This window comes from Hyla sarda, chromosome 4, assembly GCF_029499605.1.
Source record: "Hyla sarda isolate aHylSar1 chromosome 4, aHylSar1.hap1, whole genome shotgun sequence".
In the NCBI taxonomy this organism is placed as follows: domain Eukaryota; kingdom Metazoa; phylum Chordata; class Amphibia; order Anura; family Hylidae; genus Hyla; species Hyla sarda.
Window position 1 is genome coordinate 162,859,094 of NC_079192.1, and position 72,089 is coordinate 162,931,182.

The 72,089-nt window shown below is 41.7% G+C and overlaps 1 protein-coding gene across 3 annotated transcripts; it reads right to left on the bottom strand.

Annotated features, from left to right (window-relative positions):
* Positions 1 to 12,630: 12,630 nt before the first annotated feature.
* LOC130366933 (speedy protein 1-A-like) lies at positions 12,631 to 43,878 on the bottom strand. 3 transcript variants are annotated; one of them, XM_056569289.1, is made up of 8 exons: positions 28,966 to 29,004; positions 24,697 to 24,778; positions 23,263 to 23,605; positions 15,281 to 15,453; positions 13,907 to 13,965; positions 13,683 to 13,765; positions 13,016 to 13,184; positions 12,631 to 12,933 (listed from the first exon to the last, which is right to left on the bottom strand). In XM_056569289.1, the coding sequence occupies exons 3-8, from the start codon at positions 23,307 to 23,309 to the stop codon at positions 12,712 to 12,714; spliced, it is 753 nt and encodes a 250-aa protein (XP_056425264.1). In that variant the 5' UTR covers positions 23,310 to 23,605; positions 24,697 to 24,778; positions 28,966 to 29,004; the 3' UTR covers positions 12,631 to 12,711. The 3 variants fall into 3 exon arrangements, with proteins under 3 accessions (XP_056425264.1, XP_056425263.1, XP_056425265.1); XM_056569288.1 differs by lacking the exons at positions 23,263 to 23,605; positions 28,966 to 29,004 and adding an exon at positions 43,812 to 43,878; XM_056569290.1 differs by lacking the exons at positions 13,907 to 13,965; positions 23,263 to 23,605; positions 28,966 to 29,004 and adding an exon at positions 43,812 to 43,878 and having other exon boundaries at positions 13,720 to 13,765.
* Positions 43,879 to 72,089: the final 28,211 nt, after the last annotated feature.

Genomic DNA, 72,089 nt, shown 5'->3' on the forward strand with positions numbered 1-72,089 from the left:
ACAAACTGACCTACTACAGAGAGATCCTACATAGTCACTTGGCTGATGCCTATCGGTGACATGGTCCATCCACTCGCAGGTCTGACTTGGGGGGCCCTCTGCGCTCACCTTCCACTTCCATGGCTTCTGGGGAGGGGAGGGGTGGCAGGAGCAGTACCAGCTCAATCAGCAGCAGCCTGAGTCTACAGTTGCTGATGAGTAGCTTTCTTCACCCGCATAGTGAAGCAACTCATCAGCAGCAGGTAGACATGGAGCAGGACCTGAACCAGCAGGTGGTGGCATACCTTGACATGGCCATGCCAACAAACATTAAAGATCTGCTGGACTTCTTGGCAGCCAAACTTGAATTATGACCGCAACTAACAGAGTTTGCTCTGGAAAAGCTGTCCTGCCCGGCCAGTAGTGTGCCTTCAGAGCGGGTGTTTAGTGCGGCCGGGGCCATAGTCACCCCAAGGCGAACTCGTCTGTCCACGAAAAATGTGGAGAGACTGACCTTTGTCGAGATGAATCAGGGATGGATCAGCCAGGATTTCCAGCCACCAATGCCAGATGCCTCAGAGTAGATTGACCATGCTGCTACACCAACACTTCCCAATTATGGTTGTGAAACCCTCTTGGGTTATCAATTAGGGTTATGAAACCCTCTTGAGTACTGTGAATGCCTGCTCCGTACTCATCCTGTGTGTCTTTCAGGAACTACTTTCCTCACAGATGCTTCGGGCCTTGGCCCTTTAATTTTTGGATGTTCAGCAGTAGCTAAAAACATGCTTATTGCAAATTTCAACATTGATCTTTAAATGTAAGGGGCTATGAAACCCTCTTGGGCACTGCGAATGCCTGCTCCTGACTCATCCTGTGTCTTTCAGGAACTACTTGCCTCACAGATGCTTCGGGCCTTGGCCCTTTAATTTTTGGATGTTTAGCAGTAGCTAAGTACATGCTTAAAGCAAATTTCATCATTGATCTTTATTGAAGGGGTTATAAAACCCTCTTGGGTACTGCGAATGCCTGCTCCTGACTCATCCTGTGTCTCTTTCAGGAACTACTTGCCTCACTGATGCTTCGGGCCTTGGGCCTTTAATATTTGGCTTTTTAGCAGCAGCTAAATACATGCTTAATGCAAATTTCAACATTGATCTTTATTGAAGGGGTTATAAAAACCCTCTTGGGTACTGCGAATGCCTGCTCCTGACTCATCCTGTGTCTCTTTCAGGAACTACTTGCCTCACTGATGCTTCAGGCCTTGGCCGTTTAATTTTTGGATGTTTAGCAGTAGCTAAATACATGCTAAATGCAAATGTCATCATTGATCTTTATTGAAGGGGTTATGAAACCCTCTTGGGTACTGCGAATGCCTGATCCTGACTCATTCTGTGTCTCTTTAGGAACTACTTGCCTCACTGATGCTTCTGGCCTTGGACCTTAATTTTTGGGATGTTTAGCAGTAGCTAAATACATGTTTAATGCAAATTTCAACATTGATCTTTAGTGAAGGGATTAAGAAACCCTCTTGGGTACTGCGAATGCTTTCTCCTGACTGATCCTGTGTCTTTCAGGAACTTCTTGTCTCTCTGATGCTTCTGGCCTTAGGCCTTTAATTTTTGGAAGTTTAGTAGTAGCTAATACATGCTTAATGCTAATTTCAACAATGATCTCTAAATTCTCGGCGCTCTGCCAGGGCCATCGCCTACCCACTCCGGGGCTGATCTGAGGACCTCACTAAACCATCCAATCGGTAGTAGAGACAGGCGGTGTATACAAAGGTCAGGGACTTAATGAACCCGAGCTTATGACCGGCACTTAGTTGGAATTCTTTCATGGCAAATAATTGCAATCCCCGATCCCTATCTCGAAAGGGGTTCAGCGGGTTACCCACACCTGTCGGTGAAGGATAGACACACGCTGATCCTTTCAGTGTAGCGCGCGTGCAGTCCCGAACATCTGAGGGCATCACACACCTGTAATTGCTCGATCTCGTGATTGAATGTAAGGGGTTATGAAAGAAATTTCAGAAATTGTTGTTTTTTTTTCTTAGGGATTGTGTAGCCCTGGTGTGAAGTCATGCATCAGCCAACTCCAGGCTGTGTCATTCAGGCAAAAAATAGGTTGCACCCGCTATCCAAAATCTTTTTCAAAGAATCTAAAATTGTTGTTTTTTTTTAGTGGGGATTGTGAAGCCATGCTGTGTACTCGCACATCAGCCAACTCCAAGCTGTGTTATTCCGGCAATATAGGGTTTACTGATGGCGCTGCTGGGCCTGGGTCTGGGAATTTCAAATTTTCTCATAGGTAGCACCCGCTATCCAAAATCTTCTTAAAAAATTGCTAAAATTGTTGTGTTTCTTGGGGGAGATTGTGAAGCCCTGGTGTGTACTCGGGCATCAGCAAACTCCAGGCTGTGTCATTCAGGCAATATATGGTTTACTGAAGCTGCTGTGGGGGCTTGTTATATTTGGTCCTTCGTACCCACACGCAGGGGTCCAGGACACAAAAAGTTTGATTTAAATTTCAAATTAAAAAAATCAGACATTTCAATGCTCTCCTCAGGCATCAGCCAACTCCAGGCTATGTCATTCAGGCAATATATGGTTTACTGATACCGCTGCTGGGCCTGGGTATTTCAAATTTTCTCATAGGTAGTGTTGCTCGTGAATATTCGCAATTTGAATTTTAATCGCGAATATCGCATATTCGCGAATTCGCAAATATTGCGAATATAGCACTATATATTCGTAATGACGAATACTAGTTTTTTTTTCAAATATGCAAAAATATATGCGCATATGTGCATATTCGTGAATATTGAGCCCTCCCTTCTTTAATGATATAGGAAACTATGACTAGTGCATTAACTCTGTGATTTTTTGCCAATTGAAACCAATAGGCCCATTGTGGTCTATGGGGATCTCATGGCATGTAAATCAGTAAGATAAGCAGGATCATCTTGGCAGCACAGTGGAATGGGAGACCACCACTGCACCATTGATATGGGCAACTCAGAAACTTTTCCTCTGGACAGGTTTTGATAAATCTCCCTCTATGGGGGAGATTCATCAAAACCAATACAGAGGAAGAGTTGTGCAGTTGCCCATAGCAACCAATCAGATTGCTTCTTTTATTTTTGAAAAGGCCTCTGAAAAATGAAAGAAGCAATCTGTTTGGTTGCTATGGGCAACTCAGCAGCTTTTCCAGAAAAGCAAAGTTTAACCCCAACACTGTAACACACTGTCCCACCCTGGGACTCAAACAAGTGGTGGTCTCCCATTCCACTGTGCTGCCAATACAATCATGCTTATCTTACTGTTTTACTTGATGTGAGATCCCCATAGACCACAATGGGCCTATTGGTTTCACTGGGGAAAATATCACAGAGTTAATGAACTAGTCATAGTTCCCTATACCACTAAAGAAGGGAGGGCTCAATATTCACAAATTTTTCATTTTCACAAGGGAAAATGGGAAAAAATCCCCCCAAAATTTGTAACCCTATATGTAAGAACATACCCCATATGTGGATGTAAAGTGCTCTGCGGGTGCACTACAATGCTAAGAAGAGAGGGAGCACCATTGGGCTTTTGAAGAGAAAATTTGTCTGGGATTGAAGGCCACATGTGTTTACAAAGCCCCCATAGTGCCAGAACAATGGAACCCCCCACATGTTACCCCATTTTGGAAACTAAACCCCTCATGTAATGTAATATGGGGTACAGTGAGCATTTACGCCCCATTTATGCATTTACGTCCGTGAAAATGAAAAATGTAATTTAAATAGTACATTTTGGAAAAAACTACACTTTAGTGAAAAAATTTTTTTTTTTCATTTACACATCCGAATTTAACGGAAAGTCGTCAAACACCTGTCGGGTGTTAAGGCTCACTGTACCCCTTGTTACATGCCTTGAGGGGTGTCGTTTCCAAAATGGTATGCCATGTGGGTTTTTTTCTGCTGTTCTGGCACCTTATGGGCTTCCTAAATGCGACATGCCCCCCAAAAACCATTTCAGCAAAATTCACTCTCCAAAATCCCATTGTCGCTCCTTCCCTTCTGGGCCCTCTACTGCGCTCGCCGAACACTTGACATACACATATGAGGAATTTCCTTACTTGAGAGAAATTGGGTTACAAATTTTGTGGGGCTTTTCCAAAAACTGGGTCTACAAGAACATGCCAGTGTAAAAAATCCTTCAATTTGCTGCTGTTCCTGTGAAACACCTAAAGGGTTAACAAACCTTTTGAATGTCATTTTGAATACTTTGAGGGGTGAAGTTTTTTATAATGGGGTCATTTATGGGGTATTTCTAATAAGAAGGCCCTTCATATCCACTTCAAAACCGAACTGGTCACTGAAAAATTTGAATTTTGAAAATTTTGTGAAAAATTGGAAAATTGCTGCTATATTTTCAAGCCCTCTGATGTTTTCCAAAAGTAAAAACATGTAAGCTTTATGATGCAAATATAAAGTAGACATATTGTATGTGTGAATCAATATATAATTTTTTTTGGAATATCCATTTTCCTTATAAGCAGAGAGCTTCAAAGTTAAAAAAAAAAAAGACAACATTTTAAATTTTTTCATCACATTTTGGAATTTTTACCAAGAAATGAAGTATCGACAAAATTTTACCACTAATATAATGTAGAATATGTCACAAAAAAACAATCTCGGAATCAGTATCAAAGGTAAAAGCATCCCAGAGTTATTCATGCTTAAAGTGACAGTGGTCAGATGTGCAAAAAATGGCCAGGTTCTACAGTGAAAATTGGCTGGGTCCTTAAGGGGTTAAGGGGTTAACAGAGACATCTCCTCATGTATAGCTGTGTCCTGAAGGAGAATATTACTCCTGTGATATTACTTGCTAGGTAAGCTAGGTGATAGATTGTCACCTAGCTTTTCAATGCTCCTAAATGGTATACGTGTTTATAATAGCTATACTAATGTGGAATGTACCTCTTTGGAAGAGAATCCTTGGGTCTGTTCAAATGCCTCATAATGACCACTGCCGGGCGGACAGCTGCAGGAGACACATGCATGTTCACCGGACCGTAAGTGGAACAGGGCCGGCCTGGGAGATCACAGGGCTAGCCCTCTTATATGACATACTGATAATTAATTAGAACTCAACCTCTGGGCCTAAGCCCCTGGTCATTGCCACTATTGCCTCTTGAGAAAGCCGCAGGTGCAGCGAAACATGTAGAGGCGGCAAAAGAGTTTGCATTTTAAAGCGATACCAATATAATCCCTCTCTCTAGTGGCCACTGCAGGGCCAAGTGAATTATTTTTGGAGATTGCTCTCCTGTTAACAGTTGTACTCACATTGGATCATCTGGTTATCATTTTTATCCATTTGTTGTTGGGATAACATTTAATAATATTAAGTAAAAGTTACATTTTAGGGGTAGTTTCATAACGGGTTTTATACCCTGGGCTTAGGCCCAGGGGTTGAGTTCTAATTGGTCAATTGGCCCCTTACTGCCCTAGGGTAGTTTGTTTGTGTTCATACTGATAATTGATCACAGGTAGACGGGTGGTCAGACAGGCAGGTGGCCTAAGCGGGTGCCAGGTGGCCTATGGCGACACACGGCCTAGTTACAGCTGCAGTCCCAGCTCCGTCCACCACTACATGAATCCAGCCCTGACCACAGATTACTGATTTAAAGTGGGCGCAGCGCCGTTTCTTGTTCAGCTGCTCGGGCCGTGGCCACTCTAAATCTGTGACCAGTGGAGGCTGCTACCTCCAGCTTCCTGCCCGAAAAATTACTGGCCTTTGTGTTGCCGGTATTTTTAATATAACATTACCGGCAGCATGGCCAAACTAATGGCTGTGCCGGTGGCAACCCTAGATATTACTATAGGAGAAACCTGCAACGGATGGAACAATTCCCTGCATTACTAGGGAGATTTATACAACCCGTGCAGAGTAAAAGTTGGCTTTTTGCCCAGAGCAACCAATTAGAGGCCTTTGCTTCAGAGGCCTTTGTTAAAATGAAAGAACCAACCTGATTGGTCACTATGGGCATCCAGTCAACTTTTCCTTGGTACAGGTTTCGATAAATCCCACCTCAAAACTCTTTACTGCACGTACAGTAGGACTCAGTGTCCTAACATGGCCAAATATACCTGTAACTCCAAACCTGTGCCCACGTACATAGGTGGAACTTGTAGCTTCTGGACCCCCAGTGCAAAGTCTGTGACAGGGCCCTATGTCTACCATGTGCCATTTCAAATACTGGTGTCTTTTTAAGGGACAGTGGAGCCTTGGGGCCCTTCTGAAACCAGTTCCCCTGCGTGACTGATACATGTGTATTTAAACTAGGTGAGTGGGGGGAGGATAATAAAGCAAAGAAAGCAGACAGTGGGATGGATAGGTTAGAGAGGGGTCAGGACATAATGGCGGGTGGAGAGGAGTCCTGTGGGGGGAGGTTAAGAACAGTGGATAAGGAGATTCATGCGTTACAAACCAGCTGTAAAAATAAATGTAGCCCGAAAAATTGTAATCCCAATAATTCAAAAAATTCCATTAGCCCCAATAACTCAATAACTACAATAAGCCCCATTAACTCAAAAAATACCGTTAGCCCCAATAACTTAAATAACAACGTTAGACGCAATAACGCAAAAAATCCCATTAGCCCCAATAACTTAAATAATAACGTTTGACCCAATAACTCAAAAAATCCCATTAGCCCCAATAACTTAAATAGTACAATTAGCCCTTATAACTCAAAAAATGACATTAACCCCAATAACTCTGAAAATCCCATTAGTGAGACTATATGTGTAAAACTTAATGGAAATGTAAAGTGTATGTTCACAAATGCCAGAAGCCTAGCAAATAAAATGGGGGAGCTTGAGGCCTTGATACTGGAGGAACATATTGATATAGTTGGGGTCACTGAGACATGGCTGGACTCCTCGCATGACTGGGCTGTTAATCTGCAGGGGTTTACATTGTTTCGCAAGGATAGAATGAACAGAAAAGGTGGTGGAGTCTGTCTGTATGTAAGAAGTGGTATTAAAGTCAATGTGAACGATGCCATAGTGTGTGATGATTCTGAGGAGGTTGAATCACTGTGGGTAGAATTACAAAAGGAGGGAAATACTGAAAAAATAATATTTGGTGTAATCTACAGACCCCCTAATATCACTGAAGAGATAGAAGGTCGGCTGTATAAACAAATAGAGAGGGCCGCCCGGGCAGGTACAGTGGTAATAATGGGAGATTTTAACTATCCAGATATAGATTGGGGCCGGGGGTTGGCTAAAACTACAAAGGGGAGAAAATTCCTAAATTTATTGCAGGATAATTTTATGTGCCAGTTTGTGGAGGACCCAACAAGAAGTGATGCCTTGTTGGATCTGATCATTTCCAACAACGCAGAGCTGGTTGGTAATGTAACTGTGCGGGAAAACCTTGGTAATAGCGACCACAATATAGTTACTTTTGACTTAAAATGTAGAAAACAAAGACAGACGGGGAAAGCAAAAACATATAACTTTAAAAAGGCAAACTTCCCTGGGTTGAGGGCTGCACTACAGGACATAGACTGGGGGGAGGTGTTCTCAAATGCTGATGCAGAAGGTAAATGGGACATCTTTAAATCAACTCTAAATAACTATACAGCTAAATATATACCAAAGGGGAACAAATATAAACGATTAAAACTAAATCCTACATGGCTGACAAATGAGGTTAAAAGAGCAATAAACAACAAAAAAATAGCCTTCAAAAAATACAAATCTGATGGGTCAGCTATAACATTTAAAAAGTACAAGGAGCTTAATAAAATCTGTAAAAATGTAATAAAAACAGCAAAAATTCAAAATGAGAGACAGGTGGCCAAAGAAAGCAAAACTAATCCTAAATATTTTTTTAGATATATAAATACAAAAAAACCAAGGACAGAGCATGTAGGACCCCTTAATAATGATAATGGGGAGGTTGTCACGGGCGATCAAGAGAAGGCGAAGCTACTGAATGGGTTCTTTAGTTCTGTATATACTATGGAAGAAGGAGCTGACATTGGTCAGGTCAGTGCTGGTAACACATCATATAATGTATTGAACTGGCTTAATGTAGAGATGGTACAAGGTAAGTTAAGTAAAGTAAATGTAAGCAAATCTCCAGGGCCGGATGGACTACACCCAAGAGTTCTTAGAGAGGTAAGTTCAGTAATATTTGTACCCTTGTTCATGATATTTAGAGATTCTCTGGTGTCTGGTATTGTGCCAAGGGACTGGCGCAAGGCTAATGTGGTACCAATCTTCAAGAAGGGCTCTAGGTCTTCGCCAGGCAATTATAGACCGGTAAGTCTAACGTGCATTGTGGGTAAATTGTTTGAAGGACTTATAAGGGATCACATACAGGAATACATAGGGGATAATAGTATTATAAGTGATAGCCAGCATGGGTTTACTAAGGATAGAAGTTGTCAAACCAATCTAATTTGCTTTTATGAAGAGGTGAGTAGAAGCCTTGACAGAGGAAAGGCTGTGGATATAGTGTTTCTGGATTTTGCCAAAGCGTTTGATACTGTCCCTCACAGACGTCTGACAGGTAAGTTAAGGTCCTTGGGCTTGGAAACTTTAGTTTGTAACTGGATTGAACACTGGCTCATGGATCGTACCCAGAGAGTGGTGGTAAATGATTCGTACTCTGATTGGTCCCGGTTATTAGTGGTGTACCCAAGGTTCAGTACTGGGCCCGCTGCTGTTTAATTTATTTATCAATGATATAGAGGATGGTATTAACAGCTCTGTTTCTATCTTTGCAGATGACACCAAGCTTTGTAGCACGGTACAGTCTATAGAGGATGTGCATAAGTTACAAGATGACTTGGATAGACTAAGTGTCTGGGCATCCACTTGGCAAATGAGGTTCAATGTGGATAAATGTAAAGTTATGCATCTGGGTACTAATAACCTGCATGCGTCGTATGTCTTAGGGGGGATTAAACTGGCAGAGTCACTGGTAGAGAAGGATCTGGGTGTACTTGTAGATCACAGACTACAAAATAGCATGCAATGTCAGGCTGCTGCTTCCAAAGCCGGCAGGATATTGTCATGTATAAAAAGAGGCATGGACTCGAGGGGCAGGGACATAATAATCCCCCTTTATAAAGCATTGGTACGGCCTCACCTGGAATATGCTGTTCAGTTTTGGTCGCCTGTTCATAAAAGGGACACTGCGGAGTTAGAAAGGGTGCAGAGACGCGCGACTAAACTAATATGGGGCATGGAACATCTTAGCTATGAGGAGCGATTAAAGGAGTTACAATTGTTTAGTCTTGAGAAGAGACGTTTAAGGGGGGATATGATAAACGTATATAAGTATATAAATGGCCCATACAAAAAATATGGAGAAAAACTGTTCCAGGTTAAACCCCCCCAAAGGACGAGGGGGCACTCCCTCCGTCTGGAGAAGAAAAGGTTTAGTCTAAAGGGGCGGCACGCCTTCTTTACCGTGAGGACTGTGAATTTATGGAACGGTCTACCTCAGGAACTGGTCACAGCAGGAACAATTAACAGCTTTAAAGCAGGGTTAGATACATTACTGGAACAAAATAACATTAATGCTTATGCAGAATTATAAAACTACATCCCTTTCCCTTATCCCCTTACATCCTTCCCTTCAATCCCCTGGTTGGACTTGATGGACGTATGTCTTTTTTCAACCATACTAACTATGTAACTATGTAACTATGTGCACCCCTATAGTTACACCCCTGTCCACATGTATCAGAAGTGATCTGTAATGAGGTCAGGTATAGCATGTTTTTGTACCAGTGTCTGTGTGGAGGAGTGGGAAAACTTTTTTTTTACTTATTTTTATAAATAGACATTTCATAGATATCTCTAATTCATGGAAAGACAGCAAACCATGGGCACTTTCAGTTTAAAGGAGTAGTCCAATGTAGAAAATGTATCCCCTATCCAAAGAATAGTGGATAAGTGTCTGATCACGGGGGTCCAACCGCTTGGACAACCCCCTCGTCCACCCCTCTCCAGTCTCCTGTACTGCGTCAGGCTCTCCTCGCGTAGAGAGTGGGGGTTGGCACATGCCCTCCATGGATCTGTATGCAAAGTTTTTTGAAGGGGCAGATGCCAAAATAAATCTTTGCCGTGGGTGAAAATAAGCCTAGATACTCCTTTACCTGTTTGATATACTTATTTATTTTATTATTAACCAGATAGCACTGCAAATGATAGCCTCTAAACCCATTGAAGACCACCTTACACCTTGTCAACACCTTCTTGTTCTTTCTTGATACACCATAAAAAGCATTCTTAGTTCAGCCAAAGTTCAGCCAAATTTTGTCCACTGTGTATGGCCACCATGAGACAAAATATGCATCATACATGAAGCAGACGCTTCAATGTGCAAGGACCCCCAAACCATCCTGTGCCATTCATAACACTTCATGGACCCCCTCAGGCATCAGGGCCCTTGTGTGACTGTTACCTCTGCATCACTATAGCTAGGGTTCCAAGCATGCAATTAAAAGGGGTACTCCACTGCCCCATCGTTCTGAACATTTTGTTCAAAATGCTGGGTGCAAGCTGCGGGGGTCATGACGTAATGGCTACGCCACCCGTGACATTACGCCACGTCCCCTCAATGCTAGTCTCTGGAAGGGTGCTTGGCATGTACCACGCCCCTCCATAGACTTGCATTGAGGTGGCGTGGCATGGCGTGACATCACGAGGGGCATGGCCACGACGTCACAACCCCAGCAGCTTGCACCCAGTGTTCAGAACAAAATGTTTGAACGCTGGGGCAGTGGAGTACCCTTTTAATGTGACTGCAAAAAGTTAACCGCATACGTTTTTTCTACTTTACTATTTACTAGGGAGAAGGAAAAAACCTCTGAAGGTTACATCAGAGCATTCGGGTCACACACCTATCATCATCCACACTTTGTTACAAATTCTAATAGAAGAATTGACTCAGACAAGGTAAATAAATGTAATTAGTGTGAAGTTTATTATTATTATATTTTATATGTATTTTTAATGCATTGTAACCTCCCATCACTCACGAAGAGCGTACAGCAGCGCTCAGGACAGGAAAAAACCCCTTAGGGGAGGAAACCTGTAGGGAATCCATGGCTGCTGTATGGCCCTTCCTCTGGGCATACTAAGGGAGGATTGCATAGTTCATAGTAACATCGTAACATAGTTCATAAGGTTGAAAAAAGACCAGAGTCCACCTAGTTCAACCTATATCCCTAATAAGTCCCTACTGAGTTGATCCAGGGGAAGGCAAAAAACCCTCATGCTAGAGGTAAAAATTCCTTCCCGACTCCAAATATGGCAGTCAGAATAAATCTCTGGATCAACGTTCTGTCCCTATAAATTTAGTATATATAATCGGCGATGTTATTACTCTCCAAAAATGCATCCAGACTCCTTTTGAACTCTTTTACAGAGTTCAACATGACTACCTCCTCTGGGAGAGAATTCTATTCTATGAATAGTTATTAGGTCGCCCCTAAGCCTTCTTTTTTCTAAACTAAATAAACCCAATTCTGATAATCTTTCTGGGTACTGTAGTCCTCCCATTCCCCGCATTACCCTGGTTGCCCGTCTTTGAACCCTCTCCAGCTCCACTATATATTTCTTGTACACTGGTGCCCAGTACTGTACACAGTATTCTATGTGTGGTCTGACTAGTGATTTGTACAGCAGTAGAATTATTTCCTTGTCGTGGGCATCTATGGGCATCTGTGCCCCTATTACGCTATAACATGACTGCAAATGTGTATGTTGTGATAGTGTGTAGGGGATGAATGTGTATGTAGTGATAGTGTGTGGGGGATGAATGTGTATGTAGTGATTGTGTGTAGGGAATGAATGTGTATGTAGTGATAATGTGTAGGGAATGAATGTGTATGTAGTGATAGTGTGATGGGGAATGAATGTTTATGTAGTGATAGTGTGTAGGGGATGAATCATTATGTAGTGATAGTGTGTAAGGGATGAATGTTTATGTAGTGATAGTGTGTAGGGGATGAATGTTTATGTAGTGATAGTGTGTAGGGGATGAATGTTTGTGTAGTGATAGTGTGTAGGGGATGAAGGTGTACGTAGTGATAGGGTGTAGGGGATGAATGTTTATGTAGTGATAGTGTGTAGGGGATGAATGTTTATGTAGTGATAGTGTGTAGGGGATGAATGTTTATGTAGTGATAGTGTGTAGGGGATGAATGTTTGTGTAGTGATAGTGTGTAGGGGATGAAGGTGTACGTAGTGATAGGGTGTAGGGGATGAATGTGTATGTAGTGATAGTGTGTAGGGGATAATGTGTATGTATTTTGTGTTTGTGATTTGTGTACAGTGATTTAGTGTGTGCATTATGTGTAACAATAAATATACTATAAGGGCATGTTCCCTCTTGGCGTGTACGCAGAATATTTCACGCTGTGCAAAATCTGTAGCAGCAGTGGGAGATACGCTACGTATCCCTCGCTCACCATACACACAAGGCTTTCTTGCGGCAGCCCTATGTGTGCAGTGAGTTTTGGAGGTGGAGCCCCGCCTCCAAAACTCACTGCGCACATAGGGCTGCCGCCGGAAAGCCTTGTGTGTATGGTGAGCGAGCGATACGCAGCGTATTTCCCGCTGCTTCTGCAGACTTTGTGCAGAATGAAATACGCTACGTATAAGCCAAGTGGGAACGTGCCCTTAAGAATACTTCTGGGGCGGCTTGGTCTTCATCCATTCTGTTCTTCTTTCTTCGTTCTTCTTCGCTTGGTGTTCTCTTCCCCGGCACAAGGCTGCAGATCGGTGATACAGACGGAGCAGGTGGGAGGGATCCACCATGGGCCTCTCGGGATGTATTCTCCAGGATCCCTCCGGTACCAGCGTATGGCCCAGCCATGATGTTCCTTCCGCTCTCTCTTCCATGCCCAGTACTCGGAGTCTTGTGCCATGATCTAGAATTAAACACAATATAAATTGTTATAATAAACACAGACTTTCATTCCTAGTGTATAGTTTTTATTTTATGTCACTGACCCGATCACAGGTGTCTCTGGTCACCCAAGCGTGGAATCTCATCCGGAGGAGCAGCAGGTTCCGCAGGTGTAGCATCCAGGTTTTCATCGCAGTCCACATCGGTCCGAGGGCCCAGGGGTAGATCTCGCGTCGAAACATCTCATCCTCTTCAAACTGGTTGGCAAGAAACCTAAAAGGAAGAAAAAATAAATAAAAATTATACAACATTTCACAAGAGGAAGAAGAGAAGAACCATTGGTAGTAATATTACAATATAGAGTGCCTGGTATATATATTTGCTTTGGACTTGATAAAGGGAGGAATCCCGAAAGCTTGTCTCTACAAAATGCTGTTAGTCCAATAAAAAAGGTATTACAAGATACTGCAACATTTTATGATTTGCATCTGCATCACTGGACTTATATGGCTACTCAAATTTACTATATATGTATATATATATATATATATATATATATATATATATATATATATATGTATATTAATGTGTACAAATATATATTTATATAGATGTTTGTGTGGATATATATATATATATATATATATATATACACACACACACACACACACATCTATATAAATATATATTTGTACACATTAATATAAATACATACATATATATTTATGTAGATGTGTGTATATATATATATATATATATATACACACTCACAGCGCTGGAAAGAAGTAGGTATTATATTCCTCCGTACGCAGGTTGGCTCTTCGGAAGTAGATGAGGACCATGGCCAGGAGATACTAGAGGGATGAGAAGAGTTAGAGGCTGGTAATACATTACTTATCTGAATACATTCTATTATACAGTACCTGTATGTCTCCAGTATATCCCTGTATTTACTACTATCTGTACAACATCTACTCTTTCCCTTTATATACTACCTTGTCTGCGATCTTATAGCAGCTGTCCCTGCCTAGAAATAGCTGGATGTGTCCTTCATCTACAAAAATAACCGAAATATCATTATTTTTATCTATTCAATCAATGTCTTCTAAGTAGTAATCTATAACAATTCTACATATAAATACATGTGTGTATACAGTCACTGACACATTATACACTATATTCCATACTATACATTGCACAGAAGCACCAGAGCAGGAGAGAAGATTCTATAGAGGGAACAGTATCTTTACTGGAGAACATGGACCTCAGTATTAGGGCTATGATAATACTGATCTTTATTTACGATATATATGTCTGTTTCATAGGGCCAAGATGGGGGATTGGCTGAGTAGGCACCTGCCTAGGGAACCACCATCTTCCTAGCCCGGCAGGGTGGCAGAACTGCTGGAGATCTCTAGGGCACTTTCCCTGGTTGCAGGTTGGGAGAGGTGCAGGACCTCTGCCCACTGTCTCCGGCTCAGACACACACTGGGTAACATCACTCTGTGTGCACCAAGGGATGTCCATGTTGGTATGGCAGTAAAGAGAACATAAATATGTATTTTTTTATTTATTTAATTATGTTTGGGGGAAGCTCATCTACACTGGAGGCAACTACCTGCCTCCTGGAGGGCACCTGTCTACAATGGGAACAGCTATCTACCTCTGGGGGGGGGGGGGGGGGGATTTATCTACACTGGAGGCAACTACCTGCCTCCTGGAGGGCAGCTGTCTACACTGGGAACAGCTATCTACCCCTGGGGGGGAATCTATCTACACTGGAGGCAACTTCCTACCTCCTGGAGGGCACCTGTCTACACTGTGGGGCAACTGTGTACTAGTATTGAGAGCGAATATTTGAAATGTAAATTTTTACCGCGGATATCGGCACTTTGCAATTTTGCGAATATTTAGAATATAGTGATATATCCGTAATGTCAAATATTAGTTTTTTATGCAAATTTATGCAAAGATTTATGGAAAGATTTATGTGAATATCGGCACACTGGAGATATAATTGCACATGTGCACTATGCGAATTTCAGATACGAATTTTCACATGGAAAAAACAAAAGAAGGAACATCGTGAAATATCACAAATTTGAATATGTCCCCTGCCGCTCATTACTACTGTCTACCTCTGGCGGAAACCTATCTACACTGGAAACTACTATCTACCTCCTGGAGGGCACCTGTCTACACTGGGAACCGCTATCTACCCCTAGGCAGAATCTATCTACACTGGGGGCAACTATCTACCTACTGGGGGTGGGGGGGGGGGGGGCACCTGTAAGGGGATAAGAACACTTTATTTCATCATGTGATAAAATATTATACTTTTTGTCATTGAAAGAAAAATGTATTGTTACCCAGGAGTCTGTAAAAAGCGGCCCGTTCCTCCGGCTGTAGAATGGCGTCATCAGTGGTCTCCCTTCGGTTGTCGTCCGTCTGCTCCCTCTTCTTCTTGGGCTCGCCATCCATCTCCTCCTCCTTTGGCTGGTCCTCCGTCTTCTCCGGCTCCTCCTGGGTGGCAGGTGCTGAACTGTGATAGAAGAGATAACATCTATAGTATTGGGCCTCATGCAACCGACCAAATAATGGGCCATCCTGGTTATAAGGAGCCATAATATGACACCATGGAAGTCTATGAGACCATATGGTACAACATTTTATTCTTGTTACATCAAGCTACGCCCCCTCCATTCATGTCTATGGGAGGGGGCATGGCAGAATGCCAGGTGTCTGCACAGATCAGCGGAGTACCCCTTTAAGGGTCCCTTGTCTTGCCCACCATATTTTCAGTGCTATCATAAGGCAATGCGGGTCTCCCGTGCAGGGATCAGTATGAGAGAGCTACTAGCCTCCTGAGCGGTATTCCCGAGCGTGACTCGGGGTTAATTTTCCCTGCCAGGATCGGTAACCCCGAGTAACGCTCGGGGCAGAATTGCAGAGTTGCCGGCCGGGCTGCACGATATATCGCAAAAGCAATGCGATATAGCAATACGGCCCCTGGGAAAACATGCGATTATCTTTTCGGGTCGGCTCCTGTGGCAGGGGCCGGCCAGAGCAGGTAAAGAAAAATACTAAAAGTCAGTGTTTCCCTACCAGGGGGCCTCCAGCTGTTGCAAAACTACAACTATCAGTATTCCCGATCAGCCAATGGCTGTCTGGGCATGATGGGAGTAGTAGTTTCACAACAGCTGGAGGCACCCTGTTAGAAAAACACTGAGCTAAGTGTAAAAAGAAAAAGGAGTAAAATAAAACAAAACTTTTGCTTACCTAATCCCGTTCCCCGCATATGCCGTTCCCCTCCGTGCCATCCGGTCCCTGCCCTCTTCACTATTCATCTTCTAGGACCTTTCCCTTTTCAGCCAATCACAGGACGCAGTGGTGTCAAGCCAGTGATTGGCTGAAGGGGAAAGGACTTGTTCTGCAGCAAATACACTAGGTTTGAAATCTGCCTGGCAAACCCATTTTGGAAACTACACCCCTCAAGGCACATAACAAGGGGTCCAGTGAGCCTTTACACCCCACAGGTGTTTGACATCTTTTCGTTAAAATCGGATTTGTAAATGAAAAAAAAAATTTCACTAAAGTGCAGTTTTTTCCCCAAATTTACCATTTTTACAAAAGGTAATGGGAGAAAATGCCCCCCAAAATTTGTAACCCCATCTCTTCTGAGTATGGAAATATCCCATGTTAGGACGTAAAATGCTCTGCTGGTGCACTACAATGCTCAGGAGAGAAGGAGCTTTTGGAAAGCAAATTCGTTTGGAATGGTAGTCAGGGGCCATGTGCGTTTACAAAGCCCCTGTGGTGCCAGAACAGTGAACCCCCCCACATGTGACCCCAATTTGGAAACTACACCCCTCACAGAATTTAATAAGGGGTGCAGTGAGTATTTACACCCCACTGGCGTTTGACACATCTTTGGAACAGTGGACTGTGCAAATGAAAAATTTAATTTTCCATTTTCACGGACCACTGTTCCAAAAATCTGTCAGACACCTGTGGGGCGTAAATGCTCACTGCACCCCTTAATACATTACATGAGGGGTGTAGTTTCCAAACTGGGGTCACATGTGGGTATTTATGTTTTTGCGTTTATGTCAGAACCGCTGTAAAATCAGCCACCCCTGTGCAAATCACCAATTCAGGCCTCAAATGTACATGGTGCGCTCTCACTCCTGAGCCTTGTTGTGCGCCCACAGAGCACTTTACACCCACATATGGTGTACTTTCGTACTCAGGAGAAATTGCGTTACAAATTTTGGGGGTCTTTTTTTTCTCTTACTGCTTGTGAAAATAAAAACTATGGGGCAACACCAGCATGTTAGTGTAAAAATGTTTTTTTTTTTTTTTTTTTTACACTAAGAAGCTGCTGTAGCCCCCAACTTCCCAACTTTTCCTTTTCATAAGGGGTAAAAGGAGAAAAAGCCCCCCAAAATGTGTAGTGCAATTTCTCCCGAGTACGGAAATACCCCATATGTGGCCCTAAACTAAAATATGACAGGGCTCTGAAGTGAGAGTGCCATGCACATTTGAGGACTAACTTAGGGATTGCATAGGGGTGGACATAGGGGTATTCTACGCCAGTGATTCCCAAACAGAGTGCCTCCAGCTGTTGCTAAATTCCCAGCATGCCTAGACAGTCAGTGGCTGTAAAGAAATGCTTGGAGTTGTTGTTTCGCAACAGCCGGAGTCTCCGTTTTGGAAACATTGCCGAACAATACGTTTTTAATTTTTATTGGGGGGGACAGTGTAAGGGGGTGTATATGTAGTGTTTTACCCTTTATTATGTGTTAGTGTAGTGTTTTTAGGGTACATTCGCTCTGGCGGGTTACGGTGAGCTTCCGGCTAGGAGTTTGCGCTGCGGCAAATAATTTACCGCAGCCCAAACTTGAAGCATGGGGGGCAAACCTCCAGTTTCAAAACTACAACTCCCAGCATGCACTGAGGAGTTGTACTTTTGCAACAGCTGGAGGCACACTGGTTGGAAAACCTTCAGTTAGGTTCTGTTACCTAACTCAGTATTTTCCAACCAGTGTGCATCCAGCTGTTGCAAAACTACAACTCCCAGCATGTACTGACAGACCGTGCATGCTGGGAGTTGTACTTTTGCAACAGCTGGAGGCACACTGGTTGGAAAGCCTTCAGTTAAGTTCTGTTACCTAACTCAGTATTTTCCAACCAGTGTGCCTCCAGCTGTTGCTAAACTACAACTCCCAGCATGTACTGATCGCCGAAGGGCATGCTGGGACATGTAGTTATGCAATAGCCGGAGGTACGCAACTACATCTCCCAGCATGCCGAGACAGCTGTTTGCTGTTTGGGCATGCTGGGATTTGCAGTTTTGCAACATCTGGGGGGCTACAGTTTATAGACCACTGCCCAGTGATCTCCAAACTGTGACCCTCCAGATGTTGCAAAACTACAAATCCCAGCATGCCCAGACAGCAAAGAGCTGTTTGGGCATGCTAGGAGTTGTAGTTTTGCAAGATCTGGAGGGATACAGTTTAGAGGCCACTATATAGTGGTCTCAAACTGCAGTCCTCCAGCTGTTGCAAAACTACATATTCCAGCATGCCCAAACAGCAAACAGCTGTCTGGGCATGCTGGGAGTTGTAGTTTTGCAACATCTGGAGGGCTACAGGTTAGAGACCACTGTAGCCCTCCAGGTGTGGCTAGGCATCTTACCGGCTTCCGTAGGATCCAGGGAGCCATCCTCTTTTGCCGCACGAGGTCGCCGCGCGCCGATCTCTGCCTCCGGACGGGTAAGTGGACGTCGGTGTTCGGTCCCCTTCTGTTCCCTGTCCTGCCCCGCCTATTGTGGGTGGGCAGGACGGGGAAAATGAAAGTTAACCCACCCGCCCCCGATCTGCTATTGGTGGTCGCGTCTAGACCACCAATAGCAGGGATAGGAGGGGTGGCACCCCTGCCACCTCACTCCTATCCCTTCAGGGGGATCGTGGGTGTCTTAGACAACTGCGATCCCCCTTATATTCCGGGTCACCAGGTCACCATAGACCCGTAATGACCTGGAATCAATCGGCGCAAATCGCAAGTGTGAATTCACTTGCGATTTGCGCCGATCGCCGACATGGGGGGGTCTGATGACCCCTAGGCATTTGCGCGGGGTGCCTGTTGATCGATATCAGCAGTCACCCCGGTCCGGTCCCCGCCCGGCGCGTGGCAGGGACTGAAATTCCCACGGGCGTATGGATACGCCTTCGTCCTTAAGTACCAGGACGCAAGGGCGTATGCATCCGCCCTTCGTCCCCAACAGGTTAAGGGTTTAATGGCGTAAATGTAAAAAAATATCAGAATTGCTGATTTTTGGTCACTTCATGTACCAGAATTTTTTTTTATAAAAAGCGATCTAAAAGGCCTAAAAATACTGGCATTATCGAAAGAAAAATAGTGGCATTATCACATATAACACCGGGTGTCAGAAATCACATTTACCATTGAAGAGGCAGTTATCATATATATTAAAGAGATTTCCCAGCGGTTTTCTGGTACATTTACATTTATGGTCTATCCACTGCTGTCAAATCTTAGTTCCTTTAAATTGAATGGGGGCTGTGCTGCAGTGTCCTGGCACCAGCATTTCAGAATGACCCAAAATCTCTTCTCTATCTCCCGTCATTGGAGGAGATTTATCCAAACCTGTGTAGAGGAAGAGTGGTGCAGTTTCCCATAGCAACCAATCAGATTGCTTCTTTCATTTTTAAAAAGAAGGAATCTGATAGGTTGCTATAGGCAACTGCACCACTCTTCCTCTGCCCAGGTTTGGATAAATCTCCTCCATTGTTTATATGTGAAAACCATCATGGGGGGAGATTTATCAAAACCTGTCCTGAAGAAAAGTTGCTGTGTTGCCCATAGCAACCATTTAGATTGAGTCTTTCATTTTTCAAAAGGCCTCTGCAAAATGAAAGAAGCGATCTGATTGGTTGCTATGGGCAACTCAGCAGCTTTTTGTCTAGAAAAGTTTTGATAAATCTCCCCCCATGGCTCTGCCAAACAGCTGTAGGGCAGGGGTGCGGTGCCTGGTGTTGGTCCACCACCAACAACACATTAATAGCCAGTCCTGAGGATGGACCATAAATGGAAAAGTCCCAGAAAACTTCTTAATCTAAATTCCTCTGGTGGTATGATACATATAGCTGCCCGACTATAATAACGTTGGGGGCAGTTATCACATATAACATTAGGGGGGCAGTAATCAGATATAACATTAGGGGGGCAGTCATCACATGTAACATTAGGGGGGCAGTCATCACACATAACATTAGGGGGGCAGTCATCACATATAACATTAAGGGGGCAGTCATCACATATAACATTAGGGGGGCAGTTATCACATAAAATTAGGGGGCAGTTATCACATATAACATTAGGGGGGCAGTTATCACATATAACATTAGGGGGGCAGTTATCACATATAACATTGGGGGGCAGTTATCACATATAACATTGGGGGCAGTTATCACATATAACATTAGGGGGGCAGTTATCACATATAACATTAGGGGGGCAGTTATCACATATAACATTCGGGGGGCAGTCATCACATATAACATTAAGGGGGCAGTCATCACATATAACATTAGGGGGGCAGTTATCACATATAAAATTAGGGGGGCAGTTATCACATATAACATTAGGGGGGCAGTTATCACATATAACATTAGGGGGGCAGTTATCACATATAACATTAGGGGGGCAGTTATCACATATAACATCAGGGGGGCAGTCATCACATATAACATTAGGGGGGCAGTCATCACATAACATTAGGGGGCAGTTATCACATATAACATTAGGGGGGAAGTAATCACATATTACATTGGGGGGGCAGTTATCACATATAACATTAGGGGACAGTTATCACATATAACATTAGGGGGGCAGTCATCACATATAACATTAGGGGGGCAGTCATCACATGAAACATTAGGGGGGCAGTCATCACATATAACATTGGGGGGCAGTTATCACATATAACATTGGGGGCAGTTATCACATATAACATCAGGGGGGCAGTCATCACATATAACATTAGGGGGGCAGTCATCACATAACATTAGGGGGCAGTTATCACATATAACATTAGGGGGGAAGTAATCACATATTACATTGGGGGGGCAGTTATCACATATAACATTAGGGGACAGTTATCACATATAACATTAGGGGGGCAGTCATCACATATAACATTAGGGGGGCAGTCATCACATGAAACATTAGGGGGGCAGTCATCACATATAACATTGGGGGGCAGTTATCACATATAACATTGGGGGCAGTTATCACATATAACATCAGGGGGGCAGTCATCACATATAACATTAGGGGGGCAGTCATCACATATAACATTAGGGGGCAGTTATCACATATAACATTAGGGGGGAAGTAATCACATATTACATTGGGGGGGCAGTTATCACATATAACATTAGGGGACAGTTATCACATATAACATTAGGGGGGCAGTCATCACATATAACATTAGGGGGGCAGTCATCACATGAAACATTAGGGGGGCAGTCATCACATATAACATTGGGGGGCAGTTATCACATATAACATTGGGGGCAGTTATCAAATATAACATTAGGGGGGCAGTTATCACATATAACATTAGGGGGGCAGTTATCACATATAACATTAGGGGGGCAGTCATCACATATAACATTAAGGGGGCAGTCATCACATATAACATTAGGGGGCAGTTATCACATATAAAATTAGGGGGGCAGTTATCACATATAACGTTAGGGGGGCAGTTATCACATATAACATTAGGGGGGCAGTTATCACATATAACATTACGGGGGCAGTTATCACATATAACATTAGGGGGGCAGTCATCACATATAACATTAGGGGGGCAGTCATCACATATAACATTAGGGGGCAGTTATCACATATAACATTAGGGGGGCAGTAATCACATATTACCTTAGGGGGGCAGTCATCACATATAACATTAGGGGGCAGTTATCACATATAACATTAGGGGGGCAGTCATCACATATAACATTAGGGGGGCAGTCATCCCATGAAACATTAGGGGGGCAGCCATCACATATAACATTAGGGGGGCAGTTATCACATATAACATTAGGGGGGCAGTTATCACATATAACATTAAGGGGGTAGTTATCACATAAAACATTAAGGGGGCAGTCATCACATATAACATTAGGGGGGCAGTTATCACATATAAAATTAGGGGGGCAGTCATCACATATAACATTAGGAGGGCAGTTATCACATATAACATTAGGGGGGCAGTTATCACATATAACATTACGGGGGCAGTCATCACATATAACATTACGGGGGCAGTCATCACATATAATATTAGGGGGGCAGTCATCACATATAACATTAGGGGGGCAGTCATCACATATAACATTAGGGGGGCAGTTATCACATATAACATTAGGGGGGCAGTTATCACATATAACATTAGGGGGCAGTTATCACATATAACATTGGGGGCAATTATCACATATAACATTAGGGGGGGCAGTTATCACATATAACATTAGGGGGGCAGTTATCACATATAACATTAGGGGGGCAGTTATCACATATAACATTAGGGGGCAGTTATCACATATAACATTAGAGGGGCAGTTATCACATATAACATTAGGGGGGCAGTTATCACATATAACATTAGGGGGGCAGTTATCACATATAACATTAGGGGAGCAGTTATCACATATAACATTAGGGGGGCAGTTATCACATACAACATTAGGGGGGCAGTTATCACATATAACATTAGTGGGCAGTTATCACATATAACATTAGGGGGCAGTTATCACATATAACATTAGGGGGCAGTTATCACATATAACATTAGGGGGGCAGTTATCACATATAACATTAGGGGGGCAGTAATCACATATAACATTGGGGGCAATTATAACCTATAACATGAGGGGCAATTAGCATATACACTAGTAGCAGTTGTACATGGAGGCTCAGTAGTGTGGTTTCACTTCACATGCCAGTTTATGGGACATGCTCAGTGCAAACGTTAGAAAAGAAAAAAAAAACATCATAGACAGTACTGGGGGAGATTTATCAAAATGTTTGGCTGAGAATAGTGTTGCAGTTGCCCATAGCAACCAATCAGATTGCTTTTTTTTTTAAAAGGCCTCTGAAAAAAGGGAAGCCGATTGGTTGCTATGGCAACTGGTCAACATTTTCTCTACATTTTTGATAAATCTTCCCCTAGTGGATGGCAGAAAAACAACTCTTAGTTTTTGAAGACTGTCTGCAAATGTACCCCTATAAAATGGTGTAGTGATGTGTCCTTTATACTTACCACTCCTCCTCATAAAGGGCTGTCACTTCTCTCTTCCTCTTCCTCATGGTGTTGCCTCTTCTTTTCTTCTCTTCCTTGCCGCCTCCTTCTCTCCTCCACCGCCTCCTCCTCTCCTTCTCTCCTCCACCGCCTCCTCCTCTCCTACTCGCCTCCTCCTCGCCTCTCCTCCTCTCCTCAAAATCTGTAGAATTTGATGGGGGTCGCTGTCCAAAAAAGTCACTTCTCGCAGAGAAATAAGGAGCCGGTCACAACTCTAGAAGAGCAATCGCAGACTGGCACCAACTGTCATTTTCTGTTGTTGTTTATTTGTAAAACCTGCGATCCTATTGGTCGATGGGTCTGGCTATTGGATGGCAGTTGGAAATTTAAAGAGACAGTACACTCTAATAATATAATAGTGCAGTACAATATGTTACATGAGCCTGCGCTATGATTACATTGTCCCAATGAACTGACGTTTGAAAAACAGCAACATTGGAAGCCAAAGTTAAAAAAGACATAAAAACCTCAACATAAAAGTCATGATAAAAATTTGATATATGATATGTTATCCTGAGCATTCAATGTATCTGTTATAAAGGACACGAGATGAATGAGATTCATTATTTCATAGTAAAATAAACTAGAAGTAGCATTTCTTACTTGGGATGGGAAAATCTATATAGCTTTACCCATTCCCGCTATAGGTCATATGGGGATGTCCTGGGAAGGAGTAACCAGTATCGGAGCGAGATTGTGATGACATCCCATTTCATACCATGGGGGGAATCTTCAGCATTGGGCCAGATAATATCCTTGTTACGCCTATGAACCCTTTAGATCCCGAAATCATAGTTGACCGTGGGACCTAAAGCCGTTCACAGGATTGAACTTTGTTAGCGATCCAGTGATTGCATGTTATAGTCCTATGGGAACAAAAAAAAAGTGTAAAAAAAAAAATTATAAATCTGAATAAGCCCCTCCCCTAGTGTGAATCAGACTGCCCCCCCCCCCCCCCCCACACACACACACACACACACTTTTTTAAAAATAAGAGCATGTAAATGTGGTGCCGGGAGCGTAATGGTGTCTAGGGTGTTGCGGTAATAGTGTTGGGTCTGTTGGAATTAACCCTTGAATTTCGTGACGCCATGGTGAGGTTTCCTCAATAGTAATGCTCCTACTGCCAACTGTCCCACAAACGGCACGGGAAAAAAACTGAATGTCCACAGCAGATTTTATGAAGTAAACTGAAGAAACTTTACTCTCAGATTTTATGCAACAGTATTGAACATAACAATCTTTTCAAGAGTGAACCGGGATACAGGTTCCTCACAGGTTTGATGGGACTTGGAAGCAATGATCTTTTGATGCTAGCCCCTGTGCTACTATTTTAGAATATTTGAGCTGATAGTAGTAACACAGGATTAAGTAGTTTGAGCCTTGGTAACTTACGTTTTGTGATTGATGTTAGGCTTCAGGCGTAGCTTGAATTGATGCTGATGCTGAGATGTTGTGCTTGCTTGATAATCTGGAACTAAGAGAGTGAATTTAGTGGCTGCAGCCCCTTATATATTAAGAGAGCTGGACAAAGCTCATTGGTCAGCAAACCTGTAAGTTTTGAACCCAGTGAACTCTGGGTACATCACATGACCTTAAGCATTTTATACATTACAACTGTGTATCACATGACCACTAAGTCCTATACATATATTTCCTCTACATTAAATTAATATGTACACACTTTACTTAAGACGACTAGGGGTAAGCCCTACAGGAGAGCCCTATAGACATGGAGAGACTCTAGCTGAGGGGACCTTAGACAAGGGACAGGACCAGGTCCTGTACCGGGACACCAGATAAACAAAAATAAATGTAAACATTTGTGGTATTACCTAGTAAACTAGTAAAATATAATTTTTATAAAACCACTTGGTCAATGATGTACCGTATATACTCGAGTATAAGCTGACCCGAATATAAGCCGAGGCCCCTAATTTCACCCTAAAAACCCAGGAAAACGTATTGACTCGACTATAGGCCTAGGGTGGGAAATACATAATCCCGACCCCGTCATCATCACCCTGTTATCATCCCCCCTTCATCATTACCCTGTCATCATCCCCCCCTTCATCATCACCGCCTATCATCACCCCCCTTCTTCATCACCGCCTGTCATCATCCTCCTGTCATCATCCCACACCCCCGCCTCATCATCACCGCCTGTCATCATCCCCCTGTCATCATCCCACCCCCCCTCTTCATCACCACCTTTCAATCCAGTGGTCTTCAACCTGCAGACCTCCAGATGTTGCAAAACTACAACTCCCAGCATGCCCGGACAGCCATCGGCTATCTGGGCAGGGCTGTTTGAAGGAATTTGGGGTCCCAAGGAAAATGGACATGGAGCCCCCCCCCCCCCCCCACCTTGATGTTCACGCACGTCACGCTCTAGGGCCGGCGTCAGGACGTAGTATCGCCGGCCCTTGAATGCTGGGAGCGCGACGTGAGCGAACGTTGATACGAGGCCCGCACATTAGGTGCAGCACAGTTCCCCCCACGTTAGGTGCGGCACAGTTCTCCCCACTTTAAGTGCTGCACAGTTCCCCCCACATTAGGTGCGGCACAGTTCCCCCCCCCCCCCCACATTAGGTACAGCAGAGTTCCCCCCACATTAGGTGCAACAGAGTTCTCCCCACATTAGGCTTGCAGTATATTAGGCTTGCAGTATAGTCCCCACATTAGGTGCAGTATAGTTCTCCCCACATTAGGCTATAGTTCCCCCACATTAGGTGCAGTATAGTCCCCCCACATTAGGGGCAGTATAGTTCTCCCTACATTAGGCTATAGTTCCCCCACATTAGGTGCAGTATAGTTCCCCCCCACATTAGGTGCAGTATAGCTCCCCCACATTAGGTGCAGTATAGTTCCCCCCACATTAGGTGCAGTATAGTTCCACCACATTAGGTGCAGTATTGTTCCCCCACATTAGGTGCAGTATAGTTCTCCCCACATTAGGCTATAGTTCCCCCACATTAGGTGCAGTATAGTCCCCCCACATTAGGTGTAGTATGTTCCCCCACAGACATACAGCCTCCAACCATACAGTGTATAGCTGTAGGCTGTAGGCCTGTGTACTGCCCTACCTCAGTGCTCCGACCACTGCTCCTCTGGCCCGGCCACCATAGCAGTAGGTCCTGGGACTGGAGGAGCGGTGGTCGGAGCACTGAAGCTGATGTGCCGCTGGTCACTTACCATGCTGGCCAGCGCATGTCCTGTACACTGCTCCGCTCCTCCGCATTGCTTTCCAATGGGCGCACGCACGGGACAGGGCAATTGCCCTGTTTCCCCCCCTGGATCCGCCACTGCATGCATTATATACACACACAATACACATTACATACTGTACATGCATGCTTCATATATACACAACATACTGTACACATTACATACTGTACATGCAAGCTTCATACACACACATAATGTACATGCATGCTTCATACACACACACACTGTACACATTACATACTGTACATGCATCATACACACACACATACTGTACACATTACATACTATACATGCATCATACACACAACATACTGTACACAATACATAATGTACATGCACCATACACACAACACACTTTACACATTACATACTGTACATGCATCATACACACACATACTGCACACATTACATACTGTACATGCTTCATACACACACATACTGTACACATTAGATACTGTACATGCTTCATACACACACACTGTACACATTACATACTGTACATGCATGCTTCTTAGACACACACATACTGTACACATTAGATACTATACATGCATCATACACACACACTGTACACATTACATACTGTACATGCATCATACACACACACTGTACACATACATACTATACATGCATCATACACACACACATACTGTACACATTACATACTGTACATGCATGCTTCATACACACATACTGTACACATTACATACTGTACATGCATGCTTCATACACACATACTGTACACATTACATACTGTACATGCATGCTTCATACACACAACATACTGTACACATTACATACTGTACATGCATGCTTCATACACACATACTGTACACATTACATACTGTACATGCATGCTTCATACACACATACTGTACACATTACATACTGTACATGCATGCTTCATACACACAACATACTGTACACATTACATACTGTACATGCATCATACACACAACACACTGTACACATTACATACTGTACATGCATTATATACAAACAGTGTACACATTACATACTGTGCATGCATCATACACACACATACTGTACACATTAGATACTATACATGCATCATACACACACTGTACTCATACATACTATACGTGCATCATACACACACATACTGTACACATTACATACTGTACATGCATCATACACACATACTGTACACATTACATACTGTACATGCTTCATACACACACATACTGTCCACATTACATACTATACATGCTTCATACACACACACACACACACACTGTACACATTAGATACTATACATGCATCATACACACACAGATAGAATAGATCAGTGTTTCCCAACCAGGATGCCTACAGAGGTTGCAAAACTACAACTCCCAGCATGTCCAGACAGCCTTTGGCTGTCCAGGCATGCTGGGAGTTGTAGTTTTGCAACAACTGGAGTCACCCTGGTTGGGAAACACTGGTATAGATACACACATGCACTTTACATATAGTCATCAACAGTAGTAACACATACACAGTACATAGACATACACATATGTACACATAGACATACACATATGTGCAGCGGGGGTGGGGGGAGCATGATTGTGGTGAGGTGAGAAGAACTCCAAAGCTCTGGGGCCCGGAGCTAAAACTCCAAGAGCACGATTGTTAATCCGGCCCTGGTGATGGGGGGAATTGCCCTGTCGCTACAGGACTGGCAAGCACTGGCTGTGCTCGGGGCCCCCCAGCCAGCTCAGGGCCCCAAGCAATTGCTTGGTTTGCCTGTCCTGTATCTGGGCATGCTGGGAGTTGTAGTTTTGAAACATCTGGAGGTCCGCAGGTTGAAGACCACCTCGGCCTTCGTCATCATCCAGACCCGCCCCACCCTGTTTAGTTTTCTACTCACCTCCCCTCGGTGGGAAGGAAGGGTGAGCTGGTTCGGGCCATCTGTGCTGCAGGGACCATCCGGTGGGGAGAGTTAGTCAGCTGTCCATCTTCACCGGGGGGTGCCCTCTTCTCCGCTCCGGGCCTGGCCCTGCTCTAGTGACGTTGCCTTGACGACCCTAACCCTCCCCACCGGACGGTCCCTGCAGCATAGATGGTTTGGACCCACTCATCCTTTCTTCCCACCGAGGGGAGGTGAGTAGTGTTGCTTGCGAATATTCACAATTCGAATTTTAATTGTGAATATCGCATATTCGCGAATTCGCAAGTATTGCGAATATAGCACTATATATTCGTAATTATGAATATTCGTGTTTTTTTGTTTGTTTTTTTCCCCGCATATGCGAAAATGTATGCGCATATGCACATATGCGCATATTCGCGAATATTGAGCCCTCCCTTCTTTAATTGTATAGGGATCTATGACTAGTGCATTAACTCTGTGATTTTTTGCTCATTGAAATTAATAGGCCCATTGGGGTCTATGGGGATCTCACAGCATGTAAAACAGTAAGATAAGCAGACCCGTCTCAGCAGCACAGTCGTATGGGAGGCCACCACTGGTTCAAGTCCCAGGGTGGGACAGAGTGTTACAGTGTTGTGGTTTAACTTTACTTTCCTGGAAAAGCTGCTGAGTTGCCCATAGCAACCAATCATATTGCTTCTTTCATTTTTCACAAGGCCTCTGCAAAATGAAAGAAGCGATCTGATTGGTTGATATGGGCAACTCAGCAGCTTTTCCTGGAAAAGTTTCTGAGTTGCCCATAGCAACCAAATTGCTTCCTTCATTTTTCAGAGGCCTTTTCAAAAATGAAAGAAGCAATCTGATTGGTTGCTATGGGCAACTGCACAACTCTTCCTCTACACTGGTTTTGATGAATCTCCCCCATAGAGGGAGATTTATCAAAACCTGTCCAGAGGAAAAGTTTCTGAGTTGCCCATAGCAACCAATCAGATCGCTTCTTTCATTTTTGCAATGGCCAACTCAGAAACTTTTCCTCTGGACAGGTGACAGGTTTTGATAAATCTCCCTCTATGGGGGAGATTCATCAAAACCAGTGTAGAGGAAGAGTTGTGCAGTTGCCCATAGCAACCAATCAGATTGCTTCTTACATTTTTGAAAAGGCCTCTGAAAAATGAAGGAAGCAATCTGATTGGTTGCTATGGGCAACTCAGCAGCTTTTCCAGAAAAGTTAAGTTTAACCACAACACTGTAACACGCTGTCCCGCCCCAGGACTCAAACCAGTGGTGGTCTCCCATTCCACTGTGCTGCCGAGACAATCGTGCTTATCTTACTGTTTTACATGCCGTGAGACCCCCATAGACCACAATGGGCCAATTGTTTTTGCTAGGCAAAAAATGCACTAATGTTAATGCACTAGTCATAGTTCCCTATACCATTAAAGAAGGGAGGGCTCAATATTCGCGAATATGTGCATATATTTTAGCATATGCGTGAAAACAAAACAAAAAACAAATATAACAAGTATGTGAATTTCGCGAATATATGACGAATATTCGTTCATATATTCGTGAAATATCGTGAATTCGAATATGGCCTATGCCGCTCATCACTACTCATAGGTAGCACCGGCTATCCAAAATCTTTTTCAAAAATTTCTAAAATTGTTCTGTTTTTTGGGGGAGATTGTGAAGCCTTGGTGTGTACTCATGCATCAGCCAACTCCAGGCTGTGTCATTCAGGCAATATATGGTTTACTGATGATGCTGCTGGGCCTGGGTCTGGGAAATTCAAATTTTATCATAGGTAGCACCCGCTATGCAAAATCTTCGGTTTAAATATCTAAATTCATCTTTTAATCTTAGGGCTTGTGAAGGCCTAGTGCCTACTCATGCTGCTGGCAACTCCAGGCTGTGTCATTCAGGCAATATATAGTTTACTGATGCCGCTCCTGGGCCTGCGTCTGGGAATTTCAAATTTTCTCATAGGTAGCACCCACTATCCAAAATCTTTTTAATACATTTCTAAAATTGTTGTGTTTTTTTGAGGGGGGATTGTGAAGCCCTGGTGTGTACTCAGCATCAGCCAACTCCAGGCTGTGTCATTCCGGCAATATATGGTTTACTGATGCCGCTGCTGGGCCTGGGTCTGGGAATTTCAAATTTTCTCATAGGTAGCACCCGCTATCCAAAATCTTCTTCAAAATTTTCAAAAATTGTTGTGTTTTTTCTTAGGGATTGTGAAGCCCTGGTGTGTACTCATGCATTAGCCAACACCAGGCTGTGTCATTCAGGCAATATATGGTTTACTGATGCCGCTGCTGGGCCTGGGTCTGGGAATTTCAAATTTTCTCATAGGTAGCACCAGTTATCCAAAATCTTCTTCAAACATTTCTAAAATTGGTGTGTTTTTTCTTAGGTATTGTGAAGCCCTGGTGTGTACTCATGCATTAGCCAACTCCAGGTTGTGTCATTCAGGCAATATATGGTTTACTGATGCCGCTGCTGGGCCTAGGTCTGGGAAATTTAAATTTTATCATAGGTAGAACCCGCTATCCAAAATCTTCGGTTTAAATTTCTAAATGTATCTTTTAATCTTAGGGATTGTGAAGGCCTAGTGCCTACTCATGCTGCCAACACCTCCACGCTGTGTCATTCAGCAACTATATAGTGTCCTCATGCTGCAAACACCTCCACGCTGTGCCATTCAGCCACTATATGGTCTCCTCATGTTGCCAACACCTCCACGCTGTGTCATTCAACCACTATATGGTGTCCTCATGCTCCAGCCTCATCCAAGCTGTGTCATTCAGCCACTATATAGTGTCCTCATGCTGCCAACACCTCCACGCTGTGCCATTCAGCCACTATATGGTCTCCTCATGTTGCCAACACCTCCACGCTGTGTCATTCAGCCACTATATTGTGTCCTCATGCTGCCAACACCTCCACGCTGTGTCATTCAACCACTATATGGTGTCCTCATGCTCCAGCCTCATCCAAGCTGTGTCATTTAGCCACTATATAGTGTCCTCATGCTGCCAACACCTCCACGCTGTGCCATTCAGCCACTATATGGTCTCCTCATGTTGCCAACACCTCCACGCTGTGTCATTCAGCCACTATATTGTGTCCTCATGCTGCCAACACCTCCACGCTTTGTCATTCAGCCACTATATGGTGTCCTCATGCTGCCAACACCTCCACACTGTGCCATTCAGCCACTATATGGTCTCCTCATGCTGCCAACACCTCCATGCTATGTCATTCAGCCACTATATGGTCTCCTCATGCTGCCAACACCTCCATGCTGTGCCATTCAGCCACTATATGGTCTCCTCATGCTGCCAACACCTCCACGCTGTGCCATTCAGCCACTATATGGTCTCCTCATTCTGCCAACACCTCCACACTGTGTCATTCAGCCATATATAGTCTCCTCACACTGATGCCACCACCAGGCTCTGTCATTGTACTGCTGTGCAGCTGTGATTCTAAAAGTGATGCCGGTAATTTGCATGTTATTCTGAATAACAGTATTATTTCACTACCCCAGCAGACTCCATATGCATTTTTTAAACACAGCAAAGTGTTCTATATCCCTATTGAGGCTGTCTGTAGGCTAGAAATAGCCGCAAAAAAATTTGGGTTGAAACAAACTTTTTCGGAAAATTCGGCGAATCGGCCGAATCGAATTCTTGAAAAGTTCACTCATCTCTAAATGTTGTATTAGAATTTTTTTTAAACTTTTTTAAAAGTGGCATAAGAACAAAATACCTTAGGGTTCTGAGATCACTGCATCTCCAAACATGGTGATCGGGCCAAGATGGCTGTTTATAACAGCTGCCGGAGACCCGCCACTAATGCGGACATAAGTGATCAAAAAGGCGAGGAGGAAAAAACAGAAATGTAAAAATGAAAATTGGCTGTATCCTCAAGGCTAAAATGAGTGTCCTGAAACGGTTAAGGCATGCTGCATCTTTAAAGGAAATCTGTCACCAGTGTAACCTGCACTAACCTGTCAGTACCAACAGATAGTGTAGGTGACACTGATGACAGCGGTACTCACCTTGTCCCGTTCTTTGGCGGGGAATCTTCAGTAATCTTCTCCGTTAGCTCCGCTCCGGGCACCCTGCTTGGGGCATGGGCGGAGCTTACTGATGTCACCCCTGCTGTGAGACCCAGCAGGGAGCAGCAGCGGTTTGGGGCATGGGTAGAGCTTAGTGACATTACCACTGCTGCTCCCTGCTGGGTCCCGCTGTGAGAGAACAGCAACAGTGACGTCAGCAAGCTCCGCCCGTGCCCCAAGCAGGGTGCCCGGAGCGGAGTTAACAGAGGAGATTACCAGAGATCCCCTGCATGGAACGGGACAAGGTGAGTACTGTTGTCATCAGTGTCACTTGCACAAACTGTCGGTACCAACAGGTTAGTGCAGTTGACACTGGTGACAGATTTCCTTTAAGGGGCTAAGCAAACTAGTAGATATTACCACTAGCTGGCACATATATGTAGTAAAGTAAACTTTAGTTATTTTACATAAATATAGATAATTAACCCCTTCCCGCAGAATGTCATATATAAACGCCGGGTTGTGCAGTGCGTTCGCGCATCCCGGCGTTTATAAATGACATGCAGTTAACCCGGCGATGCGCAGCATCGCACGGGTTAACTGGCAGAAGTCCCGCTGTTTCCAGCAGGGGACAACTTCTGCTTCACCCCCAGGACCATCAATTGATGGTCCTGGTCAGCGATCACTGTGATTGGTCCCTGTGGACCAATCACAGTGATCTGGGGTGAAAGTTCAGATCCCCCGCACTGCCCGCCCCTGGAAGTCGGGCAGAACGGGGGACGATGGCTGCGGGGACCTGCGGCATTCGGGGGGAACACGTGGGGACCGGCGGACTTACCTGATCCAGCGGCGGGACCGAGGAGCAGCGCGGGACCGGCCACGTGGACGAGCAGCGACGGGTGAGTATATGGTCCTCAGAAGCAGCAGTGAAGATCTTCACTGCTGCTTCTAGGAGTCTGAAAACTACAACTCCCAGCATGCCTAGACAGCCTTTGGCTGTCTGGGCATGCTGGGAGTTGTAGTTTTGCAACATCTGGAGGGCCTCAGTTTGGAGACCATTGTATAATGGTCTCCAATCTGTGCTCTTCCAGCTGTTGCAAAACTACAACTCCCAGCATGCACTGACTGTCCAGGCATGCTGGGAGTTTTAGTTAAGCAACATCTGGCCCTTCAGATGTTGCCAAACTACAACTCCCAGCATGCCCTTCAGCTGTCTGGGCATGCTGGGAGTTGTAGTTTTGCAACAGCTGGAGACACACTGGTTGGGAAACATTGTTTCTAACTCAGTGTTTCCTAACCTGTGTGCCTCCAGCTGTTGCAAAACTATAACTCCCAGCATGCACTAAAGACCATGCATGCTGGGAGTTGTAGTTTTGCAACATCTGGAGGGCCCCAGTTTGGAGACCATTGTATAATGGTCTCCAATCTGTGCTCTTCCAGCTGTTGCAAAACTACAACTCCCAGTATGCACTGACTGTCCAGGCATGCTGGGAGTTTTAGTTCAGCAACATCTGGCCCTTCAGATGTTGCCATACTACAACTCCCAGCATGCCCTTCAGCTGTCTGGGCATGCTGGGAGTTGTAGTTTTGCAACAACTGGAGACACACTGGTTGGGAAACATTGTCTGTTTCTAACTCAGTGTTTCCTAACCTGTGTGCCTCCAGCTGTTGCAAAACTATGACTCCCAGCATGCACTAACAGACCATGCATGCTGGGAGTTGTGGTTTTGCAACAGCTGATGCAAGCCCCCCCCGCCCCGCCACCCCCGTGAATGTACAGGGTACATTCACATGGGCGAGGCTTTTACAGTGGGTTTCTCGCATCTTGAGATGCAGCAAATTTTGCGCTGGGAAACTCGCTGTAATCCCCCGCCCATGTGACTGTACCCTAAAAACACTACACTACACTAACACAAAATAAAATAAAAAGTTAAAAACACTACATATACACATACCCCTACACAGCCCCCCTCCCCCAATAAGAACGTCCGGTACACCACTGTTTCCAAAGCAGAGACTCCAGGTGTTGAAAAACAACAACTCCCAGTATTGTCGGACAGCCGTTGACTGTCCAGGCATGCTGGGAGTTTTGCAACAGCTGGAGGCACCCTGTTTGGGAATCACTGGCGTAGAATACCCCTATGTCCACCCCTATGCAAATCCCTAATTTAGGCCTCAAATGCACATGGCGCTCTCACTTTGGAGCCCTGTCGTATTTCAGGGCAACAGTTTAGGGCGACATATGGGGTATCGCTGTACTCGGGAGAAATTGCGTTACAAGGTGTGGGGGGCTTTTTCTTCTTTAACCCTTCATGAAAAGGAAATGTTGGGGTCTACACCAGAATGTTAGTGTAAACATTTTTTATTTTTTACACTAACATGCTGATGTTGCCCTATACTTTAAATTTTCACAAGAGGTAAAAGGGAAAAAAGCCCCCCAAAATTTGTAATGCAATTTCTCCCGACTACAGAGATACCCCATATGTGAGCGCAAAGTGCTCTGGGGGCGCACAACACGGCCCAGAAGGGAGAGTGCACCATGTACATTTGAGGTGATTTGCACAGGGGTGGCTGATTGTTACAGCGGTTTTGACAAACGCAAAAAAAACAAAACCCCACATGTGACCCCATTTCGGAAACGACACCCCTCACGGAATGTAATGAGGGGTGCAGTGAGAATTTACACCCCACAGGTGTCTGACGGATCTTTGGAACAGTGGTCCATGAAAATGAAAACTTGTACAGCCCACTGTTCCAAAGATCTGTCAGACACCAGTGGGGGGTAAATGCTCACTGTACCCCTTGTTACGTTCCTCAAGGGGTCTAGTTTCCAAAATGGTATGCCATGTGTTTTTTTTTTTGCTGTTCTGGCACCTTAGGGGCTTCCTAAATGCGACATGCTCCCCGAGCAAAATTTGCTCTCAAAAAGCCAAATATGACTCCTTCTCTTCTGAGCATTGTAGTTCGCCCATAGTGCACTTCAGGTCAACTTATGGGGTACCTACATACTCAGAAGAGATGGGGTTACAAATTTTGGGGAGTATTTTCTGCTATTAACCCTTGCAAAAAGGTGAAATTAGGGGGGAAACACACATTTTAGTGGAAATTATTATTTTTTTTTTTACATATGCAAAAGTCATGAAACACCTGTGGGGTAATAAGGCTCACTTTATTCCTTATTACATTCCTCAAGGGGTCTAGTTTCCAAAATGGTATGCCATGTGGGTATTTTTTGCTGTTCTGGCACCATAGGGGCTTCCTAAATGCGACATGCCCCCCGAGCAAAATTTGCTCTCAAAAAGCCAAATATGACTCCTTCTCTTCTGAGCATTGTAGTTCACCCATAGTGCACTTCAGGTCAACTTATGGGGTACCTCCATACTCAGAAGAGAAGGGGTTACAAATATTGGGGGGTATTTCCTGCTATTAACCCTTGGAAAAATGTGAAATTTGGGGGGAAACACACATTTTAGTGAAAAAAAAATATTTTTTTTTACATATGCAAAAGTCGTGAAACACCTGTGGGGTATTAAGGCTCACTTTATTCCTTGTTACGTACCTCAAGGGGTCTAGTTTCCAAAATGGTATGCCATGTGAGGGTTTTTTGCTGTTCTGGCACCATAAGGGCTTCCTAAATGCAACATGCCCCCAAAAACCATTTCAGAAAAACGTACTCTCCAAAATCCCCTTGTCGCTCTTTCCCTTCTGAGCCCTCTACTGCGCCCGCCGAACACTTTACATAGACATATGAGGTATGTGCTTACTCGAGAGAAATTGGGCTACAAATATAAGTATACATTTTCTCCTTTTACCCCTTGTAAAAATTTAAAAATTGGGTCTACAAGAACATGCGAGTGTAAAAAATGAAGATTGTGAATTTTCTCCTTCACTTTGCTTCTATTCCTGTGAAACACCTAAAGGGTTAAAATGATGACTGAATGTCATTTTGAATACTTTGGGGGGTGCAGTTTTTATAATGGGGTCTTTTGTGGGGTATTTCTAATAAGAAGACCCTTCAAATCCACTTCAAACCTGAACTGGTCCCTGAAAAATAGTGAGTTTGAAAATTTTGTGAAAAATTGGAAAATTGCTGCTGAACTTTGAAGCCCTCTGGTGTCTTCCAAAAGTAAAAACTCGTCACTTTTATGATGCAAACATAAAGTAGACATATTGTATATGTGAATAAAATTTTTTTTTATTTGTAATATACATTTTCCTTACAAGCAGAGAGCTTCAAAGTTAGAAAAATGCAAAATTTTCAAATTTTTCATCAAATTTTAGGATTTTTCACAAGGAAAGGATGCAAGTTACCACAAAAATTTACTACCATGTTAAAGTAGAATATGTCACGAAAAAACAATCTCGGAATCAGAATGATAACTAAAAGCATTCCAGAGTTATTAATGTTTAAAGTGACAGTGGTCAGATGTGCAAAAAACGCTCTGGTCCTTAACGCCAAAATGGGCTTGGTCCTGAAGGGGTTAAATAGAAATACTAAGTGAATAACAATGCACATCATGCATAAAATGAAGAGATTACATATGAAAAGCATTATTCACAGCCACACTGCAGTCACGTACCTTTTCCCTGGTACAAGGTATAGTTTACATTTTTTAGACATTTTTATAATTTTATGCTTTTATGACTCAACCACTCTATCACAAATCTGTTATTGTCAGTTACTGTCAGAAGAATATAAGGTGTCTCTCTTGCAATGGTTATAAGTTGCACAGTTGGGCTTTAAAGGGGTTATCCAGGAAAAAACATTTTTTTCATATATCAACTGGCTCCAGAAAGTTAAACAGATTTGTAAATTACTTCTATAAAAAAAAAATCTTCATCCTTTCAGTACTTATGAGCTTCTGAACTTGAGTTGTTCTTTTTTGTCTAAGTGCTCTCTGATGACACCGGTCTCGGGAACCACCCAGTTTAGAAGCAAATCCCCATAGCAAACCTATTCTTCTCTGTGCAGTTCCTGAGACAAGCAGAGATGTCAGCAGAGAGCACTGTTGCCAGACAGAAAAACTACAACTCAACTTCAGCAGCTGATAATTATAGAAAGGATTAAGATTTTTTTAATAGAAGTAATTTACAAATCTGTATAACTTTCTGGAGCCAGTTGATATATATAAAAAAAAAGTTTTTTCCTGGAATACCCCTTTAAGTCTATGAGGTGATATTTAATTGATGGAAATGTCCATGTAATGATAAACCATCAATACACTGCTGTATTCTGTCCTTTCTCTACTCATGCATGCCTAGCTGGAAACGTTGTCCCTACAATTCCATGATTACATTGCAGGCTAAAGTCCACGAAAGACTCGTAAAATACACTATGAGCTATTATTTATGTTCTGCCTTGCATGGGAATAGGGAATGGATAGCCGCATTGAAATCTGATTTTCAATCAGCGGCTTTTGGCAGGCTGTAAATCAGCTATGCTTTACAAACTGTGAGCCGAAACAATGGATAGACCCTAAGTAAGATAAGTAATTGAATTCATTCTTCATGCCACACATAGTCATCTGTCTGCAAATTATGATGTGTTACTGTACCTGATGTCAGGAGGAAGTCAGAGGGCAAGACCTCTTAGAATTTACTACTAGCTCAGATATTACAGTCACACGAGCAAGAAAATGCTGAATCTATTTCTCAGTTGTATTACAAAAATGAAAAGACTTTTATTGTATATTAAATAAATAAAATGAAATAAACACATATAAACCAGAGATATTATTTATTGGATTTTAGCTCTTAGTTTTTAGATTTTTCTTTGTCTGGTGTCATAATGTGCAATAAAAAGCAGTAAAAAGCTCCTGACACAAACTTTAAATAGAAGCTGCAACAGACAGTGGTATCAATTGCCCATAGATTAATATGTGACCGATTTAATGGATACATTGTAAGCTTTATCTTGACATATCTGGTAATCAGATGCCATTATATCCTATAGGTGATGTATGCCACTGTTAGGCCTCAGATTATTGCATGTTTCACAAATAAGTTTTTTTCATCCTCACTTTCTAAAAGTCATAATGCATTCAATTTTGTACCTTCAGACCCATATAAGGACTTGTTTTTTTGCGTCACCAATTGTACTTTGTAATGACATTACTTATTTACTTATTATATTTATTTCATAACATAATCTGCGGTGAAACGAAAAAAAAAATATTTGTGGGGTGAAATGAAAAAGACAACTCCATTTTGCAACTTTTTATGACTTCCCTTTCTACACAGTGCACTTTTTGGTAAAAATGACACCTTATATTTATTCTGTAGGTCCATACAATTACAGGTATACCCAATTTATGTAGGTTTTATTTATTTTACTACTTTAAAAAAAATTATAACTAGATGCACCAAAGTTAGTATGCTGAAAAATTTCATCTTCTGACCCTTTTAACTTTTTTATTTTTCCGCGTACGGGGCTATATGAGAGCAAATTTTTTTGTGTCGTGGTCTGTAGCTTTTATTGGTACAATGTTTTGATGGGACATTGTGATAGCTTTTTATTAATATTTTTATGGTATATGAAGTGACCAAAAATGCATAATTTTGGACTTTGGTATTGTTTTACATGTACACCATCGACTGTGTGATTTGGCTAACCTTATTTAATAGTCAGGACATTTTCACATGCAGTGGTACCACATATGATTTTTTTTTAATTACATTATTTTATTTAAAAGATAGGAAATGGGGGGCGATTCAAACTGTTGTTGGGGGGGGGGGCGTTATTCACATTTATTTTCTTCTTTTTTTAAACAATTTTAACTTTTTTTTTTTTTTTTTTAGCCTCCACAGGGGGCTATACCATGCAATCATTTGACTTGGCTTTGACAGGCTTGGAGCAATAGATCACCAATTGGACAACAAGGAGGCAGGTGAGGACCCTCCTGTCATCCAGTAAGCTGATTGGGACATCGCGATTCTTTCGCGATAGTCCCGATCAGCTCTGCTTAGCGGCCAGGATAGTTTTACTTTCCCTTTAGACGTACAATCAACTTTGATCATGGCATCTAAAGATTTAATGCCAGGCATCGTCCCGATTGCTCAGTATTAACCCTGGATCCTGGCTGCTGATATTGATCGGGACCACAGGGTTTGAAGCGTTATCCGCTCGTGAGAGCGTTTTAAACCTCCGGTAATGGGACTCAGGGCATACATGTGTGCCCTGAGTCCATAAAGGGGTACTCCGCCCTTAGACATCTTATCCCCTATCCAAAGCATAGGGCATAAGATGTCTGATCTCAGGGGTCCCACCGCCGGGGACCCCCGCGATCTCTTCTGCAGCACCCCTGTTCCTCAGCTGCACACAGTGAGGATCACTCTGTAGCTGATGATAGGCGATGCAGTGGACGGAGTATCGTGATGTCACTACCCTGCCCCCTCGTGATGTCACACCCCGCCCCCTCAATGAAAGTCTATGGGAGGGGGTGGGGCGGCCACAATACTTCATCCCCTGCATCGCCTGTCATCAGCCACAGAGCTATCCTCGCACTGTACAGCTGAGGAACAGGGGTGCTGCAGGAGAGATTGCGGGGGTTCCCAGCTGTGGGACCCCTGCAATCAGACATCTTATCCCTTTGGATAGGGGATAAGATGTCTAGAGGTGGAGTACCCCTTTAAGTACCCTGATTTCAGTGCGTACATGTATGCCCTGCGTCCTTAAAGAGGTACTCCAGTGGAAACTTTTTTTTTTTTTTTAAATCAACTGGCACCAGAAAGTAAAACATATTTGTAAACTACTTCTATTAAAAAATCGTAATCCTTCCAGTACTTATTAGCGGCTGTATACTACAGAGGAAAGTCTTTTCTTTTTGGATTTATTTTCTGTCTGTCCACAGTGCTCTCTGCTGACACCTCTGTCCATGTCAGGAACTGTCCAGAGCTGGAGAAAATCCCCATAGCAAACATATGCTGTTTTGGACAGTTCCTAGAATGGACAGAGGTGTCAGCAGAGAGAACAGAAAAGAAATCCAAAAAGAAAAGAATTTCCTCTGTAGTATTCAGCAGCTGATAAGTACTGGAAGGATTAAGATTTCTTAATAGCAGTAATTTAAAAATCTGTTTATTTTATTTTTTTTACATCAGTTGAATTAAAAAAAAAAAAAAATTCCACCGGAGTACCCTTTTAAGGTGATAAATAACATATGAGCTGCATAGTAAAGTCCCTAGGGAGAGTAAAAATGTAATTAAAGAATGAGAAAATGTTGTAGAAAAAAAAGTTTGCACTAAACCATCACTTATACATATAAAAGTTAACATTTACATAGTGTTTTATCAGATGAATGATGCATTGGTCACATGTTGCTCCTTAGCCTTTGGCATCAATGTACATTTATTGCAGGCCCCCAGGAACAATTAATGCAGGCTCCCAGTGGGGATGCTGGGGGAGTGGCATATTTGTAGGTGAGCACATTACCAAGTTTTCTAAAAACCCTGGAACTGTGAACATTTAAAATGGCAACTCAAGTAAGGTTAACTGTTACTAAATTTGGACTATTTGGACTATATCCTTATAAGCTAGACAGGAGTGGCTGTTTCCCCATAATCCTCATATTAAGGTCTATGAGAACTGTAGATCATTTTCTGTCCAACTTGACAGTTATAACAAGAAATTGTATGCCCACAATGTTATATTATTGATGATATAATCTTAGAAGATATAACAACAGCAACTATTTCTCAATTAGAAAACAATATAGAAGAAAATGCTAGGTTTAAGCAAGAAGTCTAATTTCTTCAGTTTATGTATCACAGGTATCATAGAGCATAAATCTATAAATACATGCTGTGGTATACATACAGTAGATAATCATCATACAACCTAGAGCAATTCAGCAGGTACATACAGCTTGTATGCCAGGTATACTGTGTATGTGATATTTGTTCTGCCTCTATCAATCTTATCTATCTCATTTACCCTGGAAAGACAGGTTGTGAATATTTAGCATTTGGCCCTGTTAGGTGAACAAAACATTTATAGAGATGCACAATGAGGACACTAGGGGACATGTATGAAAGATTTTACCCCTGCTTTGTGTGTATTTTTTTGCGCAAAATTTTGCGCAAGCCCTTTTTTTGCGCAATTTTTTTGCGCACGTTTTGGTCCTCCAGCATGTCCTCCAGATGTGGCTGAATCAGGGTACCTTGGAGTGACATCTATAGTACACATGGATTTATTAACTACATACATTTTTTTTACACCAAAAGCTGTTTTTTTTGCGCAAGTATAAGCCATCTTGGACTTAACGTAGCAAGATGCTCTAAATCATTGATTCTATTTTCCAAAGAGTGGATTTAGGAGATTACTATATTTACCCGCAATTTATGAAGCTCATTGCACTTGATTGATAAATTTAGCGCTTCTGCACATAATTTAGAATTCGGGAAAAGGGGTAAAATGCTTCTACCATACACAAATAATGATACATTTCCCCCACTGACCTTAAACATCCCAATCATTTTGCCTGAAGATAAGAGATTTATAAATAGAAATGTTTTTAGCTGAATTTCTCTGACAGAGTATCCTCTAGCATTCATAGCTACCTATACACTCATACACTTTGACTTATGTCATATAACACGCTGTACCTTTCTTATTTCCATCTTTTTATGCAGTGTGTTATATTCACTCACTGGTCACTTTATTAGGTACACCGTTTAATTGCTTGTTAACACTATTAGCTAATCAGCCAATCAGAAACTGCCGATCTACTGGGATTTTACACACACAACCATCTCTAGGGTTTACAAAGAATGGTCAGAAAAAGAGAAAATATCCAGAGAGTGTCAACTGTGTGAGCCAAAATTCCTTGCTGATGTTGTAGGGGAATGGGCAGACTGGTTTAAGATGAGAGAAAGGCAACAGTAATTTAAATAACCACTGGTTACAACCAAGGTATGCAGAATACCATCTTTAAGTGCACAACATGTCTAACCCTGGAGCAGATGGGCTACAGTAGCAGGAGACCACACCGGGTGCCACACTGGGTGCCACTCCTGTCAGCCACAGGAAACTGAGGCAGCAGGATATTCCACCATATCTGTTAGGATTCGGCAGGCTGGAGGTGGATCCTCTGTGTCAGAGAGGGATTGGCGTGGACCGTACCGGTAGACCGGTTCTAAGTTACTACTGGTATTCACCAGAGCCCGCCGCAAAGCGGGATGGTCTTGCAGTGGCGGTAGCAACCAGGTCGTATCCACCAGTAACGGCTCAACCTCTCTGACTGCTGAGACAGGCGCGGTACAGAAGGACAAGGCAAGAGCAAGGTCGGACGTAGCAGAAGGTCAGGGCAGGCAGCAAGGGTCATAGTCAGGGGCAACAGCAGAAGGTCTGGAACACAGGCTTGGGAGATACACAAAACGCTTTCACTGGCACAAGGCAACAAGATCCGGCAATGCAGGGAAGGGGAAGAGAGGTATTATAGGCGTGAAGCAGGTGGGAGCTAATTAGACTGATTGGGCCAGGCACCAATCATTGGTGCACTGGCCCTTTAAATCTTAGAGAGCTGGCGCGCACGCGCCCTAAGGAGCGGAGCCGCGCGCGCCAGGACGTGACAGCCGGGGACCGGGACAAGTAAGTGGATTGGGATGCGATCCGCGAGCGAATCGCATCCCCGTCGGCAGTGTCAGTGCAGCGCTCCCGGTCAGTGGGTCTGACCGGGGTGCTGCAGAGAGGGGAATGCCGCGAGCGCTCCGGGGAGGAGCAGGGACCCGGAGCGCTCGGCGTAACAATATCACAAAGCTCACATCATCTCAAACTGGTTCCTTGACGATGACAATGAGTTCACTGTACCACAATGGCCTCCACAGTCACCAGATCTCAATCCAATAGATCAACTTTGGAATGCAGTAGAACTGGAGATTTTCTTAATCAATGTGCAGCCAGCAAATCTGTAGCAACTGCATGATGCCATCATGTCCATGTAAACCAAAAATCTCTAAGGAACGTTTCGAACACCTTGTAGAAAGTATGCTACAAAGACAGTTCTGAAGGGGTCCAACACGGTACTAGCATGGTGCATCTAAAAAATGGACCTGTAAGTGTATATACTCATTGCCATATACTTCAGGCAGCTGAAGCACAGGATATTGCAACCTATGTGATCAGTTTAGATTTAAGTTCAGATTCCAACAGTATCTTAAATAAACTTGTAAAAAAAGATTTAAAAAACACTGGTTTGTGATGTCCTATAAGACATAATATTTATTATTTTTAAGTGTTCAATTTCAATGTTCTTAATTGCCTTTGACTTGATCTAAACTAGGCTATCACTATCAGATAGGAACATTCTGCAATGTATAGAAATACGGTAACTTTATTTGACACACCTTGCTGGTTGGACCTTTTCACACAGAGTCTTGTAGTGTCCATCGGAGGTGTCCAAAGTCTAATGTATACCTTTGATGAATGTTAACATTTCCACCTAGGCTCCCACTGTATAAAAATATTTGTTACATGATAAACTTTTTTACTGGACAGCCTGCTGAACAGTTCCATACAACAAATAAACTTAAACTCCAAAGTACTGTATACTTTTTAAATAAAAAAACACACTTTTGGCTTTCCTTTGGCAATAGGATGCTATGGATGTGTTCACCATACATGCATACCATATATTGCTAATGCAGTACAAGAGGCAAACAATAGACATCTGAGGAGAGTTGGCATGGCTTTTTTTAATGTTATAAAGGCATATATATGCAGTAGTTACTACAAGTTCTGTTATGAATCATGGCTGGAATTTATTTCTCTTTGTCTCGTTGATTTTCTCCAAGTACAATGCTTTGTTGCCATAATCTAAAACATTCATATTGGTTCCTTGTCTCCTAAAAAATTGTTCCAAGTATATATGTATTTGTGAAAAGGAAATGAGGATTAAGAGCCCCACTGGAGGCAGAGACTAAAGTGAGTTATGACAATGTCTGATCAGTGCTATGGGATATTTTGGTGCTATATAAGCAATCATACATAGATTAAGGCTAAAGACAAAATTATCAATTTGGTTGTCAACAGTATCTGTCCGTCAGTAAATTGTAAATGCTGAAATTCTTGCTTATCAAGAGTATCCCAGTAATTTATTGTTTTCTTCAAAAGCTAGCAAAAGATTTATCTATTTTGTTGAAGGCCAAACAGTATTTTCTGCAGTTTTCAAATCTAACAACAAGCTATCTTTCCCAGTAGGAACATGTGTCATCAGATAAAAGAATAACCTTTTCAATATCTTGTTCAGTCTTTTAAAGAACCAAAGGCAAAGGGCTAAAGGGAACAACAGGGTTTTATTGATGGTGATAAAATACACTCATTAGATAGTAGCTATTGCCAAACCCTGCATTTTATTTATTGATCTTTGTGTTATTTAATACTTTTATAGTAAAACTGGAGAAAGTAGATGATTTTAAAGAAAATTTTGACAGACTGCTTAATATATATTGCTCTTTAGGTTAATTACGGAATGATATCTCCCTCATTATGACTACGCAAATACGTTTTATTATTTTATTTTGGAGCTGTTTACAAATAACACATATTAACTATTTATGATGATTGCTTTGCTGTATTATGGAAATATTATTTTTTGCTTATCTGCTTAAAACTGTTTCAGTAGTTAGGGTCTATTCACATGGCAGATTTTCCGCTTGCGGAATTCCGCCTCAAATTAAAGCCAACAGACTTCTATGGGATTCCACACTACCATTCACACTTCTGAATTCCTGCTTGAGGAATTCTGCAAGTGGAAATTAAGAAATGTGAATGGGAGTGCAGAATCCCATAGAAGTCTATGGGTTTTAATTTGAGGCGGAATTCCGCAAGCAGAAATTGTGCCATTTGAACGGATCCTTAGTCTTCATGTTAACAACTTTGCTCAGCAGAGAGTTTTTGCCATTTAATCCTTAGGCTAGGTTCAGACTACGGAATCTCCGGGCAGAAAATTTCCGCCCGGAGATTCTGAGTTCCGCCTGCGCCGACTGAATAAGTCGGCGCTAGGACCGCAAGGACACTGCAGTCTCCCATAGACTGCAATGTGTTCCGCGAGGAATTACGCCTGAAGAAAGAGCACCGCCTTTCTTCAGGCGGAAATTTCTAATTTACTAAGCGGATTTTCCGCTTCACAAATTCCGAAGTGTGAATTTGTGAACGGAAAACCATTCACTACACTAGACATTTTGGCAAGTGGAATTTCTGACGGAAATTTTACGACTGAATTTCTGTTGGAAATTCCGTAGTCTGAACCTAGCCTAATACCAGGATCTGGTCTTCAGAGAAGGGAGTTTGCCGTTTGTGTTTGTAGAGTAGTTGATAGAGAACTGATAGTGGTCAGAGATGGTATCTCAGTATGCACCACATGAAAAGTTTGGGTTCAGTGTATTTAAGCTAATTAAATTATTTTCCTCACTTTCTATCTCTTCTGTCTGCCTTCACCAATTTGCTTTCATGTTTCCCACCTGGCATTACTGAGTAGCTGGCACACTATAAATTGAATAGCAGTGGTCATCTTGTGCTGTTTATCTATGTGGTATTAGTTAAAGTGAGACAGCAGAATTAAAACCAGACTGTAAAATTATTCAATTATCATGAAAAATTGACACTTCTCCTTCACCCACATGTATGATCTGGCTCCTTTGGAACCCCTGCCACTACTCTTCTAATCTTCCCAGCATTCACAGTTCCATATACTGCCAATATCTGATTGTATTAATGATAAGTGTGAGTACATGTATTGCTCTTTCTTTAAAGCATTGAACCCAAATTGTTTACATTCTTTTCCTTACTTTCTGTCTCCACCCATTCTGTCTTCACCCATTTTCTTTCATGTTTTCCCCACCCTAATTTCTCACCTGGCATTACAGATTAGCTGGCATAATCACTATATATTGAATAGCACTGGTCATCTAATGCTGTCAGTTTAAATGGTGTTAGTCAAAATGAGATTGAAAAAAATAAAATTCATAGTCAGAATAGACCCTGAAAGGAACTGAATGTAACTAATCCAAATCCAAATGTCTACAAAATGTTCTTTTAAACCTTACATTACCCAATTTTTAAACCTTACATTACCCAATTTAATATTGTTTAGTTTGACCATCATTGTAACCTCTCTAGTCCTCAACCTCTCTGACAAACCACAACACCATGTAAGAATCTTTTAATCTATGTATCCCCTTTTACCCACTCCTCTCTCTCCTACTGCATTAGTTTTTCCATATGTCAAAACCTTCCTTCCCAAATGTTGTTAATCATGTCCCACATTATCCCTGTCCCTGTTTCACCATACTGCTGGGGACATATCTCCTACCCATGGGCCCTCTCATCAAATCACCAAATATGACACCCTTTTGTCACCAACCAGCTCCCTGAATATAGTGTAACCTCTTTAACCTCATCCACCCCTCATCTTGCTCCTCTTCTGCCTCTACCCTCTGTCAATCCCCTTACTGGCTACCCATTTCCTAACTAATTCATTTTAACACCTTAAGGACCAAGGACATACTGTTACGCCCTCGGTCTTTGGTGCTTAAGGACCGAGGGTGTATCTGTATGCCCTGGTCCTATTACCGATGATTGAAGCATGCTCACAAGCTGAGCACACATCATACCCAGTGGGTCCTAGTTGCTATCAGCAGCCAGGACCCACGGTTAATGCTGGGCATTGCCGAACGGGCCGGTGCCTGGCATTAACCCTTTAGATGCCGCGATCAAAGTTGGGCGTGACGTCCGTCACGCCCCTTCCCATAGACTTGCATTGAGGGGGTGGGCCATGACATCGTGAGGGGCGGAGCTATGACGTCACGATGCTCTGTCCCCTGTATTGCCCGACATTATGCACAGAGCAAGTTTGCTCTGTGCAGTAATGACAGCGGGGTGCTGCAGACAAGATCCTTGGGTCCCCTGGGGTGGGACCCCCGTGATCAGACATCCTATCCCGTATTCTTTGGATAGGGGATAAGATGTCTAGGGACGGAGTACCCCTTTAAGGACTCAGCAAATTTTATTTTTACATTGTCTTTTTTTCCTCCTTGCCTTCTAAAAATCAAAACTATTTTATATTTTCATCCACAGACAAGTATGAGGGCTTGTTTTTTTCACGACCAGTCGTCCTTTTTAATGACATCACTCATGTTACCATCAAATGTATGGTGCAATCAAAAAAAATACTATTTGTGTGGGGAAATTGAAATGAAACCGCAATTTAGCAAATTTTTTGAGGAGACCATATAGTGGCTGAATGACACAGTGTGGAGGTGGTGGCAGCATGAGCAGACCATATATTGGCTGAATGACACATACTGGAGGGGGCATCAGCAATGAGGAGACCATACAGTGACTGAATGACACAGTGTGAAGGTGGTAGCAGCCTGAGGAGACCATATAGTAGCTGAATGACACAGCCTGGAGGTGGCAACAGCATGAGGAGACCATATAGTGGCTGAATGACACAGCCTGGAGTTGGCGGTAGCATGAGGAGACATATAGTAGCTGAATGACACAGCCTGGAGGTGACGGCAGCATGAGGAGACCATATAGTGGCTGAATGACACAGCCTGGAGTTGGCGGCAGCAAGAAGAGACCATATAGTGGCTGAATGACACAGTTTGGAGTTGGCGGCAGCATGAGGAGACCATATAGTGGCTGAATGAAACAGCCTGGAGGTGGCGGCAACAGAAGGAGACCATATAGTGGCAGAATGAGACAGCCTGGAGCTAGCAGCAACATGAGGAGAATATATGGTGGAAGAATGAGACAGCCTGGAGCTGGCATCAGCAAGTGAAGAACATATGGTGACAGAATGAGACAGCCTGGAGCTGGCATAAGCATGAGGAGAACATATGGTGGCAGTATAAGACAGTCTGGAGCTGGCATCAGCATGAGGAGAACATATGGTGGCAGAATGAGACAACCTGGAGGTGGCATCAGCAGCATCAGAAGTCCTGAAAGCAATACCAGTACCTGGTGATGAAGGTGGGTGAAAAAGGGAGAACTTGGCATCAGATGTGTGGCATCAGGAAGGTGACAGGATCAGAATAGTATCTGAGGCAGGTAGGCAGAAGAAAAAGGTCTCTTTTGTAAAAGTGTTAGTGTGCTAGTGTTAGTATTGAGGATATGCATTACGTAAAAAACACCATGTGCCACCTACAGTATTGATGTGATGCAAAGACCTCTAAAAGGTGGAAGCAAACAAATTCCCCTGTAAGGCCCTACTCTCGCCCTATTAATTCCCTTCTTGGCAAGTGTTACTCACTTAAATAAGGGCGGCTCCACACAGGAAACTCTCCCTATTTCCACCTAAAAACCCTGGTAAATGGCAGTGTTTGTAGGTGGGAAAAGGGAGAGGTTCCTGTGTGGAGCTGTCCTTTTTTAAGTGAGTAACACTTGCCAAGAAGGGAATTTATGGAAGAGTAGGGCCTTACAGGGGAAGTTTTTACCCCCACTGGTTACAATGGACCATACGTTGTTCCCTTCTAAGCTAATGCATATCATCAATACTTACTTTTGGTCTGATGCGGAGGAACATCTGTAACTGGAGAGCAGCACCTTAACCACTTAAGGACCCAGGGTGTACCTGTACGCCCTGAGTCAGCTCCCATTTTACAAAGCGGGGCCACGTCATAGCCTCTAACAACGGCCAGAACCCGTGGCTAATAGTGCGCAGCACTGATCACATTGCCGTGTGCTATTAACCCTTTAGACGCAGTATTCAAAGTTGATCGCCGTGTCTAAAATGAATGACTGCTCAGTGCCTGAGATCCAGGCATGGGCAGTCAAAAGGCAGAATCATTGATCAATGTTATCCTAAGGGATAACAATGAACAATGTAAAAGATCAGTGTGTGCAGTGCTATATCCCCCTATGGGGGTTATAACATTGCAAAAAAAAGTGAAAAAAAAAAAGTTAATAAAGATCATTTAACCCCTTCCCTAATAAGAGTTAGAATCACCCTCATTTTCCCATTTAAAAAAAAAAACTGTCAATAAAAATAAAAATAAACATATGTGGTATTGCTGCATGCGGAAATGTCCGAATTATAAAAATACATTTAGTTAATTAAACCGCACGGTCAATGCATATGCACAAAAAAAATCCAAAGTCCAAAATAGTGTATAGTGTATCACGGCGCAAAGAATGAGTCCTCATACCACTCCGTACGCGGAAAAAGAAAAAAGTTATACGGGTCAGAAGATGACTATTTTAAATGTATAAAGTTTCCGGCATGTAGTTATGATTTTTTCCAGAAGTACGACAATATCAAACCTATATAAGTAGGGTGTCATTTTAATCGTAGGGACTTAGAGAAAATGTACTACGTAGAAACTAAAGCCTCCAAAAGTTACAAAATGGTATTTTTTTCTTCAATTTTGTTGCACAATAATTTTTTTTTACGTGATTTTGGGGTAAAATGACTGATGTAATTACAAAGTAGAATTGGTGGTGCAAAAAATAAGCAATCATATTGATTTTTAGGTGCAAAATTTAAAGAATTACAATTTTTTCAAGGTAAGGAGGAAAAAATGAAAGTGCAAAAATTGAAGAACCACGGGTTCTTAAGGGGTTAAATATGTTTAGCACTATCCATATTTGTGAAGTGTTGGTGTGGCACCATGGTCAATCTACTTTGATGCATCAGGCATTGGTGGGTGGAAATCCTGGCTGATCCATGCCTGATTCATCTTCACAAAGGTTAGTCTCTTATTTTTCCTGGGCAGATGAGTTCTCCTTGGTGTGACTATGGCCCCCTGCCGCACTAAACACCCGCTCTGATGGCACATTACTGGCCGTGCAGGACAGCTTTTCCAGGGAAAACTCTGCTAGTTGCGGCCAAAAATCAAGTTTGGCTGCCCAGAAGTCGAGCGGATCTTAAAGGTGTGTTGGCATGGTCATGTCAAGGTATGCCACCACCTGCTGGTTCAGGTCCTGCTCCAGGTCTACCTGTTGCTTATGAGTTGCTTCACTATGCGGGTGAAGAAAGCGACTGTAGACTCAGGCTGCTGCTGATGGAGCCGGTACTGCTCCTGCTACCCTACCCCTCCCCAGCAGCCATGGCAGTGGAAGGTGAGCACAGGGGCCCCCCGAGTCAGATCTGCGAGATGATGGATGATGGCGCAGATAGGCATCGGCCAACTGACCACGTGGGATGTGGTATGCACTTATAAGGGGAGTACAGTTCTCTCCAGTACGCTTAAACCAGTATTTGTCTCCAACACTAGCAGGTGTGTACTTTTGGCCGGCCTTTCACCGCAGATGTATGTACGTTGTTTGCACTGATAAGGGGAGTACAATGCGCTCCACTACGCTTAAAACCGTATTTGTCTACAACACCAGCAGGTGTGTACTTTTGGCTGGCCTTTCGCAGTAACTAGGCCCTTAGGACTATAACAGGAATACAATGGTACACCACTTAGATGTACGCACGTGGTATACACTTATGAGGGGAACACAATATGCTCCAGTATGCTTAAAACAGTATTTGTCTACAATACCAGCAGGTGTGTACTTTTGCCTGGCCTTTCACAGTAACTAGGACCTTAAGACTTTAAGAGGAACAAAATGGTACACCACTTAGATGTACGTATGTGGTATGCACTTATGACGGGAGTACATTGTGCTCCAGTACACTTAAAACATTATTTGTCTACAATACTAGCACGTGTGTGCTTTCGGCATGCCTTTCACAGTAACTAGGCCCTTAAGACTTTAACAGTAACAAAATGGTACACCACTTAGGTGTACATAGATGGTATGCCCTTATGAGGGGAGTACAATGCACTCCAGAACGCTTAAAACCGTATTTGTCTAGAACAGTAAAAGGTGTGTACTTTTGGCTGGCCTTTCACAGTAACTAGGCCCTTAAGCCTTTAACAGGAACAAAATGGTACACCACTTAGATGTACACACAGGTTAGACTTAACAGAGGACAATACGCTCTGCTACTCATCCAGTATTATGCACTAATAACAGGTGATTGTGGCTTTGGGCTTGAGGCGAATCGCTGCTGTAATACACCCACAATTGCCCTTTCTCTCTCTATCTCTCTCCCTTCCCTATCAGTGCTTCTAGGCTGGATATGGGCTTAAGGGAAATCACTGCTGTAAAAATGCTTTTCTGTGCAATACACACTGCTCTCTGTCCCTCTCTCTCAGCAATAGAAAGCTAATGTGAGTGGCCGCAAGATGGCTGCTGATTATATAGGGCTGTGGCATCACAGGGGTGGCTGGCGGCTGATAGGCTGCATGCTGCATGTGATTCAGGGTCATCCCGCCTACCCTTGTTCCCGCCTTCCCAGCATTTCTTGCCCCATTTCCTGACATGTGGAGCTGCCATCTTAGATGGGCTGGAGCCTGGACCGCACTAAATGGAGTTTAATTAAGCGATTTGTGCAATCGAATCGTGGCGTTATTTGCATTCGTTTCCTGAAATTCGTAACAAATTCAGATTCATCAGATACGATTTGCTCATCCCTAGATAGGACGATTGCATCAGGTGTCAGGAGTGACACCCGGGGCGATATGTCTATTAGTACAGGTACTACTACTCCCATCATGGAACAGTCTGTTCCATGCTGGGAGTAGTAGTACTACCTAAAAAAAATTAAAAAATAGAGGAAAAAAAGTGAAACACACTTTATTAAACACATTATTAAAATACATTGCTAATAAAAAATAAAGAATTATAAAAAATATATATTATTTACATGACCCCTTTCTACATTTTTATTATTGTTGGCTACATTTTTAGTTCCCTGCCCGCCCACATAAATTGGTCCCTGTTAAAAAAATGTATGAAAATTTCATTATAAAAAATTAAATTTCCCTATAGCTATATTTAGCTATACCTAGCTATTATTTACTTGGTACAGTGCATCATTGAACTACTCTATATTTTTACCATGATTGTACATAATTAATTTGAATGCCTTTTTGCCACTGATTTACATCAGATTCATTCTGACCATTTCAATAGAATAACACAAAAACTATAGAGATATAAATGGGAATAGGCTTGAATTAATAACAGAACACTTGCATAGGGCTGCAAAATTGTGTTGACACATAAATTAACAGGACAAATAGCAAAGCAATTTCATCCTTGCTGTGAAGAATCAGCATTTTCTAAACAGGTCTTAAGGGATATGTTTTAAAATAGAAACATTTATCAAGCTAGTAAAAAAAATTGATAGGTTTGGCTACAGGAAATCTCTCCTGTCTAATGGACATTACCCATCAAGTGCCTTTGTAGTGTATGTTTTTAGAATATCCAGGTGTGAGAGTTGTACATTCTCAAGTATAACTGAAAAAAAAAAATAGCTAAAAAATTAATAATTTACAGTAGATACACTAGATGCTTTAGCTGTAAAACAAACACAGAAAGGTTACATTTTAACATAGAGATAGATAAATAGATAGATAGAGTTCAAACCTATTCGCTGGCAGAAGGCAGAGAAATACAATACCTGATCTTAATGAACAAAGAATAAAACTGTTCTTGAACCCAAATCTGGCAATCAGAATAAATTGTTGGATCAACATCCCCTCCTCCTATCTCGACCTCCTAACTTGAACTCCTATCCTGACCTCCTATCCCGGCCTCCTATCCTGTCCTCCTATCCTGTCCTCCTATCCCGTCCTCCTTTCCCGACCTCCTATCCCGTCCTCCTATCCCGACCTCCTATCCCGACCTCCCATCCTGTCCTCCTATCCGGTCCTCCTATCCCGTCCTCCTATCCCATCCTCCTATCCTGTCCTCCTATCCCTTCCTCCTATCTCAACCTATCTCGACCTCCTATCCCAACCATCCCATCCTCCTATCTCGACCTCCTATTCCTACCTCCTATCCCGACCTCCTATTCCATCCTCCTATCCTGCCTCCTATATCGACCTCCTATCTTGACCTCCAATCCCAACCTCCTATCCCGACCTCCTATCCTCTCCTCATATCTCAACCTCATATCCCATCCTCCTAACTCGACCTCCTATCTCGGCCTCCTATCTTGACCTCCTATCCTGACCTCCTATCACGGCCTCCTATCCCAATCATACCGTCCTCCTATCTCGACCTCCTATTTCGATCTGCTATCTCAACCTCCTATCCCGACCTCATATCCCGACCTCCCATCCCGTCCTCATATCCCGACCTGTAATATGTGTACCAGGTATTGAAATACCTCCAGCCTTACGGAAGTTATGTGGGAACATACATTTCCCATTGATTTGCATGGGACTTTAAACATAAAACCCGACCCTCACAAATGGGGGTAGTTAAGGGTTAAATTAACTTTCCTATATTTTAAGTGGACATATAAGTAACATGTGACTGTCAGCACCAGCAGGGTTAACAGGTGCTGACAAGGTGTTGTTGCAAGGTTGCCGGGTTACGCCCTGCTGTATGAGTGGCTAGCTACTGATTGACCACATGTGCATCTCCCTATATTACCAGGCATCAGACACTGGGAAGATGCCTGTGTAAGCGGTCATTACCTGAGTAGCTAGCATTCCCTTATTTCCTTGTATACCCGGCAACTTGACTTCTGGCTTCATATCTGACTTCTCTTTGGTTATAGCGATTCGGCACCTCTTCCCACTACTGGCTTGACTCGGTTTGACTGACATCGACTTTATGTGAGTATGTTTAGTTTGTCTTTGTTAGTTGCTTGTTTCCCTGTTGCTCCTGACAACTGACAGGATTGTATTTTATTGTGTTGACATTTGACTCCCCTCACTAATTTAGGAAGGTATTGTCGACCAGTTGCCGGCCTATCATGGACAGGGGTGCGGTTGAGCTTAGCGGGCACTCCTTCCCTGCCCATACGTGACAGTGACCAAGTATTATTGAAATATCTCCAGCCGTTTGGAAGTTATGCAGTAACATATATTTCCCATAGACTTGTATGGGACTTTATAAACAACACCTGTGCAAAAATTCAGGTTTCCAGGTCAAGGGTTTAGGCAGAGTCAGTGAGTCAGGTCTTCTCCTTTTCTATATAAGATTAATATGTCTTAACCAGGGAAATACCTATAGGAGCTGCTAAGGTAGCAGTCGTACCCAGACCACAATGCCCCTTTTCCATGTAAGAAAACAATATGGTACATGATAGCTGGTGGTCTTCCTAAAAATCGTGAACTTCAGGGTTACAATTATGGTTACAATGGGTTGCAGAGATTTCCTAAATCTCACTCCTGTTACAGAAAAGAATATGTCTAATCAGGTGTATATTATAATTGATAGTGCTGAGCTATGTGAGATGTGTCACTTCATTCCCCTTCATTAGCTACAGAAGCTCCTATAGAAGACACATCTGAGGACCTATCGGCTCTGAGAAAGACACAATAAATGACAGTATATGAAATTACAAGACTTTCCTTAAATACATCATATTAGCTCATATAATTTTATTAAAGTGAGGTAAAAAAAAATCTAGCGTGATTCTTTCCTGACTGTGCTTTCCTGGAAGTTATCAACTGTGGCTTGTACCCAGATCATGTCAGGCTTCGAGATTAACAAATCAATCTGCCTGTTTTCTATTTTATCATGTTACTAGTTGGTGGAATACAAGAAAAAAAAAGTCTATTTCCAAATTTTTCTTGTAAAAGTGAAACACAACCCTGGTGAATGAATTCACCAATAGATCCCTATGGGCAAAAAATCAACAAACTGACAATTATGTGAATAATTTACTCTATATTTTAACTATTGCTAAGAGCCTCAATTGCTAGACTAGGGTTAAAGCAGACCTGTCAGCAGGTTTTTAGGGTATAAATTAAGGACATAGATGTATAGGACTTTTACCCAGAAGTTGAATGACCACTCCAGCTTAGATATATCAGAGATATATCAGAATGAAACACAGCAGTACCCTGTGTTTACAGTATCATTCCTTTTAGTAGACTTTTCCAGCTTAGAAGCAGGAAGTCTAACAGTCTGAAAAAATTGTGATCCTTTACCGCTGACTCCAGTTGCCCTTTCTTAAAGATAAATACATAAAGGTTTATATTGTATTCTTCAATTTTTCCAATTATCAATTGTTCATGTTCCTGGTGGCATTTTTTTTATTTATGTTTTTTTGTGTTACATTTGGTTTTTGTTTGTTTTTTTGTTTAGATTTTTTGTAATCTCCATACTTACAAAGGAGTTGTACTTTAATATATATATATATCTACATATGCTTATTTTTACTGTTTATGGCCACATCCATTAAAAGTTTTCTGGTAAGACCAAAATCCCATAAATGCAATGACTATGATGAATATGTTATTTTACAATCATCTTTTGTTTTTAGTTAGAATGTAATCTGGTTAATCACAAATAAAGATCTCTATACAAAATAAATAAAGAAATAAACTTCAGTGAAGCTTTCTGGTAGACAGCAGAGTTCAGCTTAATTGTATCATTACTGATGTTAAATTGCTTTATTGATATTTGTTCTTCTAATAACTTAAAGAAGTCAGGTGGATAGCTTTTTTCTATAGACTGTCTGGTGAGATATAAGTTCTTCCAAGCTTCTGGAAATGGAACAATGAGTGTGCAGGATATTGATGGTGCTATAAAATCTAAGCAAATCTTATTGAACCGTCAATGTTTTTCTAGTAAAATACTAAAATATATATATTTTTTCTTTTAATGATTCTTTGCTGCTAACCTTATATACAGAGAGATCTTACTGTTGTTGTCATTTCTTTGCATTTCTTAACTATTTGGCTATTGTGAAACTGATACCAATAGGCCGGATTCACACAAGGGAAAGATAATAAAACCTGTGCAGAGGAAAAGTGGTGCTGTTGTCCATAGTAACCAACCAGATTACTTTTTTATTTTTAAAAAGGCCTGTGAAAAATTAAACAAGTAAGCTGATATTAAATTTTTTAGCCAAGTGCCAAGGGAGTAGAGCTGTTTTAAGTGTCACAGTCTGGTAGACCTCCTTGTTTGTGCCCATCTCCCACCTGCTCCGTGACTGATGTACAGGGCTAAGATTAACCCCTTAAGGACTCAGGGTTTTTCCGTTTTTGCACTTTCGTTTTTTCCTCCTTACCTTTAAAAAATCATAACCCTTTCAATTTTCCACCTAAAAATCCATATTATGGCTTATTTTTTGCGTCGCCAATTCTACTTTGCAGTGACATTAGTCATTTTACCCAAAAATGCACGGCGAAACGGAAAAAAAAATCATTGTGCGACAAAATCGAAAAAAAAACGCCATTTTGTAACTTTTGGGGGCTTCCGTTTCTACGCAGTGCATATTTCGGTAAAAATTACACCTTATCATTATTCTGTAGGTCCATACGGTTAAAATGATACCCTACTTATATAGGTTTGATTTTGTCGCACTTCTGGAAAAAATCATAACTACATGCAGGAAAATTTATACGTTTAAAAATGTCATCTTCTGACCCCTATAACTTTTTTATTTTTCCACGTACGGGGCGGTATGAGGACTCATTTTTTGCGCCGTGATCTGAAGTTTTTATTGGTATGATTTTTGTTTTGATCTGACTTTTTGATCACTTTTTATTCATTTTTTAATGTTATAAAAAGTTACCAAAATACGCTTTTTTGGACTTTGGAATTTTTTTGCGCGTACGCCATTGACCGTACGGCTTAATTAATGATATATTTTTATAGTTCGGACATTTACACACGCGGCGATACCACATATGTTTATTTATTTATTTTTTTACACTGTTTTATTTTTCTTATGGGAAAAGGGGGGTGATTCAAACTTTTATTAGGGAAGGGGTTAAATGACCTTTATTAACACTTTTTTTTTACTTTTTTTTTGCAGTGTTATAGGTCCCATAGGGACCTATAACACTGCACACACTGATCTTTCATCCTGATCACAGGCGTGTATTAACACGCCTGTGATCAGCATTATCGACGCTTGACTGCTCCTGCCTGGATCTCAGGCACGGAGCAGTCATTCGTCGATCGGACACCAGGGAGGCAGGTAAGAGCCCTCCCGGTGTCCGATCAGCTGTTCGGGACGCCGCGATTTCACCGCGGCGGTCCCGAACAGCCCGACTGAGCAGCCGGGATACTTTCAGTTTCACTTTAGAAGCGGCGGTCAGCTTTGACCGCCGCTTCTAAAGGGTTAATACCGCACATCGCCGCGATCGGCGATGTGTGGTATTAGCCGCGGGTCCCGGCCGTTGATTAGCGCCGGGACCCACGCGATATGATGCGGGATCGCGGCGTGATACCGCTTCATATCGCGGGAGCCGGCGCAGGACGTAAATATACGTCCTGCGTCGTTAAGGGGTTAAAGGGGTACTCCGCCCCTAGACATCTTATCCCCTATCCAAAGCACCCCATGTCCAGAGCAACTTAACTCCGTGCCTGATGATGAGCGATACAGGGGCCGGAGTATAGTGATGTCACGGCCCCGTCCCCTCATGACATCACACCTCAACCCGTCAATACAAGTCTATGGGAGGGGGTGTGGCAGCCATCACACCCACTCCCATAGACTTGTATTGAGGGGGCATAACATCACGAGGAAACGGGGCCATGATGTCATTATACTCCGGCCCCTGTATCGCCCATCACCAGGCACGGAGTTTTACTCATGAGTATACTGACAAAAGTCACTGGCCCTGATTTACTATTGTAAACCCGACATGTTTTGTCGGGATATGGGCCAGATTCTGGCGCATTGCGCCAAAAATTCTGTCTGAGTCAGAATTTGCACCAGAATTGGTAAAACAACAGACTAACTCTCCATTTTACTGAGAAAACCTGAAAATGGGTGTGGCCATCAGGAAAAGTAGGCATGGCTGCAGAAAAGGAGCTTGTCCCTGACATTTTCACAAAAACCCAACATATTTACTAAGGTTCCAACTGAAAATGTGATGGATTTGAGCTGAGGAAAACCAGACAGATCAGAGCATGTGTAAAAAAAAAGCAAAGTGTAGGGAAAAGTGCAAAATGTAGGGAAACCTTGGTAAATACTTTAGAAAAAGAAATTTAGGGAATTAAAACCCACAAGGAAACCTACACTCCACTCTTAGTAAATCAGGACTACTGTCTTTTAAAATTAGATTATGGCCCTGATTTACTATTGTAAACCCAACATGTCTTGTCGGGTTGTGCGACTGATTCTGTCTCATTTCGCCAGAATTCTGTCTGTGCCAGAAATGGAAAAAAAAAAACAACCAACTCTCCAAAATCCAAAAAAGGTGCATGGCTGTCGAGAAATGGGGCATGGTCACAGAAAAGACTCATGACACCGACATTTTCACAAAAACCCAACATACTTACTATGGTTTCCACAGGAAATGTGGTGGATTTCAGCTGAGAAAAACCCTACAGGTGAGAGCATGTGTAAAAAAGGAAAATGTAGGGAAAAGTGCAAAATGTAGGGAAACCTTAGTAAATACTGTGGAAAAAAATGGTAGGGAATTAAAACCTACACTCCACTCTTAAAATCAGGGCCAATGTGTAATGCTGCACGATCTTCAGCTCTAGTGTGGGGAGATGCAGACCACGCTGAGCAGTGTGGTTCTTGAGGTTCTGTGTATCAGAAAAGGGGTCATGCACAGAACTCTTACTGAGAATATTATGGCTGCTTTTTTCCATCGCACTGCCCAGCAAGGCCTATGTCTCTTCATGCAAGATCAAAGTATGGGACTTATACTTTAAATGTCTACCCTCCAACTGGCATTTTTTTAATGAAATATATCTTTGTTGTCACATTAATAAATAGCAGAGTCTGAGTCACTACCCTATTGCCCAAAGAAATATAGTAATTCCCAATCATAGCTGTCATCTATTTATTTCTTGCATGTAAGGGTGTAAAGTCTTTTAACCTTGCCGTAATCTTTAGCATTCCAAACCCTTATAATAGAAAGCAAGGTCTTTTTTTGCACAAATTATTGGAATAAAACACACTCTGAATTTTTTCATAATGTACACGAGGGCATAAAATGAATTAACCAGCCAATATGTACTTAATAAAACCAGAAAGGTATTTAAAGATCCTATACAATTCCCCAACATCCACTAAGTCAATATTAAAATGATGAAAGACAAGCAGGAAAAATGATGATAAAACACCAGTTACAGTGACTGCTTAGCTGAGCAAACAATAATTCTCTCCACAAAGTTTCGTGAGTAATATCTGACTCCAGTTGTCTCTAAATGAATGCATGCCAGAGCACACCTTCTACTATAAATGAAGATTAATCATGTTTTCTCACTATTTCTCTCAGTGAAATAACAGAAAGCCCCAAAGCTTGAAGCAAATGTATGAGTGAAGAGTTTTCATTACATTAAAAAGGATGATACAAATAAAAGCAGATAGGTCAAGCACATATTTAGTTTCTGCCTATTAAAGTGTAACCGCACTGCAAGTAAAGAGACATTTGCAAAGGTATTCTAACACATTATTGTATTAAGATGCAATGTTTAAAGAGTTATGTAGGGCATGTGATGTTGTTTTTACATGACCCCTGTATAGCTGCTCAAACAATAACTAAAGAAATATGTTTCTGACTTGTAGACACTCACATGTACCACATGCTACCTCCTTGTAGAGCCATAATTTTTCTAGAAACAATAGGGAATATGATGTGATGATGATGTACTTATTCTCATGAGCTCATATGGCATGTATGAAAGAAAACCTTCATGTTCCTCTAAATAAAATTGAAGGTACATGACGGGCTATGAAATGCTACAGTTGTCATATTACTTATATTTGGGTATATTTGTGTGGAGGCATTACCCTGTCCAAAAGAACAAGCGATCAGTCGCTCACTTCTAGGCTTATTGTTGGAATTGGGGATGTGAACAAAAGTACCAAGTATCCAGCAATAATTCATGCAGTTCTTCCCAACAATAATTGTTCACTGCTAGGAATCTATTTAACCCCTTTACTCCTTAGCCTGTTTTGACCTTAATGACCAAGGCAAATTTTCTAAATCTGACATGTGTCCACTTATTTGGTAATAACTTTGGAATGCTTCTACCTATGAAAGTGATTCTGAGTTTGTTTTTTCATGACATATTGTACTTTACATCAAACATTATGCAAAAAATAATAATAATTAGCATTTTTCTAGGTTTTACGTTTTCTGCTCGTACGACAAATAGTCATGCCACACCAAATGAATGATTCATTCACATGTACAATATGTCTACTTTATGTTCCCATGATTTGATAAACATTTTTTTACTTTTTAGAATGTTAGAAGGTTTATAAGTTTAGCAACAATTTCACAGATTTTCAAGAAAATTTCAAAATCAGATTTTTCATTGCCAGTTCAGTTCTGAAGTGGAATTGAGGGGCCTATTTGCAGCCCCATAAATCACCCCATTTTAAAAACTTAAAGTAGCCAGAATGACATAAAAAGAAGTTTATTAACCTGTCACGATCACACCCTATCGGTCCAGCCAAGACATTAGAGAGAGTGGGATGGTGCAAGGGTTAAGGCCACCAGACCTCTGGGTATCCACTACTAGTCCCAGCAAGTCACCAAATTAACCCTTAGATAAACATGTTTAACCAGAGCTTCTTTCAGAAAGGTGAGCTCCTATATTTAGAGATCAAAGACCAGAGCTGATTAATTAAACATTTAATCTGATAAAAAAGTATCACAGTGCTATGCATAAAAATAAACAAATGACAGACAGTTACAAAAATATGAAAGCGTTTAGCAAGGCAAGTTCAGAAAACAAAAGATGAAGTTCTTACAGCATGATGATATAGCAGTCCATGAGAGTGCTGTTCTTAGGATGGTCTTGTCAGCTTTTGGCACAGCATTGAACACCAGTTGAGTCCAGCATTTTAAATCTTATCCCTGCTTCATTGGAGGGAAACTCCATTCCCCCCCTCCCCTCTGATCCCACCAGGTGGGGCATCTCTCTTCCTGAGCCCTTATCTGTTTGATTATATGATGGGACCAGAGACCCCTTACATCCTGCTGCTTCAAAGGGCCTTTGACTTCAAAAGAGCAGACAGACCCCAATTGACTGCAATACACAAACACACAGTCTGAATGACCCTCACCCCCAGGTCTTAGTTTATACACAGATACAATTATAAAGCACATGTATGTTTCCATAATCAGGCCTTGGATCGGACATAACCCTTTAGACATTTCACAGAAATGAAAGCAAAGTGGAGGCAGAATTTAAAAAATTTAATATTTTTGCAATTTTTTAATTTTAATTTAACACAGTAGGTGGTGACAATGAAATGCCACTCAAGATTTATTCCCCGAATTCTGACATATTTAGAAATATCCCATATGTGGCCTTTGTGCACTATATGACTTACACACAGGCCTCAGACATGAAGGTGTGCTGTGTGGATTTTGGGGCCTCCTTTTAGTTAAGGATATTTTATTGACATCATATAAAGTTGCAGAGGCCTTGGGGTGCAAAAACATTTTTGGGAGACAAGTTGATGCTTGCATTGGTACCATTCTAGGGTACTTGTGACACTGATCATTTTTTTTTTTTATGAGGTGGTATACATAAAAAAAATAAAAAAAATTTACATTTTTAAAAAAAAATTCCGCATTTGTTTTCACATTTTACTTTTTTAAAACTATTATACACATAATTCAATGAAGTACACATCAGTACTCCATTGAAGTATGCCTATGTCTGTAAGTTTTACACTGACAGGCATAGGATAGATCAGTCCCCACCTTAGGTAGAGACTGATCTGCTCCTGTTGCCATGGCAACCATCGGTGCTCTGCTTTCATTTTGTAGAGTGACGATCGGTGGCAGAGGTAGCTCCCTCCCTACTTAACCCTAATAGACGCTGAGGTCACAGTTACCAAAGCGTCTATAGGGTTAACTCAGGATTGGAGCACAGATGGCTGACCAGCTTCAGGGAGGCTCGGCTGTGCAGCACAGCCAAGCTCAATAAACTGTCACAGTGCCCGCATGTACATGGTGATGCGGGAAAATATCCCTATTCACTACGTACACGTACAAGAAGCCTTAGCTACAAAAAATTTGTATTATGTTTGTAGCATGCCCATGGATTCACTGTGTAGAAGTTTTTATAACATAAATACAGTGGGGATCAAAAGTTAGGGCACCCCAGGAAAAAAATTGTATTAATGTGCATAAAGAAGCAAAGGAAAGATGGAAAAATCTCCAAAAGGCATCAAATTACAGATTAGACCTTTCTCATAATATGTCAACAAAAGTTAGATTTTATTTCCATCATTTACTTTCTATCATTTACTTTCAAAATAACAGAAAACAAAAAAAGGGCGTCTGCAAAAGTTTGGGCACCCTGCAGAGTTAATATCTTGTACTGCCCCCTTTGGCAAGTATCCCAGCTTGTAAACGCTTTTTGTAGCCAGCCAAGAGTCTTTCAATTCTTGTTTGAGGTATCTTTGCCCATTCTTCCTTACAAAAGTCTTCCAGTTCTTTGAGATTTCTGTGCTGTCTGTCACGCACTGCCCTTTTAAGGTCTATCCATGGATTTTCAATTATGTTGAGGTCAGGAGATTGTGAAGGCCATGGCAAAAGCTTCAGTTTACGCCTGTTGATGTAATCCCCCGTGGATTTCGAGGTGTGTTTAGGATCATTATCCATTTGTAGAAGCCATCCTCTCTTTACCTTCAGCTTTTTCACAGATGGCATCAAGTTAGCATCCAAAATGTTCTGAAATTTTATTGAATCCATTTTTCCTTCTACTCGTGAGATGTTCCCTGTGCCACTGGCTGTAATACAACCCCAAAGCATGATTGATCCAGCCCCATGCTTAACAGTTGGACAGAGGTTCTTTTAATTAAATTCTGTTCCCCTTCTTCTCCAAACGTACCTTTGCTTATTCCGGCCAAAAATTTAAATTTTAACCTCATCAGTCCACAGAACTTGTTTCCAAAATGCATCAGGCTTGTCTATATGTTCATTTGCAAAGTTCAAACGCTGATTTTTGTGGTGAGGACGTAGAAGAGGTTTTCTTCTGATGGTTCTTTCATGAAGAACCATATTTGTACAAGTATCTCTTTATAGTAGAATAGTGTACCACAACTCCAGTGTCTGTCAGATCTTTCAGATCTTTGTACAGTCAAACGTGGGTTTTAAATTGTTTTTCTCACAATCCTGTGAGCTGTTCTGTCTGATATTTTCTTGGTCTTCCAAATCTTGCTTTAACTTCCACTGTTCCTGATGACTGCCATTTCTTAATTACATTCCAAACAGAGGATATTGACATCTGAAAATGTTTTGCTATCTTCTTATAGCCTTCTCCAGCTTTGTGAGCGTCAACTGCTTAGAAGAACCTATGGTGCTGATTGTTGGGGCAAAGTCAGATGAGCATTTAAAACCTTTGAGATTGACATCCCCTGGTCTTCCCAGATGATGATTGAGAACAATCCATGATGCTGGCAGGTATCAGCTTTGCAAAGGGGGCAGTGAATGCTATAAATTCCCAAATGCCCAAACTTTTGTAGATGCCATTTTTTTGTTTTCTGTTATTTTGAAAGTGTAAATGATGGAAATAAAATCTAACTTTTGTTGACATTTTATAAGAATGTCTAATCTGTAATTTGATGCCTTTTTGAGATTTTTCCAACTTTCCTTGGCTTCTTTATGCACATTAATACAAATTTTTACCTGGGGTGCCCAAACTTTTGATGCCCACTTTACATATTATTGTCTAAGATCACAAGTTTATTTATGATGCAATTCTATCCCTTGGTATTTTCATCTCTAAATAACACAATGAGCTAAATACATATACTATATACACTGATCAGCCATACTGGATAATTATTGATTATCTCATGACATTGGAGCCTGAGAAGGGTGGTTTATTTTAGAAAGTAACTAACAGTCAGATCTTGAAGTTGATGCATTAGAAGCAGAAAAAGTTGGCAAACATAATATAGGCCAAACTGTTGACTGGTTCAGAGTATGGACAAAATGCTTATATTTCCAGTATGCAGTGGTTAGTACCTTCAAAATGGTCCCAATAAGGACAATCAGCAACCGGGGATTAGGTGGCCAAGGTAAGTGAGAATTAAAAACTTACCTGTCTGGTCTGATCCCACTACTGTAGAACAAGTTGATAAAAAGGTAAATGCTGGCTATGATGAAAAAATATTTGAACACATGATCACAGTGCCCATATTTCCTGTCCATGGATAAAAGTACCTTAAATGGGCATGAGGACATCAGAAATGGACCACAAAGCAGAATAATGTGTCCTGCCACACTGCAGAAATTGTTCAGGAATGGTTTAAAAAACATGACAAAGAGCTCCAGGCCTCCAAACTACCTATACCTTAAAGGGGTACCCAGTTGCTAGACATCTTATCCCCTATCCACGACCATGACGTCACGACCATGGCCGCCTGAACACAGCGTTCTGAACACAATGTTCAGAATGCCGGGTGTCTGCACGGAGATCGCGGGGGGGGGGGTCTCTGCAGCCGGACCCCCGCAATCAGACATCTTATGCTCTATCCTTTGGATAGAGCAACGGAGTACCCCTTTAATCCTGGATCATCTGTGGGAGATGCTAGATAAACAAGTGCAGCCAATTGAGGCCCTAGATTACAGAACTGAAATCGTCTGCTAATGTCTTGGTGCCAAATACCATAGGACATTTCAAATCTTGTGGAGTCCATATCTTTGTGGTTGAAGGGGGAACTACTATACAGAATTCATCAGTTGTAAAATAGTATAATTAGAATAGCAGGTATCAAATAAAATGAGGAAACTTGTTGCATTTTCTTCTTGAATACGGTCAAGCTATTTCAGGAGTTATGAATAGCTGATAGGAATATCTTAAATATGATTGAACACTGTAAGTAGCTTTTGTTTCACTTTTCATAAAATATAGGCACATAATTCTCCAAGTTTCTAACTAACCAGACAGCATGAAAGAAAAGCAAGAATATATGTGGGAAACTAACATGCAGAACCATTTGCTGTCATTGTATTGGGATTGTCTATGCTGTTCTCACCTAACATTATACATGCAGGGGATAGGCCTATATGACTGCCAACTAACATGTTCAGTAATTGGTCTTTTATTCAACAGTGAAACATTATGGGGAAATCCCACAAACATTATTGTGTCACAAAATGGTATTTTATAACATGGAATGTTATTGTGATGCAAAAAATAATTGCTCAAATTACTATTTGACTATGTATACAGTGAAACCTCTTTGAGAAGACCACATTAATATGCATTAATAAATGGTCATTTATGAGGGTAATCTAAAAAAAAAAAAAAAAAAAAAGGTCACTATGCACAATGTATGGCAGACTCTTATGAAACTCTTTCACACAAAATCTGGTCTGGATAGTGTCTAGTTTCATCCAATTTGAGTATTTGTTGTTTTGAGTCTTTGTCCAGTCCATTACCTTTACCCTCAGCTTCTTTAGCACGTCAGTGGATGTCATATACATGTGTTTGGGGTCATTGTCATGTTGGAATACTGCCCTGTGGCTCAGTCTCCAAAATGAGAGGATCCAGCTCTGCTTCAGTAAGTCATAGTACATGTTGCCATTTATGGTTCCCACAATAAGCAAAAAACTAATTGAAACAAATTGTGCGGCAAGTTACTCAGACAATAGCATAGCTACACACATTTTGAAAAATCATCTCAAACAAAAGTTTAAATGAAGAGTCTCTAAACATCAACTACGACATATCGTGCAACTAATCAACACCCCAAAACAGGGTTTAAGTAATAATAAATGCTTCCCAATCAACTGCCACAAGTAAAAAGTAATACAGAACATGTAATACTGCAAACTACTGTAGGGAGGATCTTGTAGCTATTGACACATATTGTGGATCCAGATTGCCTGTTTGTAGGTGATGAGTATGCTTTTTAATTACAATGGTGCAGAAAAGAACATTGTATGTTAAAAATATAGTAACCTCAGTCCTTTGTTTATTCCAAACACATAGTCTATATACATACATATTCCATGCACATGTTCTATATACACATGGCTATTCCATACATGTATTCTAGGTGCATGCACATTTATTTCACATACTGTACATAGTTGTGACAACTCTAAAGTATTCTAAACTGCAGTGTACAATCTAACCCACCATCTCATTCTATCATCTCCACTAAGGATTAATAACAAATAGATTTTAGTACCAAAACTCAGCAGATTGTAATTCAGCATCCCCATTGCTTAATCCTCCTTTATGGGTGTCCTTATGGCTTATGTGAAAACATTTGATAACTTCTGAGTATAATTGTTACCAAACACTAGGAAAATGGTTGTTGTTGCTGCTGCTGAGAATTGAGTTAAACTGCCTTTCGGGAATTACTAAATTGTGCAATATAAACCACAAGGTTGGATGATTTCCCTGGTTACCACTCTCTTATCTCCTCTGCAGACTGGACAGTAGTGCCGTGGTGCAGTCATATCTGACAACACCATTACAAGCCCATTTTACTCCAGCCCTGGGCTTCAGGATTATTTTCTCTGCCACCATTCTCTGTTAGGTGTCACATTAAAATTTATCTCAGCACAGCCTGTCTTTAAATGAAATGTACCAATAGCTATTTTTTCTATTAACTGAGACCTACTTTCTCACCATGGAAGCTGAGCTATAATCACTTTTTTGCAGAATGGTTAAAAGGTTCTAGAGTTTGTTGGAACAAATATTTACATTTTCTTTGATCTTTTGTTTGTAAACATTCATATTGAGCCTTATCATTTGTGTCATATGTAAGATGTTTTATATATTTGGTAAACTTGAATGTAGTCTGTTATTTTTTATTTTTTTTGCAGATAAATAACTATTTAATTGGTTAAATCAACAAGCTTGAATGTTCATAATGTTCATAAAAATAATTTCTAGTTTCTGCTGCAGGTTGCACTCGTTCATGGCCAATTGGCAAAGTGCTGTTGACATTTTTTTTTCCTCTGAACAGGTTTTGATAAATCTCCCCCCTTTGTGTTGCTCCAACTCGTATAAAATAAAAATAAAGCAACTCTGCAAACATTCTTGGTTGAAAATCTGTTACTATTTTGTTTTTACAGTCTCTTCATATTTTTGTTGCAATGAAGCAATACAAATAATTGGTTGCAAAATTGGACATAAGAAGGGTTTTAACTTAAAGAGCAGCAGGCTGAGCAATGGATATTAGTCTCAGCATGGTATATATAATAAAGTTCACATCCAGATAATCTACTGTACACTAGGTTACAGTACGGAAGGAGTGGTCCTTACTTGGTCACATCTGGCTGCTACAGTGAAAGGGGGGGGGGGGGGGTTGCTTTTAGTTGATGACGGTAGTGGTCCCCTTGGAGCACTCCTTGTGTATGTGTCCTGGTTCATGGTTTTTGTAATGCCCGGACACAGGTGCAAAATTACACACAGTTCACTTTAAGACTAGCACGTTTCACATTAAAGATGGAGGCGTGAACCGTTGGACAAAAGTTCATGTAGGCTTGACTTTGGCTGGAGCAGGGTTTAAGAAGGTATGTCTTTTCCTTAGGAATTCTAGAACTGTCCCTCTCTTTAGCGCCAGCCCGTGTTCACCAGTCCTATTGCATTCTCTCTGGTGCAGGTGATTAACATATGTGCTTGGCTTACATTTTCTGTACCCAATTGTTGTCTAAAACTTGTACTGTTTAAGAGCTTTCCACAAAAGCTATAGCAGTTGGATCTGCTTATTAAGAATGGATATAACTTGAAAGTTAACAGATAAAATATAACTGAAGGGAAATTTTTATATTTGCTTTTGATTGCTTGTGATCTAAAACACTGTTAACATTGAGCTATTTTGTTTTAACCTGTCTAATAGATGTTTGGGGAAGTTGCTATGCAACTGGTTTACAGCTGATCCATTGCTCTGGATCAGCTGTTTTGACTGTCAGCCCTGGATTTTTTAAAGTTCCTTTTGGCTCTCTTTAAATCCCTGGCCTGTGCAGTTCTTTGTAGATAACAGTACATGATCTGTGATTCTGTACCTAGTTTTTCTTGTAGCACTTCCCCTTTATACCCAGTTCCTTACAACTTTTGGGGTTCTAATTTGTTTAATTATGGTATTTGTATTTGGTGCAGTTTTGCTCAATTTGTTTTATTGTTAGCTTTAAAATTTTAGGTCATGCCCAATTTTGTTTCTTTGGGTCATAAAATATTATTTTTATTTCTGCTAGGGAGAGTTAGTCCAGGGTTTCGATAGGGACACTTTAGGTACAGTGAACATTAGTTGATTGTGAAAAGAAATAGGTCTGGAGAAACATTAGGGACAGTTAACGTGGGCCAGTACTTGAATTTGTTCCTGTTTTTGGCAAGGTCTTGTCCAACAATTATACCTTCCTTTGTGACTGCCTGCTCAACATTCTGTTCACTTCTTTCATAAGTCCTATGACACTCTTAGAACCCCAAAAAAGGTGACTACTGTAGGAGAAACCTAATTATACCATTAACCCCTTAAGGACATAGCCCATTTTCATTTTAACATTTTCATTTTTTCCTCCTCCCCTTTTAAAAGCCCATATAAAGGTTTGTTTTTTGGTCAATCAACTTTGCTTTGTAATGACACCTTTCATTTTTCCATTAAATGTACCACCAAAATAAATAATTATTATTTGTAAGTGGAAATTTATAAAAAAAAAAAAAACGAATAAAAAAACTGCAATATAGCAAATTTTTGATTGGGTGTTTTTATGCAGTGCACTTTATGATACATGATATATTTATTCTGTTGGTTAATTCAAATAAAACAATACCCAATATAATTTTTCTATTATAGTATTATTACAAAAAAAATGAAACTTTTTTTTTAACAAAACTGGTATAAATAAAATTGTCTTGTTTATATATATATTTTTCTAAATACAGGGATGTATGAGGGCTCATTTATGGTACCGTGATTGAGTAGCCAGGCTATATAATTGGATGAGGCAGTTAAGAGCACTGTCCTCCTGCATTTTAGCTCACCGAATCCCTGCAGTTACGTCACAGGGGTTTGGTGAGCTCCACTGAGCTATCGGCAACTTTCATTTTAGACACCGTGATCAGCAATAATCACGGCATCTAAAGGGTTAAATGTCTGTCATTAGCAGTGAATGTCTGGCTACTGATAATAGCTTGCTTCAAACCTGCTTAAGACATCAGGGTGTACAGGTACGCCCTTTGTCCTTACGCACTATTACACAAGTTCATACCTGAATGCTCGATGTCCTGAATGGGTTAAGTAGTTAGTTAGCATTGATACAGATACCAACTATCGGCCCTATACCTTTTACTTTATTTTACAATTGATGTCGTTTCTGTAGTATTTTCTCTGTTTGTAATTTTTGGTTCTAATCTTGTTTTGTGAAGGTATTGATACAGTGGCTTTTTATATCCTTGCAGTTTTGTTGTCAAAGGTGTGAGGTTCAGCAGCCTAACCATTTCATGTTACATCTTCAGCCAGCCTCTAAATTTTATAGAATGTGAATATACAATAACTTGGATGAAAACAGGAAAAAAAAAAACAGCTGCTATGGAATTAGTATATAGGAAGGGACTTAGCTTAGGTTAGATATCTGCTGGCTTTGCTTTCTGTTACAAGATGCTGCCTCAAATCCTCTGAACATGTGAACTTTATGTAACCTTGCTTAAAATGGCCCCCAAAGTCAAACAAATAATTGGTATTGTGGCTGCACAGCTAGATGCAAGAGTATAAAAGAACAACAGCTGGGATTCAGCACTCTACATTTCATTTCTGGCAAGTTATCCACTACAAAGGGCACTATAAGGACACAGGGTGACCATTTGTCTCCTGCAATCTTTGAAATCAGGCACATTGTCCACAACTGGACTTACATTCTCTATAACATAGCTTTACCACATAAAAAACAACACCGGTTTTATTGCTAAATCATGAATAGTCAGCAAATTTCCTTATCCTTGTGGTCTAATTTTTTGGGATTCATGGGCACCATAAAGTGATAAAATTAAAAACCCTAAATCTGCCTCAAGTCCACTATCTTTCTTCGAGCTAGAGCTTATAAAGGCCTGTTTTTGTAACATATTGATTATTGTACATTGAAATATGAGTTAGCCGGAAAAATCTGAGTACATACCAAGCTAAATGTTTCCTCTAGGAACCTAGGTGGTTTATATACACCACCTGGCATTGTTCAGAGCAATGCAGAATTTAATTTGAATGGTGCTGAATGGCCCTTTAAACTGTTTGACCTATAACTTTGTAATCAATATCTCGTGTGGGACAGTCTCTTCAACACAAAAAGTCCTTAAAGGGCTTTAAAAATAATAAAATTACAAACAAAACACTACTGACGTTTCCATTTCGATGAACATTCAGCAGCCAGCACGTGACAACTGCAGAAGATTGGCTGCTCAGGAATGGAAGCCATTATGCCAGCAGTGCAGTACATGACCATTGAGATCACTGCAGTGGCCACATGACAGTCACAAGTAAAAAAATAAGGCTTGTTTACCAGCTCTTCTAGACAATTTTTTTGTTGCTCTATTACATTTAAAGTTCTTTATTATTTTTATTTATTTTTTTATTATTACACATGGATAGCCCCCACTTTCAGCAAATTTTTTATTAAATTTGACATGTTATTTGTGTAAGAAGTTATTGATGACATTCTTTTAAAACAATGCTAGGGTTACTGCAGAGGCCACATGCCAGAGAGATGAGTGAACCAAACCCACAGAACCCAATTATGGTCATAACTTTGCTAAAAGTTTGGTTCTGCTACAGCTCAAACTTCAGAGGGTTCGGTTTCACAGAAAATGCTAAAATTACATCAGCCACATGGCAGAAAGAAGAGTCATATGACCTCAGGGAATCCTACAATGCCTTTCAGACATACTTATTCATTTTCCAGGCAAAAAAAAAAAAAACTTGTAACAAGCTGCCACTGATCCGACTGAAGGCCTCATATCAGCAAAACTCCGAAAGATCCTTGTTCAGCTTCATCCCTTCTGGAAAATGGTCCTCTGGGAGGTTAAAACAATGTAAACATATGTATCCGTGCAGCAGGACTGGAATTAGACTTAAAGAGTACCTCTCATCAATTTTTTTTTAATATGTTATAGTTTATTATATATATAGAACAATTTAATAATAGGGTCCTGTAAAAAACATATTCTATTTTTTTGGGGTGTTTTAACTTTTGGCCCCTAGGGGTGTCCCTAAGAGTCCCTTTTTTGGTGATTTCGGACTAACGCCAGCCTGGCAGCTGAATCCGAAATCTCATACTCAGCGCAGCTCCCGCTCAATCAGACAGGCGGGAGTGAGCGCATCCCTGCCAGGTGTGCTCCTGACTCTGCTGGCCAGCGTTGTCGTCAGGCTCCTCCTACTGACATGCTGGCCCAGAGTCAGTTGAGCGCAGCTCTTCAAGAGTGAAGAATGCAGGAAGAAGGGCTGAAGCGGCCCCGCAAGGCTTCAGATGATGTCGCACCTGCCGGGCCCCGCCCACTTCCTCTGAGCTACCGAAGATGAACCTAAAAAGGTATTTTTAGGTGGTTTAGAATTAAAATAAATGCTAGGATAGATAGAGTTAGAGACAGGGAAAGATGGGGAGGGGGATTAGGGAAAGTTTAGTTCATACTAGGTACTCTTTAAGGAAAGCATATCATGGGTACATGTTGTACTGACTGGAGCTAGATTAAGTAGGTGTGACTCTGGTCAATGC

Bases quoted from the DNA above. Each gene is read 5' to 3' on its own strand.
- LOC130366933 (XM_056569288.1), bottom strand. From the start codon at position 43,854: ATGGACACTACAAGACTCTGTGTGAAAAGGTCCAACCAGCAAG. The intron at 15,454-24,696 runs GTAAGTTACCAA...CTTCTATCACAG, and splicing joins CCTAACATCAATCACAAAAC to TTCAGCACCTGCCACCCAGG. The intron at 13,766-13,906 runs GTAGTATATAAA...TCATCCCTCTAG, and splicing joins GCTATAAGATCGCAGACAAG to TATCTCCTGGCCATGGTCCT.